The sequence below is a fragment of the Apium graveolens genome, chromosome 1 (genome assembly GCF_009905375.1).
Source record: "Apium graveolens cultivar Ventura chromosome 1, ASM990537v1, whole genome shotgun sequence".
NCBI classification, from domain to species: domain Eukaryota; kingdom Viridiplantae; phylum Streptophyta; class Magnoliopsida; order Apiales; family Apiaceae; genus Apium; species Apium graveolens.
The window spans coordinates 170,749,870-170,821,958 of NC_133647.1; the positions used below are offsets into that span (position 1 = coordinate 170,749,870).

General features: G+C 37.3%; 4 protein-coding genes and 1 long non-coding RNA gene across 5 annotated transcripts in view; all 5 read right to left on the reverse strand.

Moving 5' to 3' along the window:
- Nucleotides 1–1,524, reverse strand: part of LOC141671127 (putative carboxylesterase SOBER1-like) — a 4,353-nt gene extending 2,829 nt beyond the window's left edge. Inside the window, exons 1-2 of the mRNA XM_074477264.1 lie at nucleotides 1,223–1,524; nucleotides 750–802 (exon numbers count right to left, since the gene is read on the reverse strand). Of these exons, the coding sequence (XP_074333365.1) occupies nucleotides 750–802; nucleotides 1,223–1,496 (327 nt within the window). The 5' untranslated portion in view covers nucleotides 1,497–1,524. The remainder of the gene's footprint in view (nucleotides 1–749; nucleotides 803–1,222) is intronic.
- A 5,107-nt stretch (nucleotides 1,525–6,631) lies between these two features.
- On the reverse strand, nucleotides 6,632–7,015 carry LOC141711414 (uncharacterized). The gene has a single exon (XM_074513852.1). The coding sequence runs from the start codon at nucleotides 7,013–7,015 to the stop codon at nucleotides 6,632–6,634; it is 384 nt and encodes a 127-aa protein (XP_074369953.1).
- Nucleotides 7,016–14,636: 7,621 nt separating this feature from the next.
- Nucleotides 14,637–15,407, reverse strand: LOC141711425 (secreted RxLR effector protein 161-like). Its single transcript, XM_074513862.1, has one exon. It carries the CDS (start codon nucleotides 15,405–15,407, stop codon nucleotides 14,637–14,639), a length of 771 nt encoding a protein of 256 aa, XP_074369963.1.
- Nucleotides 15,408–24,659: 9,252 nt separating this feature from the next.
- Nucleotides 24,660–25,529, reverse strand: LOC141721953 (uncharacterized). The gene is made up of 3 exons (XR_012574997.1): nucleotides 25,471–25,529; nucleotides 24,928–25,064; nucleotides 24,660–24,847 (listed from the first exon to the last, which is right to left on the reverse strand). It is a non-coding gene; the product is annotated as an uncharacterized LOC141721953 (long non-coding RNA).
- Nucleotides 25,530–25,552: 23 nt separating this feature from the next.
- On the reverse strand, nucleotides 25,553–26,243 carry LOC141711433 (zinc finger BED domain-containing protein RICESLEEPER 2-like). The gene is made up of 2 exons (XM_074513875.1): nucleotides 25,666–26,243; nucleotides 25,553–25,556 (listed from the first exon to the last, which is right to left on the reverse strand). The coding sequence occupies exons 1-2, from the start codon at nucleotides 26,241–26,243 to the stop codon at nucleotides 25,553–25,555; spliced, it is 582 nt and encodes a 193-aa protein (XP_074369976.1).
- Nucleotides 26,244–72,089: the final 45,846 nt, after the last annotated feature.

Below are 72,089 nucleotides of genomic sequence, written 5' to 3' on the forward strand. Positions count from 1 at the left end.
ATAATCAGTAGGATAATTTAGTTACACACGAAAGAATTTATTTAACGCATAGTCAAAAGAAAATGCAGCAAATATAACATGCTTGTGGTTAAAGTACAACACTTTCTTCTGTGGGGAGCTATCGAAGAAGTAAAAAAGACATGTGATTCAGAAGGTGTTCCTCAAATTCAAGAATAATTAAAAAGTGTAAAGAATTTTTTATCCATTTCTTACCATATAGCAATTTTAAACTTTATCATGTACCTCGTAGACATCAAAAATATATATTGGGTACAAGTAAGTTGTTAAGTCTGTTTGGATCAAAAGATTTTAAACGGGAAAATGGGAAAGGGAATGAGATTTTTATAAATGTTTGTATAGAAATCTCATCCTCATTCCTATTCTAAAGGTTGAAATCACATCTCATAAGCCTTTTAATAGTTTCACCTCCTCTTAGGATAGTGCCATTCAAGTCAAAAAGACCTTGTGGAACTAGAACAGACTGTCATGGAGATAACAGTAATTTTTACACGTCAGCGGTTTGTGAAAGTAATATTGATTCTCGGAGACTGTAGGTCATCTTTATTTCTTCATAGCTTGTATTCTTTGGATCTCCTTAACCATCCTTTCTTTATGTTGCCTGTCTAATTTTATAGGCACTCCAATTTTTTATATATCATGATATAAGTTTTAAGCTTTATTTGTGATTTACAAATGAATATCGTTACAGTACGGCTCTAATGAGAAATAGAGATGACGAGAAAACTTACTGCTGTTACAGGTATCTCGAGAATGTCAAACCATGAGGGCATCACATGACCATCTACAAAGAAACATGTTAATATGTAGCTTAAAGACTAACACGTAAAACAGGAAAACCAATGCCCAGATCAAATCCATTAAAAAAATGTAATTCTTAACACCAATATACATAATAATAAACTTATAAGTTGAAACAACACAACTATATTTACAGCCAACACTACTTGGTCTATTTCCCCATTTTCCCAACTTAACAATTCTCCGAAAAACAGTACTCCCGCTCGAAAACTTGCAATTTTCTTCATTAGTACAGAAATTCCTCAAAGATTCAATCTTTAACAACTAATCCCGATCAAATTCATCAAACACATGTAATTAATTCCTATAAATTCAAACAAACTCAATACAAGAACAATAAAGCTCAAAAACGAAAACCCAGAACTTAAAAAATATATACATACAAAGAAAAACAAATACTTACAATTACAAGTAACTGGAGTGGAAGGAGCAGAAGGAAAAGACCATTTAGTATTCTTGAACGGAGGAGATGTGAAAAGGGTTTTAATGGGTTCGTTAGCAGGACCCGAATCACCTAACCCATGAAGCCACAAAATAAAGCTACGAGTAGCCATTGTGTAATTTGAAGATGATTTTTTATCTGGGTTTGGTTCAGATTGTAAAAATATGAACAAGATAGTAATAGTGCAGGTGAGTATCAGAACGCTAATTGGCTTTGCTAACAAAGTGCAATTCATGGGAGCATCATTGTTTTCATTTTCTTGGATCTTTTACATGATATATATTTTGTTTATTGTTTTCAAAGAATTATTAAAGTTTTTTTAAGTAGTCGAATCGGATCGAATTAATATAAATTTGTGTCCGGTTTATTTATTAATAAATTTTTTTGTTGAACAAAGTTTGTATTAAATTCATCTTGATACACTTTTTTTTTGAAGTAATCTTGATACACTTATACACTTATAGACATAGTTGATAGCGGTACGAAACACGTAATAATTGTAGAGAATTGAATTTAAAATTATGATTAAATAAATATAATATACTAGATAGATAGATATTATTTAATAATTAGTTAGAAAATATTAAACTCAGAGTGAACTCAAAAAAAGTAAAATAAAAAATTAAATTAAATTATGTTATTATAGGGGATCAACTCGTGATAAAACTAGAAATTTAAAATAAAATAATAAATGTTATATAAATATATAACTAAAGGGAATCGAACAGTCGATACTGAATCTAATTAATTAGTAGTCACCAAAAATTGATATTTTTAATAATTTGATATTTTTGTATTTCATTCAAAATGGTATTTTTGTATTTTATTCAAAGAAAGTTTCACTTAATAATAAAGAACAAAGATTTTAGAAAGTAGTTTAAATGTGATACGGATGAATATTGAGTTCGTTAACAAATACTTTCTCCGTCCCAATTTATCTGTCCTGTTTGACTTTTTGCGGTCAAATTTACCAAATTTTGACTAAAAATTTCATATATTATATAATCAAAAAAAATTATAAAAATTATATCATTAGAAAGTACAAGTAATCTACTTTAATACGTATTCTTCGATTTTTTAAAAATAATTAAAAATTGATATTTAATTTACGGTCAAAGTTAAGTCAATTTGATCACAAAAAGTCAAACAAGACAGACAAATTGGGACGGAGAGAGTAATATGTTTAGAGAAGAACGCAAATTTTAAATGGACGATTTTAAACTTTAAAGACAAAATATTTCTAATTGCCAAATAATGAGGAACACTTTTATGAAAATATTCTTCGTATAATCAAACATTCTAAAAATGACATATTTTTTCGGAATCAGGCATAAATTAGAAATTAAGTAAATATATGTATGAGTACGTATTCTATTATTGATTTTATTAGCGGGAAAGTTAAATACTTTTATTTTGATTATATAATAATACCTGCGCGTGGCTTATTTTAAGAATATATTCTGTACAATAAAGCTCCGTGAGACAGTTTTTATCCAAACTTTGAAAAGTTCAATTTTCTAATTACAAGTCGAGCTGGATTTTTTTTTTGAAAAATCAGATTTCTTCTTGCCAAACTTTCTTTAAAGTATAATGCTTATTTTAGTCTCGTGGCTCTGGCTCGATTGGGTTAAACTATATTTATCTGAATTTATTTTATTTATATATATTAATATTTTTGAAATTTATGGAAAATACTATGTAATGGGAAATAGATAAAATAATACTAGAGACCACTAAGAGCATCTCTAAATATAATAGCTAAAATAATACTCCAATCATATTAGCTATATTTTTTTTGAAACTATGTTAGCTATATTTTAAAAATAATATTTTATTGTTATTATGAAAATAAAATGGGAAATTATTGTTAGGCGCGGGATCGACTGAATTTGTATTTTGACAATTAGGATTTACGATTCATCTTATTACCCGTTTATCTCGCATATCCGTAACTTGATTGCTTAATTTTATAATAAAATAAATTTAAATAAGAAAAAATTAAAAAAAAAACAAACATTTGTAGTTAAAGAGAAGGAAAGAGGGAGAGAAAAATGAGGGAGATCCGTTGGATATATTTTAGAAAATAGCTATATTTCTCGCATAATTCCACAAATTTATATAATTATACCTAAAAAATTTGATAGTTCGATTAACTATAATTATACCCAAGGGCAATTGATGGTTACGGTGACTGTTTTTTATAAGATATAGTCATATACATTTTTGTGACATGTATGTAGACTGTATATATTGGTAACAGGTCATGTGGTTCGAGATACTCTAAATTATGTGCTATAGTATTATCAATAATTGATTTGATTGGCCGACAATATGTAAAATTTGTTGAGTTTGAAAGATATTGTACTTCGATAATATTAGTTATATTGGTTAGTTATATTTTAAAATTGTATGTTATTAAACTTTTATGTTGTTATAAATAGAATATATTACTTAAGTATGTTAATAAATTATTAAAAAAAAATTACAATTAGTTACATGTATGTAGTGGTTCAACAAATATAACGAACATCAAAAGGTTAGCTATATTTAGCTATATTTATAAATAAGTGGAATGTACTATAGAAGATGTTTTTTTTACATAATCTCTATATTTTTATTTATATTATGTGATAACTCCGGTGAGCGGGGCGGCTCCGTCCGACGCCGTTCCTGGACCTTCTGGGTGTTAATGAGGTGTAGCTGCTGATTGGGTATCTGCAAAACAACACCGGAAGGGGGGTTTGGCTCCCACGGCGCCTCCGGTGTAAGAATAAAAATAGGGTTTTGGAGAAGATGAAGATGTATGTATGTAATAGAAAGGTTGCTGTGTGTGTATATGGATGTGAGAGGGTGAGTGTGCAAAAGTATAAATGTTTTTCTAACCCCTAAACCCTTCATCTTTGGGGGTATATATAACCCAAAGGTAGGGTTTAGGGGTTGTTACCTCTAGATCAGGGCCGTTGGTTCTTGGGGTCGGAGGACGCCTGACTTGGGTGGATTGCCTACACGTGTACATGGGAGGACCACCTCCAGGGTGTCCTAACGGCCTTCTGACACGCGACGTGTTTGTCTGATATGTTGGTTGTTGATAGCTATCACTGTCACGTGCCCACGTACCCTTCCTTGACGGGTTGTGGAGTGTGCATGTGCTAGCTGGGACCCCCTCATGGTGATCTTGGTCCCGGTCCAGATCCAGGTAGGCAGACGATCCAGGTCATGGGCTTGATCCTGGTAGGCAGGTGATCCAGGTCATGGGCTGGACCCTGGTAAGCAGGTGATCCAGGTCATGGGCTGGATCCCGGTAGGCAGGTGATCCAGGTCCCGGGTTGGATCAGGGTTGGAAGATGACCTGGGTCATGGGTTGGCCCGGGGCCTGGTCTCTCCACTTGATCATTCTGGGAGAGGGGGGTCTTGGTCCACCGATTGAACCTGATATCCTTTAGATCCAGGTTGTATCTTAGCCAGGTTGCTTATACCCTATCAATTGCCCCCCACTCCCTTATGCAGATTTTCTGGATGAGGGAGTAAAGTATTTTCACATAGCCGTTGCTTTAGGAGAAAATTTTTGCTTCTCTGTTACCCCCAATCCGGGTTTGGTGTAGTTGCTACCAATCCGGATTAAGGTGAAATAACTTATTCCGCTTTTGAAAAATTTCTGCTCCCTGGTTGCCTCCCAATCCAGATCTTGTATAGTAGGTTCCAATCCGGATTATGGTGAAAAAACTTAGCTGTTTTAGGAAAAATTCTGCTTCTCTGTGCCCCCCAATCCGGGTTTGGTGTAGTTGCTACCAATCCGGATTAAGGTGAAATAACTTATTCCGCTTTTGGAAAATCTCTGCTCCCTGGATGCCTCCCAATCCGGATCTGGTATAGTAGGTGCCAATCCAGATTATGGTGGAAAAAATTAAATGTTTTAGGAAAAATTCTGCTTCTCTGCGCCCCCCAATTCGGGTTTAAATGGTTGAGGCTGATTGCTTGAAATTTGCCGCCTCTAGGTCCGGATTAATTTGTATCGGGGTAGGTGTCAATGATCCGGGTAGGAGGCTCAGGTTCTGCGTAAATTGAGGAATTTGTAACGTCTTTCAGCTTTCCCCCCATGTTTTTGAATTTTTGGCAGTTATTCCCTAGAAAACCGCCCCATAATTATTATGGGGGTGTAAATGAGCTTTTTTGTGTATATACATAAATGTGTATATATTTGTGTATATATATATATTTTTCTTTCCCTTTTTTTTGTGTAACCGCTCCCCAGACCAATCGCCCCCTGCCACGTGGCAGGGGCTCTTTAATTCACCTCGCCTATAAAAGGTTACACCCCCTTTCTTTTTTGTTTTTTATTCCCACAAAAATTGAACAGTCAATTGTTGTCTCCCTTTTCTTGTCATAGCTTTTCGAAGGGCTGTGTTTCTGCCGGATTTCTCCGCCGCTGGTTCGCCGTTGTTCCGCTCATCCGTGATTTGTGACGTGCTTTTCTTCGGTTTCTTTTCTCGATTTCTCGAACCTTTTCTTCATTTTCATGTATTCATCAATTTGGTTTTTTCTTCGCTAATTGGTAGTGTAAATAATTATTTTTGTTGTGCTTTGTCCTTGATATGGCCTTTTGGTTGCTTTGTGTGTTCAGATCTGTGTGTTTTCTGTTGTTTTTGTTTTATTTTTGCGCAAAAATCGTGTTTTTGGGTTCGGTTTTTCTGGGTTTTTGGGCTTGTTCTTGGCGTTCTTGGTTTGAATATGTGTATGTATATGCAAAAAGTCTATATCTTGCTTTTTGATTCCCAACTTGGCTGTTTGTGGGTTTGGGTTTTAGTTTGGATCCGGGTAGGGGGTGCAAGACCCGGATCCATGGTAGCTGGTTTGGCAGGAGTGTGAATAGGGGCTTTCAATTTGTTTGGCTGCTTTGGATCCGGATCTGGGCACTTGCCATCAGGATCCGGGTCCATGGTTGTTTAGTTTTTTGGCTTGTAGTTAACATGATCCGGATCGTTGATGTTTTTCCGGGTTGGACTTGCATTGGTGGTCCGGATCATCAGGTTATGGTAAAACTAACATAACGTACTTGATCCGGATCAACTGCGTTATCCGGGTTGTTTTTGCTTTTAAATTTGTTTTCAATCCGGGTATGATACCATATCCGGATTGATGATTGCTCTATGTACTTAGAAATTTTCTAAGCAAATAGTGGTTGCTTTTATTTTTTGCTTCCAACCCGGTTATAAGACTATATCCGGATTATTTCTTTCTTTACTAGTAATTTAAAAGTAATAACTTTCTAAGAAAGGAAAATTCTGTTCATTGACTTGAAATTTTCTTCATACAAAATATAGGATCATAGATTGGTTACTTGCCATAAGCTACAAGTTTTGGTTGCTTCTTCTACTGGTAAAATTTTCTGAGCCTGAGTCCATGCCAAGTGTTTGGGATCTCGGATTCATCCATATTCATGAGCTTGTATGTGTCTGGCCTTAGAACTTCCTTGACTTTATATGGGCCTTCCCACATTTGCATTAGCTTCCCAGTGTTGGTGGGATCTGAAGCTTCCGTGTCTCGAAGAACCAAGTCTCCAACTTGGAAATTTTTGACCCGGGACTTCTTGCTGAAGTGCTCTTTAGTTTTTTCCTTGTACTTCTCCATCCTTGCAACAGCCTGGTCTCTTACTTCATCAATTAGCTCAATATTTGTTCTGAGTCCCTCCTCATTTTCTATTTCGTCAAAGTTTATTGCTCGGTGGGATGGGGATCCTACTTCAATTGGTAGCATCGCTTCTGTTCCGTAGGCCAGTTTGTTGGGTGTTTCTCATGTGCTTGTCCGGGGGCTGGTCCTATAGGCCCACAGGACATTAGGAAATTCTTCTGGCCATCTGGTTTTGCTTTCCCTGAGCCTTTTCTCGATCCCCCGCAGAAGGATCCGGTTGGTTACTTCTACTTGGCCATTCCCTTGAGGGTAGGCTACAGATGATTTCCTGTGCAGGATACCCCGCTCTTGAAGGTAGGATTCGAGTTCTGATCCAACGAACTGTGGCCCATTATCTGAGACCAGTACTCTCGGGATCCCTAACCTCATCAAAATGTTGTCCGTGAATTTGATGCAGTCTTGCTGGTTTACTGTTCTCATGGCCTTTGTATCTACCCATTTGGTCATGTAATCGATGGATACCAGTAAGTACCTAAGGTCTCCTTTGGTCCTGGGGAAGGGTCCCATGATATCAATGCCCCATACATCAAAGGGGATTGGTGACAAGACTGAAGAGGGTAGGACTGGGCTCATCCGGGTGACATTGTTGAAGATTTGGCATTCTTTGCAATTTTTTCACAAAATCTATTGCATCCTGGTGAATAGTTGGCCAGTAGTACCCTTGTCTTATGATCTTGTTAGTTAGGGCCTTTGCGGACATATGAATCCCGCATATTCCTTCATGAACTTTCATCAGGCAATACTATGCCTCCCCTGGGCCAATGCACTTTAGGATTGGAGATGAGAAGGTCCGGCGATAAAGTATCCCCTCTTCAATAAAATTTTTTGATGCCTTGGCTTTTAACCTTTGAGCCTTCCCTTTATCTTCCGGGAGCTCTCCCTTCTCCAAGTAGTTGATAAGTGGAGTCATCCAATTCGGGCTGTTGCCTATTTCCATGACCTCTTCAGATTCTAAGCTTGGTCTCTGTAACTCTTCGAAGTAGACGGAGCAATCTAGGTCTGATGAGTTTTGAACAAGTTTAGATAATGTGTCAGCCTCTGAATTCTCCTCTCTGCAGATTTGAATGACTTGTGTTTTTGGTATCAAGGCGAGGTAGCTTTGGACCAGAGCTTGGTACTTGGATAAAACTGGATCCTTGGCTATGTACTCGCCGTTTGTTTGCTTTACCACGATCTGCGAGTCGCTGTAGATTTTGAGATCCTGGATCCTTAGGGTTTTTGCTAGCTTCAATCCTGCTATCAGGGCCTCATATTTCGCTTGGTTGTTTGTTGCTGAAAATCCAAAGGAGATTGCTGTTTGAATTGTGAATCCTTCTTGGCTCTTTAGGATGAGGTCGGTTCCTGATCTTTCATTTGTTGAGGAACCATCAACTTTGAGATCTCAGGCTCCTATGTCTTGATCAATATTTCTCTCTTGGTCAATGCTTATGGGCACAGGCTCTTCTTCCAGAAAGTTGTATTCTATGATGAAATCAGCTAGAGCCTAGGCTTTGATTGATGTTCTTGGAATGAAACTCAAATTGAATTGACTTAGCTCAACCGCCCAATTTACCAACCTTCCTGAGATATTTGGCTTGTGTATTATCTTCCTTAAGGGTTGGTTAGTTACCACCCGTATCTCCCTTTCCTGGAAGTAATGCCTGAGCTTCCTTGATGTTCTGACCAAGGCAAAAACAAACTTTTCTAGCCTTGGATATCGGGTCTCCGCATCTTTTAGCACTTGGCTCACATAATAAACTGGTTGTTGTTTACCATTCTCCTCCCTGATCAGGGCTGCTCCAACTACCAGGGCCCCTGCTGATAGGTAAAGGGATAGGGCTCCCTGGGTTGGGCTTTGGTTAACACAGGTGGTTGAGAAAGGTACCTTTTAATTTCTTCAAATGCGCTTTGGCATTCCAGGCTCCAATTAACTTCTTTCTTGTTGGTTTCTCCTTTTAACAGGTCAAAGAACGGTAGGCATCTCTCAGCTAGCTTTGAGATAAAACTTTTGAGTGCTGTCAATGACCCTGCTAGCTTCTGCACATCTTTTTGTGTTCTGAGAGGTTTCATCTCCTGGATTGCCTTTATCTTTTCTGGGTTTGCTTCAATTCCCTGGTTGCTTATCATGAATACAAGAAATTTTCCTGCCCCTACTCCGAATGTGCATTTTTCTGGGTTGAGCCTGAGTGAGTATTTTCTCAAGTTGTCAAAGCATTCTCTTAAGTCTCCTATGTGACCAGGGATGCTTGTTGATTTTGCAATCATGTCGTCAACATAGGATTCCAGGTTCCTTCCAATCTGGTCTTTGAAGATTTTATTCATTGCTCTCTGGTAGGTTGTTCCCGCATTAGTTAATCCGAAAGGCAGCATTACATAGGCATAGACCACCCTGTGGGTAATGAAGGCTGTCTTTAGGATATCCTTGGGATTCATCTTGATCTGGTTGTATCCCGAATAGGCGTCCATGAAACTCAGCATGACGTGCCCGGATGTTGTGTTAATCAATTGATCAATATTTGGCAAGGGGTAAGGATCTTTGGGGCATGCACTATTTAAGTCTGTGTAGTCAATGCACATTCTCCATTTCCCGTTTGTCCTTTTTACCATTACGACGTTTGCCAACCATTCCGGGTACTTGACTTCGCATATGATCCCAGCTTTGAGTAGTTTCTCAATTTCTTCATCTATTGCTTTATACCTTTCTGGGGAAAAATTTCTTCTCTTTTGCTTAACTGGCCTCCTCTCAGGGTTGACGTCCAAGCTATGCATTGCTATGGATTCATCCAACGTGGGCATGCCTCTCGAGCTCCAGGCAAATACATCAGAGTACCCCCGGAGTAATGATACCAGTTCTTCTTTGAAGGTAGTCTCGAGTCCGGATCCTATTTTTACTTTCTTGGAAGGATCACTTGTACTGATCATAATTGTTTTTATTTCTACAACGACCTCAATCTTGGCGTGATCCATATTTGATACCAACTGCGGGATCCAGGCGTCTGCATTCTTCTTCATATAGATCTGATCCTGGGCTGTCATCTCTTTTTTGTTGCTTTCCCCTACTTCACTTGTTTCAGGGTTGGTTGCTTGCACTGTAGGATTGGGCTGGCCAAGGCCTAGGCTCAATTGAATCTCTACTGTGACTTGGTTGCTTTTTTGCTCTTTTGAGCTTAGTTTGGTTGCTTTTGGATCTGGGAGGGATTCTATAATCTGGACTTCTTTTCTCGCATCATCCCTTGAGTGGGGGCGATGTTTCTTTATACTTTGCTGTTTTTGAAGTACTACGGCCTTCCTCTTGTTGTCTTGATGAGTTTCAGCCATTACCAGAGCTTGGCTATAACATCTTTCAGCGATCTCATAATCTCCCTTGACTTCTCCTACCCCGGTCGGGGTTGGGAATTTTATTTTCAATGTGATATGAAGGTGATTGCTTGGATCCTTGTCAGGGCTGAGCGCCCGATTATGCCGTTGTAGGATGAGGTAGTGTTGATCACGTAGAATTTTATCACATGGTTGACTTGGTTCGGGGCTGATCCAAATATCACTGACAAGTATAAGGTTCCCTGGATCGGGACCAAGTTGTTCCCGAACCCATAGAAAGGGTCCTTTCGACATTCATTGGAGCGTACGCTCCCAAGCTTCATCCGGTCCACGGTATGCTTGAAAAGTATGTTTACTGAAGATCCATTGTCTATTAACATCCTTCTTACTTCATTATTAAAGCTGTCAAGTGTCACTACCAAAGCTTCATTGTGGTTCAGGTTGACCCCTTCATAATCCTTGCTGCTGAACGTTATCACCATCTCCGGGTAGGATTGGATGGAGAATACTTCATCTCCTGAGCCCGGGCTCCTAGGGGGAGAGTGTGACCCTCCTAGGACCACATTCACTACATTCATTCCTTTTCTTTGCCTTTCTTCTTTCTGATTTGTCTCCCGGGAGATGTACTGATTCAGGTTTCCCTTCTTAACTTGATCTTTAATGAATTATTTGAGGGAAATACAATTTTCAGTTTTGTGTCCATGGGTTTCATGATAGTCGCACTGCCTGTTGAAAGGCCTGCTCTCCGGGGGAGTCTGCATGGGCTTCAGAGGATAATAGAATGGCTTTCCCTTGATCTCCTTCAATATTTCTTCCCGGGTCATGTTCAGTGGTGTCCAGTCTGGCTCTTGCCTAGGCTCTCTGGCTTGCCTAGGTGGACCGGGATCGCTTTTAGATTCCGTCTTAGGACCCAGTCTTTGAAATATTGGAGTGTTTTGCACAATATTTGTCTGCTGGGTTTGGTGGCTTTGTTTGAACTTCTTCTCCTGATGGTAACCCCTTTTCGGTCGGTCATCAGAAGTTTTATTCCTGGATCCTCTATTCCAAGTCATTCTCATCGCCTGTAGAATGTCTGTTTCCTTTATGAACTAGGCTGCCATAGAGTAGGTGGCGGCCAGGCTTTGTGGCTCTTTGTTTATCAACTCTACAATGTACCTCTCATTGTGTTCTGGATCCAGGTTCCTCCGGAATATGCTTAGAGCCTCCCTCTCATCAAGATTCGAGACTTTGTTGATGGCTTCCTAGAATCTCCGCATATAAGTTAAAAGTGCTTCGTTATCATAATGGCGGATTATTTCCAGGTGACACATGTGTATTTCATGTGTCTTATTGGCTCTGAATCTTCTAAGGAAGCCCCCATGAACTCCTTCTAGGAGTGAATGCTTCGTGATGGGATCCTGCTGAACCATCTTTGAGCCCCCCTTTGAGGGTCGAGGCGAAGAATCTGGACTTGGTTAGATCGTTGTAGTAATATATCTGAGCTATTTGTTCGAAGTAATTGAGGTGCTCTTCCGGATCCCCCAATCCATCAAAAGAGTCAAAGTTGTAATGTTTGAGATTTTTCTGTCGGGGGATGGCTTCTAGGGTGTGAGGGTCTCCCCAATTTCCAATCCAGAATCTTTTTCCATTTTTCTCTGGAGCTCATAAATCATGTCTTTCAGGTCTTCTGCCCCTCCTCTTCGTCGTCAGAAATGACCTCGGGGGTAGGGTCCCTCTTTTGTTTTAGTCAGGAGCCTCTCCTCTTCCAGCTGCATTCTTTTCTGAATCTTTAGCTCAAGCTTTGCCTCTTCTTCTCTTTTTATCTGTTCTCTCATTTCTTCCAACTTTTTCTTTCTTGTTGCTTCTGTCTCCTTCTTACTAGGCTCTTTTTGATTCTTTTGTGCCTTAGTTCCGATTCGGTCGAAGACAGATCTCCTAGATTGTTGAGAATCCCCGGACTCTTCTTGCTCCTCATCTTGCTCATATTCTATCTGAGCCCGGGCTTGTTCATCTCTGTAGAGTCTGATTGCTTCAGCCAGTTCATGGCTTGTTAAGTTGGCCATATGCTCCTCTGTAACTGGAACATTGGTGTACTTATACTGATTGAGCTCTATGACATTTCTGGCATCCCGGGGTGTTACTACCCTTTCCAAGACCGAGGTGTGTTGCGTCAATGGTTGCTCCTGGAGGGTCTCTCAGTCTCCCCCAGGTTCGTGAGCCTGAGAGTGGTCCTGATCCTGGACCTGGGTACTGGTGGAAGGCCTACCAACCGTACTTTTTCCTGCTCTTGCCATTACTACAATTGTATAAATAACTGACCAAGATTTGAGGCTAAAAATATGGATCTAAGTTTGCTTTTTTGAAGATTACAAAAAATTTCCAGAATAATACCAAACAAACTTTCTGGGTTTTGCTAACAATGCTACTGAACAAAAACAGCAGGCTCTAGAATACAAGGACAATATGCAAACTAAAACAGATCTGCGTTTTAAAAACTATCAAAACTATAAAACCCCAGGCTTTAAGACTATCAAGATTATCAAGCCCCAAATAATCAAAACTAACAAACAAGGACGGGCTCACACAAACGTGGCCTAACGTAATGAGCTCACACAAACGTGGCTAAAATGAACAACATTCATATTCAAGAGAGGGTATGGTTGTTTGTGTTCTTATAGGCTTAAGATGTGGACTCTCTTAAGAGTTTGCCGATGAAGGTGAATCCAGGGGCACCGAGGCCCAAAGATGGAACGCCCCTCCTTCTAGCGCCAAATGATAACTCCGGTGAGCGGGGCAGCTCCGTTCGACGCCGTTTCTGGACCTTCTGGGTGTTAATGAGGTGTAGCTGTTGATTAGGTATCTGCAAAACAACACTGGAAGGGGGTTTGGCTCCCACGGCGCCTTCGGTGTAAGAATAAGAATAGGGTTTTGAAGAAGATGAAGATGTATGTATGTAATAGAAAGGTTGTTGTGTGTGTATATGGATGTGAGAGGGTGAGTGTGCAAAAGTGTGAATGTTTTTCTAACCCATAAACCCTTCATCTTTGGGGGTATATATAGCCCAAAGGTAGGGTTCAGGGGTTGTTATCTCTAGATCAGGATCGTTGGTTCTTGGGGGCGGAGGACGCCTGGCTTGGGTGGATTGCCTACATGTGTCCAGGGGAGGACCACCTCCAGGGTATCCTAACGGCCTTCTGACACGTGCAGTGTTTGTCTGATATGTTGGTTGTTGATAGTTGTCACCGTCACATGCCCACGTACCCTTCCTTGGCGGGTTGTGGAGTGTGCATGTGCTAGCCGGGAGCCCCTCATGGTGATCTTGGTCCCGGTCCGGATCCAGGTAGGCAGACGATCCAGGTCATGGGCTTGATCCTGGTAGGCAGGTGATCCACGTCATAGGCTGGACCCTGGTAAGCAGGTGATCCAGGTCATGGGCTGGATCCTGGTAGGCAGGTGATCCAGGTCCCGGGTTGGATCAGGGTTGAGAGATGACCCGGGTCATGGATTGGCCCCGGACCTGGTCTCTCCACTTGATCATTCTGGGTGAGGGGGTCTAGGTCTACCGATTGAGTCTGATATCCTTTAAATCCAGGTTAAATCCTAGCCAGGTTGCTTATACCCTATCATTATGTATTAATGATTTTTAATTAAGAATTTTATACGGTTAGATATGTTTTAATTAATTACCGGTGATTGAGTAAGAAACCATGAAAAAGTTTTAAATTTAGCACTATTGAACATTATTATCACGTAACATATTAACTAAAATACATTTAAAAATTCTCATTTTTCAGTTTGCTTTGCTCCTCTCTTCGATCTCTTTCCAATGCAACTCGGACATTGTTTTCTTTCTAGTTTCGCCTGCAATACAAAATAAAAACGTATCACCTGCAGTAAAATCTCGATAAATTAATATTTTTGGGATCCTGAAAAATTATTAATTAATCAAAATATAAATATATTGAAAATTAATAATTTATTGTTATAAAATACTGGTTATAGTAATAAAAGAGCTGCTAAATAACTACTATATTTAACCGGAGAGAGAGCAATATGAAAAGCAGAAGAAGCAGAGAAAGAATCGCTATGTGCATTTTTCATTCACTGATTCAAGCTATATTTATAGCAAGTGAAAGGAGACATGCAATTAATACAAATTGTAAAAATTCTACACCTAAGTTTAGCCCTGCTATTACATATTTGACCATGTGACAATCAATTCACAACACTCCCCTTTGATTGTCATTGTGGTATGGATCATAGACTGCCTCGTTAAAAACTTGTCAAAGAAAAACCCAGTGGGATAAAAACTTTAACGAAGGAAAAAGAGTACAATCTCCCCTTGGAAAAACTAATCATTCGCTGAATTTTGTTGAAACAAATTCTTGAGTCGGCGCATTCCAATGTTATGTCATAACTTCCCAAATGTTGAATTCGGTAATGATTTCGTGAATAAATCAGCAAGGTTGTCACATGACCGACTTTGTTGTATATCAATTTCACCATTCTTTTGAAGCTCATGAGTATAGAAGAATTTTGGTGAAATGTGTTTCGTCCTGTCCCCTTTGATATATCCTTCCTTGAGTTGATCAATGCATGCAGTGTTGTCCTCAAACATGACAGTAGGACTTCTTGTGATGTCTGGCAATCCACATGATTCTTGAATATTCTTGATGATAGACCGCAACCAAATACATTCTCTACTGGCTTCATGAATTGCAATGAGTTCTGAGTGATTTGTTGAGGTTGCTACTGTAGTTTGCTTCGTGGATTTCCAGGAAATGGCTGCATCGCAATATGTAAATACATATCCAGTTTGTGATTTGCCAAAATGAGGATCTGACAAGTATCCAGTGTCTGCATATTCGATCAACTGAGATGTTGAGTTTTTAGGGAAAAATAATCCAAAGTCTGTTGTTCCCCGAAGATAACGGAATATATGTTTAATCTCATTCCAATGTCTGTCCATTGTAGCAGAGCTAAATCTAGCCAATAAATTCACAGCAAATGCAATATCTGGCCTTGTATTATTTGCAAGATACATAAGTGCACCAATTGCACCTAGATATGGGATTTCAGGACCAAGAACTTCTTCATCATCTTCTCGTGGTCGAAATGGATCTTTATCAGGCTCTAAAGATCTAACCACCATTGGAGTAGTCAATGGATGAGATTTATCCATGTAAAATCTGTTTAAAACCTTTTCTGTATATGTAGATTGGTGGAGGAAAATTCCCGATGACAAGTGCTCGACTTGTATACCAAGACAATATTTTGTCCTTTCAAGATCTTTCATTTCAAACTCTGTCTTTAGGTATATGACTGCTTCATCAACCTCTGTAGCTGTTCCTACAAGGTTTAAATCATCCACATATACAGCAATAATCACAAAACCAGATTGTGATTTTTTGATAAAAACACATGGAGAAATTTGGTTACTAATATACCCATTCTTTTGTAAATAACAACTAAGTCTGTTATACCACATACGACCAGATTATTTAAGTCCATACAATGATCGCTGAAGTTTAATGGAGTATTTATGACGAGGTTTCTTGAACTCATCCATTTTTAACCCTTCTGGGATTTTCATAAAAATTTCACTATCAAGTGAACCATACAGGTATGCAGTAACGACGTCCATAAGGCGTGTTTCCAATTTTTCTTTAGATGCCATACCTAATATAAAACGAAAAGTAATTCCATCCATCACTGGCGAGTATGTCTCTTGATAATCAATGCCAGACCTTTGAGAAAACCCTTGTGCTACAAGTCGGGCTTTATATATGATAATTTCATTCTTTTCATTTCGTTTTCTTATGAATACCCATTTATTTCCAACAGGGCTCACACTGATTGGTGTTTGGACAATAGGTCCAAATACTTCTCTTTTATGCAATGAATTTAATTCTGTTTGGATTGCGTCTTTCCATTTTGGCCAGTCTTTTCTTCGACGGCATTCATCTATACTTTGTGGTTCAGGATCAGAATTTATGTCTACATCCAATGCTGCAGAATACACAAATACATCATCGATTATGGCTTTACTTCGATCCCATAATTTCATATCATGCACATAATTTATTGAAATTTCATGATTGTTTAATCCCGTATCTTCGGGGACTGGAATCTCTTCAGGAGATAATACCACTTTAGGGGTATTTGCTTCTTCTGGAGCATGTGCCACTTCAGGGGCAATTTTCTTTATTTTTCTTTTTCGTGGTGCAACATCTTTTGCACCGACCGGTCTACCACGCTTCAGGCGTGGCTTTGATTCTGTAACCAATTCTTTTGTATTTGATTTTTGAATTGGTATATCTATTCTAGCTGGAGTATTTACTGCAGGTATTTGAGATTTAGTTATATTTCTAGAATCGTTAAATGCGTCAGGCATTTGGTTTGCGATATTTTGCATATGAATAATTCTTTTAACTTCAAGTTCGCATTGACCGGTATGTGGATCTAGAAAATATAATCCCGATGCATTCCATGTTATGTCAGGATTAACCTTGTTTGAATGTTTATCTCCCCCTAAAGGAGGAAACATAGACTCGTCAAAATGACAATCTGCATATCTTGCGGTAAATAAGTCTCTAGTTAGAGGCTCCAGATATCTAATCATAGATGTGGAATCAAAACCAATGTAGATACCTATTCTTCTTTGAGCTCCCATCTTCGATCTTTGTGGTGGAGCAATCGGCACATATACAGCACTTCCGAAAATTTTGAAGTGAGAAATATTAGGAACTTGACCAAGTACCAGTTGTAGCGGAGAATGTTGGTTGTAGGAAGTTGGTCTAATCCTAATAATATTAGCAGCATGAAGTATTGCGTGACCCCAAATAGATGTAGGTAATTTTGCTTTCAACAACAGCGGTCTTGCAATAAGTTGGAGTCTTTTGATAAAGGACTCGGCTAACCCATTTTGTGTATGTACATGAGGAACTGGGTGTTCAACTGAGATTCCTACAGACATGTAATAGTCGACAAAAGTTGCAGATGTGAATTCGCTGGCATTATCTAAACGGATTGACTTAATACAATGATCTGGGAATTGAGCTCGTAATTTGATTATTTGGGCAAGTAGTTTTGCAAAAGCATCATTACGAGTTGAGAGAAGACAAACATGAGACCATCTAGTTGAGGCATCGATTAATACCATGAAGTACCTAAATGGGCCTGATGATGGGTGTATAGGTCCACATATGTCCCCTTGGATCCTTTCTTAAAAAAATGGGTTTTCAAGCTGAACTTTAGTAGGGGATGATCGAGTAATCAATTTTCCTAATGAACATGCTGAACATGGAAGGTCATTGTTGGAAAGAACTTTAAAATCTTTAAGAGGATGACCAGTAGAATTCTCTATAATACGACACATCATAGAGATGCCAGGATGCCCTAATCTTTCATGCCAAAGTGTAAAAGATTTTGGATCTACGAGTTTGGAAGCAACGATATTGTGTGACTCAATAGTTCTAATTTTCATTTTATATAATCCTGAGGAAAGTGAGTGAAACTTTTCTAAGATTTTCTTGTTGCTAGGATTAGCGGAAGTAATAAGAAGATATTCTTTATCAGCCTCAGAGGTAGTTTCGATGTGAAAATTGTTGAGTCGGATATCTTTAAAACTAAGAAGATTTCTAGTAGACTTACTAGAATATAATGCATTTGAAATGTGTATGTGGGTACCGTTAGGTAGGACGAAACAAGCTTTTCCAAAACCTTTGATTATATTAGATACGCCGAAAATCGTTCCGACTTGAGCTTTGGTTTTGGTTATTTGGGTAAAATACTTTTGATTCTGTAGAATCGTATGAGTTGTACCACAATCAACAATGCATATATCTTCAGAATCCATTCTGTATATAATTAAGAAACCAAATTTATTTGATAAGAACATAACACACTACATGGTTCAAACAAAATAAAGCACACAATACACACTACTATAATAATTATATGAAACTAATCTTCAGCCTCCCATATGGGAGTTTCGTTAGGTTCATTCGGACCATTAATGCTTATTCCTCCAGTTGTGATTCTCGGGAAATCATCTATGTTATTGTTGGCGAAATTTGTTTCTACCATTTTCTCTTTTGATTTTTGAGAAGATTGGTATAACTTAACAAGATGATCTGGGGTATGACAATTACGTATCCAGTGCCCATTCATGCCGCACCTATAGCAAACATTTTCAGTTTTTCCTCCTCGTGGTGCCTTTCTTTTACTCTGTGATTCAGATTGCCACTTCCGGTGACCAGAGTTGTTATATGGACGAAAATGCCCGTGGCTCCGACCTCGTCCACGGTACCGCCCTTGGCCCAGTCCACCTCTATACCCTTTTCCACGTACATTCTGCTGGAATGATATGTTATTTACTTAAGGTAATGGGGCAGATCCTGTTGGACGGGATTGATGATTCTTAATCACCAATTCATGATTTTGTTCAGCAACGAGGAGAGTTGATAGAAGATCCCCGAACTTAGTAAATTTGCGCTCCCTGTACATCTCTGCTAAGTTGATATTGTTGGGGTGAAAAGTTGATAGTGTTTTATCGATTTTTCTTTTTTTCGTAACTTTCTCACCACACATAATAAGCCTAGAACTTATTTTGAACAAAGCAGAGCTATATGCTCGGACACTCTTAAAATCCTGAAGTCTTAAATTAGCCTAATCATTTTCAGTTGCAGGTAGATAAACTAGTTTCTGGTGATCGAACCTATCCTTTAGATTTTCCCATAAAATAAAGGGATCCTCGACTTCTAAGTACTCAGATTTTAAATCTTCATGCATGTGGTGTCGGAGAAAAATTATAGAGGTAAAGTTTTCTTCGGCTGTGGATTTATTTTCTGCCTTTATTGTATCGCTTAATTTCTTTGAACCCAAGTGCAACTTTACATCTTGTACCCATGATAAATAATTATCGCCAGAAATGTCCAAGGCAACAAACGACAAGCTTGTAATATTTGTCATACTAAATCTGAATTAACACGAAAAATTATCAAATTTTAATTCATCAATGTAAATATTACATAAAATCCTAGTTAATCGGGTGCGTTAATAAATACGCAATAATCAATGTATATATCATTATTATCATTGATATTATAAATAAATCTATATATAAAATGACAAATGGATTTTCACCCGCCATACGGACGTCTGCGTATGCAGATTATCTCCGACCAATAATGAATTAAAATGGGCAATCCTGCATAAGTTAGTTAGGGGCAAAAAGTTATTATCCGATAGTTATGCAATTTATAAATTAAGGTTCCCACTATACTTCGGTATTACCCAAAATTAAATGGTACCGTAAAATAATTTTAATAGACGGTGCTCCGACCATATATATTTAAATTATTAGTAGAGGGTATAACCACGTCTACTTCGGTCATAGATATATATAAAAATTATATGTAGAGGGTGTAACCACGTCTACTCATATATATGCATATTTTAAATTAAAATTATACCTTCTCAGTTTCGACAGGGCTTCGTGCTGATAACGTGTTATAAAATAATGGTTATAGTAATAAAAGAGCTGCTAAATAACTAATATATTTAACCAGAGAGAGAGCAATATGAGAAGCAGAAGAAGCAGAGAAAGAATCGCTAGGTGCATTTTTCATTCACTGATTCAAGCTATATTTATAGCAAGTGAAAGGAGACATGCAATTAATACAAATTGTAAAAATTCTACACCTAAGTTTAGCCCTACTATTACATATTTGACCATGTGACAATCAATTCACAACATTTATTAATTTATCGATATATATTATTTAAAATTTTATAACATATACGATTCTCAGAATAATAATATTTTCATCTATTGAATACTTAAAATAATATTAAAAAATATTTATGAATTTAAGTAAATTGAAAGGATTCACTTATTTAATTAGATTACCTAATGTTATGAAGTTCTCAGAATGGTTCAAGTCGGGGTCCTATATTTTCTAGACCAACCTTGATTTTATTTATCACAACAATAAAAGGGACCTTATTTAACTAAGTACACAGTTGGAGTCACTCTCACGGAAAGATGTCCTTAAAGCAACAATTACATTACATAATTTCCTCTTTTAATATGAATATAGTACGCCAGAACTACATAATGCATTAAGAAATATTTCAAGAATAAGTATAAGGCGACGTCAATTTTAAAAAGAAGCATGTTACAATTGAGTCTTACTATAAAAGTGTATTTTAGAAATCTATAATTTTGTGCAATTATTAATTTATATATTATATGGGACTTATATGCATTAATAAAAAAAAATTATCTTATAAATTTAGCGAATTATTAATTTTAGCATAAAGGGCCCGGCTCGGGATTACAAGAAATTATTAATTTAAGGAGGTTATTAATTTATCGAGTATTAATTTATCGAGGTTTTACTGCATCTGTTATATACTACTCCCTCCGTCCCTAAAAACGTTTCCTATTTGTGTTGGACATGTTTGCCAATGCACACTTTTGATTTTTAATATCTTTAATTTCGTATTGTTAATATCTTTAATTTCATATTAGTATTAAATATAAAATTTCATTGTATTAAAGTACTCATAAATACGAATTCAACAAAATCACTCATCATTATATTTGATCTTATAGAGTAGAAGTAAATTAATAATCAATCGTCTAGCATGAATAGTGTCATAAGTCAAAATAGGAAACGTATAACAGAACGCAGGGAGTAATAGTCTAAATAATATAGTACAAAAACCCTGAATTTTATTCACTAATCCCATGAAGTAGGTTAATTAGTATAACTTGAACTAAAAAAAGAAGTAAAGAATACGTAGGTTAATTAGTATAACTTAAACCAAAAAAAGAAGTAACAGAATATATCAAGATGATTTATATGTCTGTGGCCTGTGCATTTAATATGTATATATACGTGTATGTAAATGGAAGAGCGATACCATTGCTATGTCGAGGAGGACAAATGGACAATACATAGGACAACCCCGTTGACAGTTTCTCAGACAGATTTTGCTTATATAACCAAACATTTCTCGGCACTCTGTGTAGCAGCTAACACAACATTCAGGAATTCCTCGTCTCTTAACCTCATTCTTACAGTTACATGTTACAAGCATGAGTGATATTATCCCGAAAACAACAAATTTGATTAAATATTTTCTTTCCATATCGGTGAAATGCTTTTACTATTATCAAAAAAGTGCATGACTGGCTTCACATTTTCAGATTTATATACGTTAGAGTTTCTAATTTAGCTATAGTTAATTACTCAAAATAAACAAGCTATGTTAATCGAGTAGAGAAGCAATACAAGAAAATATCGCACAATATTAAACCAAATTAACAAAAATCATTATATTCTTCACACGATTACAACTTAAAAAAGAAAACTTTGATTGTATAATATATTTCGTACAATAGAATGATTTTCTAAATATATACTACGCCACTTAAAAACTTATTCCTATATCTATAAATAAGTCAAAAGTGAGATCTTTAAATTTTTTAGATATAATATATTAAATCTACAATGTAATTGCACTTTACATCATTTTATTACATTTTTTTTTGTAAAATATTAATTGAATACTTAAAATTGTTCACTTAAAATTTTTAAAATAAAATAATTTCGTGATAAATATATTAATAGATGTATATGTTCATATTTTTAGTAATTAGAGATATCTCAAAAAAAGAAAATATAACTGAATGAACGATATAGTTTTATTCGTATCCGTGTTCACAAAAAATATTACTATATTAAAAGTTAAGTTTAGTTCAGATCAATAGTATACAAATTACGATTAGTCTTATATTAGTTTTGGTTTAACGCGGATCAAAAGTCTACAGTATTGTGTTTTATCCTGGTTCAATAGTTTAGACTATTATGTTTTAACGAAGGTCTTAAGCAGTGGTATACACAATTGTGTTTTAACCCAAAGACTCGTTACGCCGACAAAATTCAACTAATTATTTTTAGTTTGATTATAGTTTTTTAATCCCTGATTAATAGGATAGTTTTCCTTTAACCCGAATAAATAGTATATATGAATTTTGTTTGGTTGGTCGAATTATATTTTCATTTTGATTTTTTAGTTTGGACCAATTGTATAATATTTTTTAGCCTGTATGAAAAATTCAAGTTTTTTTTGTTCAAACTCATTTCAATATATATATATTGGAAATTTATCAAAAATACTATTTTTTTAAAAAAATTATTTGCGATTTTACCAACCTCTGGAAATATTTGCAAAAATACTATTTTTCATGAAAATATTTGCAAAAATACGATGTTGCATAATATGTTGCATTTAGTGTGAATTGTGCAACTATTTTATTTAGATTTCGGGTTGCATTCGATGTTGTATTTTATTTTATATTTTTTTAATCGTAGGGAACCCGCAGCCGCTACCCTTCGGGTGCACACTGGGTAAACCCCACGGGCTCGCGCAATACCCTGCAAACCACGTGAATCAAGGTAAACCGCATTTAAACGACAAGCTCTGACTCAGGAGGCATAATCACAAATTTTTCTCCTGTCGGATTTGAACCCGTGACCAAGAGGATAGTTATCCCCTATTTAACCAACTGAGTCAACCCTTGCGGGCTCGATGTTGCTTTTTATTATATCTCAGATTAATAGCATAATTTTGTTTTAACCCGAATGAAAAGTGCAAATTATTTTGTTTTATCTCGAGGCAATAATCATCTCGTGACTGTACAGATATAGATATTTAAAATATCTAATAGATATTAATATCTATTTATATTTTAAATTAAATATAAATTAAATTGGTTGTTTTAAGAAAAAAATTGTTTTAAAATTTAATTAAATTAAAATTATATTTGAAGTGTACGTTGACTCAATATCAATTAAAATAATATGGAGTTTAATATAAATTCGAATTTAAATTGGTTAAAAAGTTGACTTAAACATCAATTAGAATTGTATAGAGTTCATTATGAATTAGAATTTAAATTGTTAGAGAAATTTAAATTCAATATCAATACGAATTAGAATTGACTGACCGACCAACCGATCGACCGACCAATAAAACTTTAATATTTCGTCTATGAATTAGAATTTAAATTGGTTAAAAAGGTGATGATATGGAATAAATAAATCCTGATTATGTAATTAAATATTGCATTAATTACACATGATTTGGGCTACAAGGCCCAATAAAAAGATGTATGATATTCAGACCAAAAAGGTTAACACATTGATCAGACCTGATGGACCAGATCAGGCCTGATGGAACAAAGAAGGCCCAAAACCCTGAATTTTAATTGATTTCGTAATTAATTAATAAGGGAAAAATTAGCTATTAAGAAGAATCCCAATAAGGACATAAATCCTTGTAGATTAGCCTCCAAGGGACCTAGAAGGATAAGGAATCAGTTTTCTACCACTTAGGACTCCAAAGTCCATTCTACTTCTGAGACTTGACTACCAAGTCTCCTACACCAAGTCCAATTCAAGGACTCCCAACATCTATATAAGGGGCCTCACCCCACAAATCAGAACTACGTTTTTTGACTTGATCCTTGGCAATCAGCAAGGTACATAGGCATTTTGTTAAGGCAGATTGAGTCACGAAATACAAGAGCAGTCAAATCGAGTCACGGAGCTCACGTTCCTTAATAATAAATACAACAATTATATACCTTAGTTTTTAATCCATAACATTTAGCGCCGTCTGTGGGAAGGCACAACAACAACCATGGCGAGAACACGGAGAATAATTAGAGCCCTTGAAGGAGGAACACCAGCAGGGACAACCCTGTTAGATATATTTGATAATGTCATGTGTAATATGATTTGTGTTTAGTTTTCAGATCTTACCTAACAGGACAAATCAGTACATAACTGGAAATCAGCACTTATACTGAAGATAGAACTTAAGATATCAGAACTTAAGTTATCAGAACTTAAGTGATCAGAAGATATTTATCAGGAGATAATATTAGGACTTAAGATGACTTCTAGATAAGGAAGGCGGTTGATTGAAAGAAAAGAAGATCGAGACTAAGACAGAAATAAATATGCATAAAGAAGGAATTCTATGAAGAATAGAATATTTGGAAGAAAAGATAACTACTTGATATATTTTAGGAAGCAGAATTATATTCCATATCAATTAGAATTTATCTTGTAACTGTGTAGTATATAAACACAGGCATAGATAGGGATGGCAAACGGGTCGGTCGAAACGGGTTTTGAAAATACCAAACCCGAACCCGATTTCGTTTCGTTAACCCGAACCCGAACCCGGTTAAAACCCGAATAACATAAACTGAACCCGAACCCATCGGGTTTCGGTCGGGTTCGGGTTTAACCGAAACCCGAAATATTTTTACTTCACTATATAATCAACACTCAACAGTCAGCAAAATTTAATTAATTTAGCATTTTAGAACAAAAGAATTAAACATCTGCCTTGTCCAGTTAAAGAAAACTGGAGAGAAGTAAAATATACTTCCAAAGTTTAAACACAAAAAAATTACAGTAATACTGATATTTATATTAAACATCAATTGCTGCTCCCTCGCTCCATTTGTAGATCATCACCGGCTTGACCAGGGGAAATAGTTCACTCAGGCACAACATTATCTGGAAAACGTAATACCTGAAATCATAAGTTTTAGACATAAATATTTTAAAAAATATAACAAGGCAGTTTTGGATCAAGTAGGAAAGATTGAGTACCTCAAATGATCTGCTTGTAGTATTCATTCTATCAATTTTTCAAATCCGATGGTGAAAATTTGAAATTCTTTAGAAGGAAAAATTACATTCTTTAGAAAAGCCTTGTAGCACAGTGCAAGGTACAAACTTCAAAATTTCTGCCAAAAACCATGAAACAGAAAAGCACAATGCTGATATATATCAGAAGTCAGTCGCATGAGCAGCTATACAATGTATTTTTTAACAGTCAACTTAACGATACCAAGAACCAACGCAATATCACAACCTCAAATCACCATCACTTGAATATTTTCAAAAGTGAAAACAATTGATTTAATAAGAGCATAGAGTTTGAGGTTTCTTTTCGCAAAGTAGCAGGACAGAATTAATGAATTAATGATACAATCTGCTCTACTTGGATAAAAATCTTAAATCTTAAATCAGCACCAAATACATTTATATTATGACAGCTAGAAAGAACACCTACAGAAGCACATGTAAAGTAAATGAAACTCTGTTTACATTGAGTGTACTACATCAAAGCAACAGAAAGAGTACCAATACCTCAAACAATCAGAGTTCTCGAGTTATACATGAATCCTCCACCTCCATATCATTATAAATAGTAGCATATCCCAAAGAAGACTCACCTGAATTAAATAAGTTACATCAATAAATAACAAAATAATGCATGTATTTTTTTTAAAATTAAAAAAATGATTATAAATGATACTACCTTTCATTTCAGCAGCCCACAACCAACTTTGAGCACACATCAAGGCTTCTATTGTGGTAGGATGAAGTCTATTACGATGTGGACTCACCAATCTTCCGCTAGAGCTAAAGGCTGACTCCGAGGCTACAGTCGATGCTGGAACAGCTAAAAAATCTCGAGCCATGCAAGCTAAGGTTGGATACTTAGGTGCGTTTAACTTCCACCACGATAACACATCAAAACCCTCAGCCTTTGTCCAAACATCCTCATCCAAATAATGTTCAAACTCAGATTTTATGAAATCCACCTTCTTACGTTTTTTGGTACTTATAAATAAGTCATATTGTGAAGCATTTTCAGTACTAGCTATTTTTGATAAAGTACCAGATTCATCATTACCTTCTATACTTGAATTTAGTTTTTGATGGTACTCCCTTAGCAAAGAGAAACAAAGATCACGGACCTTTTCAACTTCAGCGAGAGCGCATGCTCCAAAAATCTTATCAAAATAGAACTGTAATACCTCCAACTTGTATCTAGGATCTAACACCGTGGAAACTCCAACAACACCATGAATCACATCCCAATATTTCTCAAATTTCAATAACATTTTCTCTGCCATTTTTTTTATAATAAAATTTGGACTTTCCCGCCATTCCGTCATAGCAAGGCGAATCTCACAAATATTAATGAAGCAAGTATTGGCAGTGGGATACTTTGTTCCAGAAAATATTTCAGTTGCTTTGTAAAAAGATTTCAGCTTTTCACACACTTCTTTAACAAATTCCTATTCTTCTGGAGAAGGGACACTTTTATATTGAGTGTCCTTACGACTCAATCTAATAAACACATCCCTATACAGTAATGCAGTTTCAAGCATCAAGTAGGTTGAGTTCCACCTAGTTACACAGTCAAGTCCTAACTTTTTAGTATTTGAATTACGTAATTGTCAGACCGTTTCCTCAAATCTCTCTTCCCTTTTAGGTGTTGCTGTCCAATAAGCAACCGACTCCCTAATTTTTCCAACTCCAACCTTTATTTCATCGAATCCATCTTTTACAATTAGGTTTAAAATATGTACTGAACAACGCATGTGAAATAAATTACCACCTGCCAAAAGTGATGAATTATCTAACCTTTTTAGCATCGATTCAATCATGGCATCATTGGTCGTACAATTATCAACGGTCACACATGAAATCTTTTTGTCCAGGTTCCAATCCATTAAACAATCAACCAAATGCTCACATAAGACATCTTTAGTGTGTGGACAAGGCACATATATAAACCTAAAAAAAAATCCAAAATAGAAAACAATTACTAGTCTAACCGATCATGTACTAAAACTCAATATTTAGCAAAACGTAATTTGCATACCTCATGATACGACTTTGCAAAGTCCACGAATCATCAATGAAATGTGACGTGACTGCCATGTATCCTTTTTTTTGATTGCTCGCGGTCCACATGTCCGTTGTGATAGCAATTCTACTTTTGTTGCTCTCCATCAAACTCAATGCCTTCACTTTTTCAAACTCATAAATTCGAAAAATCTCACTTTTTATTGTATTTCTACATGGAACCTTAAACAGCGGCTGCAATGAAGCTGAATACCTCTTAAATCCAATATGATCAACAATAGAAAGAGGGTATTCGTGCATTATTATCATAGTTGCGAGCTCTTTCTTGGATGCGGCTTGATCAAAACTATAAGAGGCCATATGTGGATGATCTTTATTGAAGTTGCTTGTCAACAATTTCTGTCTTATATTTTCATTCTTCGAATGCTTCTTCGTATAATGATTCTTCAAGTGCGACGTTCCAGAAGTACCTTTAGCACAAAGTTCTTCTGGGCAATATTTGCAAAATGCTCTTAGAACACCATTAACTTTCCTCCTAACAAAATGGTTCCATACTTCACTTCTTAATTTTGTACTACCCTTTCCTTCTTGACTGTTTGATTGTACCTGAGCATCATCATTACGGTTTAAATCTGGGCCAGTTACATCCGGGCTTGAATTACTATCATTGAAACCAGACTGAGGTTCTGGCCCGGAGGGATTTGATTTTGTAGGTTCAGAACTTTCATCTACCGGTGACTCAGAGTTCATGATATATTGATAATGACTGTGTGTCGGTGACTCGGTGTCGGAGTCTACCACAAATAAATAAGAACATAAATCCAAATTCAGAAAAAAAATCAACACAGGAATATTAAATAGGGTTCAGAGTTCAGACTTAATTAATAGGATACGAATCCTATATTCTTAAATCTCAATAAATTATTTAAACTATCAAACACATATAGAAAACCTAGGGTTTACATTCTTACTTGCTTTGTAGTTAAATCGAAGAAGTAAGAACATTGTTATTGAATCTGATTGAAGAACGTTGTAATTGAATCTGATTGAAGAATGTTGTAATTGATTTGAACCTGCTCCGCACGTTGTTGATTTGAACCTAGGGTGAGTCTCTGTGTTTTGTGAAGAGGGAAAGGAGAGGAACTGTCGAACTGAGGAAGTCAGGAAGATGCTACTAGCAATAATAATTAATAAGTAACATAATATAACATTATTAGTATATATATAATATAATATATTTATATTTTAAAATGGGTTTCGGTTCGGGTTTGGGTTCGGGTCGGATTGAAACGGGTTTCGGGTTTTCGGGTCGGGTTCGGAACGGTATGGCCTAAAACCAAACCCGACCCGAAAATATTTCGGGTTTAAAAATTAAACCCGAACCCAAACCCGAAAAAATCGGGTTCGGTAAAACCCAATCGGGTCGGTACGGATCGGATATCCATCGGTTCGGTACAAATTGCCATCCCTAGGCATAGAGTTTACACTATAAGTGTTACGATTATCGAAGTTATTATTCCTTATAACTCTAGCAGCTCTCGTGATAATTTGTTCATCAATGAGAGAGGACAGTTCCATATTGTAACAGAGTTTATTGTGTTGAATAAAATCTTTTTTCTGTTACTTGAGTTCTTATATTCGATTTGATTGTGCTAAACACTGTATTCAACCCCCTTCTACAGTGTGTGTGACCTAACAAACCCAAGTGATTTCGTCAACCGTGGAGGTACCTCCTCATTCAACTTATGCATCCACCCAAGGAGAAGCCCAGATAGGGGCAACTGAACCTCAGCCACAAGGGACGATTCTCTCGGCTACTCAAGGTACGAATCCCCAACTTCAACAACTACAGGCACCTGTGACTTCTTGACCCATTGGATATGAGTATTCAACTGTTATGACTACTAATCCCCCTATATGAGATGCCCCTTTACCCCAAGGTTGGAGGAAGTGGACATGCTAGGCGAAGTGAAACACAAGGGCGATCGCCTCCTATATACAAGGTTTGGCTTCTATCCCTGAGGATCAAGAATTTTCTAGTCCTTACACTGAAAGAGACTCCGAATCTTCGGATGATGAAGTGGCCCCAAGAAGGAGGCGTGCTAGCAAAGAGCCGATGGCTGATGGTCGCTAACGTCCTAGGAGCACCTAAGGGATGAATTCCCAAAGAAGCTGCCTCAAAAAAAAGGCAAGGGCAAGGCTCTCATTACAAAGTCTGATACTGAGTCATCAAGTTATGATAGTAATGATGACTCAGAAACTGAAAGTATATCTGAGATAGACCCTGATGAAGAGATGATGAAGCTGTGTGCTCTTATGGTGAAAGGGATCACAAAGATTGCATACAGAAAATTCAGGAGAGGAAAGAATTTTCCCAGGAAAGGTGCAAGTTGTGATAAGAAAGGTTTCAGAAAATCTGAAGGCAAAAGAGGAAAGTCTGATAGAGGAGATTACTCAAATGTTAAATGCTACAACTGTGGTGAGAAAGGCCACATATCTCCAGATTACAGAAAAGGGAAAAGTGACAAAGGCAAGGCTCTTGTCACAAATAAGAAAAGCTGGTCAGATGCTTCAGATTCTGAGGATGAGGAAAACTATGCCTTGATGGAAAATGCTGATAGCAGTTCTGATACTGCTGACCTAACGGTACCTCAAACTACTTATGCCTTTCATACTGATGATATTAATGAGTTGAGAAGATATCTTAAAACCATGTTCATTAGTTATAAAGATCAAACTTTAACATGTGAAAGATTAACTTCTGAAAATCTTGATTATAAAAAAAGGAATGATTATTTAGAAAAAGAGTTAGTCATGTTCCATCAAACTCAGAAAGATAGAGATGATGCCTTTTATGTTAGGGATGCAGTGTTAAAAATGAATGAATCTCTTAAAACTGAGTTAGAAAAGGAAAGAGAGATTATCAAGACTTGGACTAACTCTGGTAAAGTAACTCAGGATATTCTTAGTAGTGGAAACTGGAAAAAGGGCTTAGGTTATGGAGATGATAAGAACAATAAGGGAACTGTAAAAACTGAGCCTATAGTTGTTAAACAAAAACCAAAGGTAAATCCTGTTAAGTTTGTAACTGCAAAGTCTGATATTGAGAAATCAGAAGTTAAGGAGAAAGTAACTTCTGACAAACCTAAACAGGATAAGCCAACTGAAGTTAACATAGGCTTAATGACTAAGAAGCAGCTTAAGCATAAGCTGAAAGATGTTAAGAATGTAAACAAGGTAAAGCCACCTAGGAAAAACAGGAATAAAAAGGAAGGTGTGAACAAAAGTAACAATTATAAGCCTATTCCTAATGCTCGTAGAAAAACATGTCATAACTGTGGAAATTCTAACCATCTGACTTCTTTTTGCAGGAAGAATAAGAATATAAACTCCTTACCTACAAAATCAGGAGTTAAGAGTCAGTCTGTTAGATATAAGCCACAAAATCTTTGTTTTCATTGTGGTAGTTTATGGCATTCCATTTATACTTGTAAGGAATATCATAGTTTGTACTATGATTACTATCAAATAAAACCTTCTGTAAAGAAAGTTAGCATTATTCCTTCTAGTATAAGTTCTGATGAAAAGTCTGATATTGCAAATTCTGATAAGAAAACTGTAATATAAACTCTGATGCTAAATCCGCTGCAAATGTTAACAAACTTAAAAAGGCCAAAAAATCCAAGCAAGTCTGGGTCCTTAAAACTAATCATTAGTGGTCTTTGTGATTGCAGGGCAACAGGAAGAACATCCTAGTTCTGGACAGTGGATGTTCAGGACATATGACTGGAAATAAAGCCCTGCTATTAGACTTTGTGGAGAAAGCTGGCCCAGGTGTTTCTTATGGAGATGGCAACATTGGAAAAACTCTTGATATGGCAATATCAATCTTGGGAATGTCATCATTGAAAAAGTAGCTCTGGTCTCAGGACTTAAAACAATCTGCTGAGTGTAAGTCAAATCTGTGACAGAGGTTATCATGTGGATTTTTTTGAAGAACACTGTGAAGTTGTAAGCAAATCTACAGGCAAAGTTGTTCTGGAAGGATACATGCATGATAACATTTATGAAGCCAAGCTTTCAACAAGTACTGATGGTTCTGCAATCTGTCTGTTGAGTAGAGCATCAATTGAAGAAAGCTGGGATTGGCACAAGAAACTCTCTCATTTAAATTTTAACAATATAAATGAACTAGTCAAGAAAGATCTTGTGAGAGGACTGTCAAAATCAGTATTTGCTCCTGATGGCCTTTGTGATTCATGTCAGAAGGCAAAACAAAGAAAATCTTCATTCAAGAGCAAGATTGAATCATCAATTCTTGAGCCTTATCACCTACTACATGTTGATCTATTTGGTCCAGTCAATGTCATGTCTATTGCAAAGAAGAAATATGCTATGGTCATAGTGGATGAGTTCACCAAATACACATGGGTGTATTTCTTGCACCCAAAAAGTGAAACTGCATCTATCTTGATTGATCATGTCAAGCAACTGGATAAATTGGTCAAAGATTCTATGAAGATCATAAGAAGTGATAATGGCACTGAGTTCAAGAATTTGATCATGGAAGAGTTCTGCAAAGACCATGTAATAAAGCAGGAATTTTCTGCTCCCGGAACTCCACAGCAAAATGGAGTTGTTGAAAGAAAGAATAGAACTCTTATTGAAGCTACACGAACTATGCTTGATGAAGCAAAGTTGCCATCCTACTTTTGGGCTGAAGTTGTGCAGACTGCTTGTTTTACTCAGAATACAACACTTATCAACAAGCATGGAAAAACACCATATAAGATGGTGAAGAAAAAGAAGCCAAATCTGAAGTATTTTCATGTATTTGGATGCAAGTGTGTTGTTCTTAAGACTCATCCCGAACAGCTATCCAAATTTGATCTAAAAATTGATGAAGGAATTTTTGTTGGATATCCACTTTCTATAAAAGCCTTCAAAGTCTATAATTTAAGAACAAGGGTTGTCATGGAATCTATCAATGTCTCTTTTGATGATAAGAAGATTACTGGACTTGAAGATTTCAATGATCATGATCAGCTGAGATTCGAAAATGAAGTTTTAAATTCTGATTCTGTAAATCCTGACAATCTAAATCCTGATACTGCAAACTCTGATGGATTAAACTCTGATGTTATTGAAACTGTGGTGACTACGCCTAAGGAAAATGCACCTGTCCAGGGGGAGCATACTGAAGATCCAACCACATCTCAAGAAGCATCGGAACCTACAACAGGCTCTTCAAGTTCTGATGGGCCAAGTTCTGATAATTCTGGAAACTCATGTTCTGATATTTCTGGAAACTTAAATAATGAAGGATCCAACTCAGAGAGCATAATTTCAGGGGGAGCATCAGAAAATGTTGATGGAGACAGCATGGATCATGGGGGAGCATCCAGTTCTAGAGAAAACCTTCCATCTGTAAGGAAGTGGACTAAAGCATATACACCTGACTTAATTATTGGAAATCCTGATGCAGGTGTCAGAACTAGAACAACTATATCAAATGAATGTCTTTATCATTCTTTTCTTTCTCAGACTGAACCAAAGAAAGTTCAAGAAGCTCTTCAAGATGCTGATTGGGTGCAAGCAATGCAGGAAGAGTTAAATGAATTAGAAAGAAATAAAGTCTGGACTTTAGTGCCAAGACCAAGGAACAGGTCTGTTGTTGGTACAAAATGGGTGTTCAGAAACAAAACTGACAGTGATGGCATAATTACAAGGAACAAAGCAAGGCTGGTTGCAAAAGAATACTCTCAACATGAGGAAATTGATTATGATGAAACATTTGCACCAGTTGCTAGATTGGAAGCCATAAGGATATTTTTGGCTTATGTTGCTCACAAGAAGTTTAAAGTCTTTCAAATGGATGTGAAAAGTGCTTTTCTCAATGGAGAATTGGAAGAAGAGGTATATGTTGAACAACCTCCAGGCTTTGTAGATCCCAAATTTCCCAATAATGTCTACCGGCTTGATAAAGTACTTTATGGCCTTAAGCAAGCTCCAAGAGCATGGTATGAGACATTAGCTCAGTTTCTTCTGGAAAGTGAATATAACAGAGGGACTATTGACAAAATATTGTTCTACCTCAACCATGGAAATGACTTACTTTTGGTGCAAATATATGTTGATGATATCATTTTTGGTTCTACAAATGACAGACTTTGTAAGAAGTTTGCCAAGCTGATACAGTCAAGATATCAAATGAGTATGATGGGAGAACTTAACTATTTTCTGGGCCTTCAAGTCAAGCAGAATGAAGAAGGAACTTTTATTTGCCAATCTAAGTACACCGAAAATTTGTTGAAGAAATTTGGAATGCAGGATTGTTCAAGAGCATCCACTCCTATGGCCACTGCAACAAAATTGGATAAAGATACTGGTTAAATCAGTAGATATTACTGATTATGGAGGTATGATTGGCTCTCTACTCTATCTAACTGCAAGTAGACCTGATATCATGTATGCTACCTGTCTTTGTGCAAGATTTCAAGCAGATCCAAGAGAACCTCACTTAACAGTTGTGAAAAGAATTTTCAAGTACCTTAAGGGTACAGCTGATCTGGGATTGTGGTATCCTAGAGAATCAGACTTTAAGCTAATAGGTTACTCAGATGCAGATTTTGCAGGATGCAAAATTGACAGGAAAAACATAAGTGGAAGCTGCCAATTTCTTAGAGGCAGATTGGTTTCTTGGTTTAGCAAGAAACAGAAGTCAATTTCCACATCAACTGCAGAAGAAGAATACATTACTGTAGGAAGCTGTTGTGCACAAATTCTTTGGATGAAGAATCAGTTACTGGATTATGGGTTAGAGTTTTCTAAAATCCCTATTTACTGTGATAATCAAAGTGCTATTGCTATGACAGGTAATCCAGTTCAACACTCAATGACAAAGCACATCGGCATAAGGTACCACTTCATAAGGGAACATGTGGATGAAGGTACAGTGGAATTGCATTTTGTTCCCACAGATCAACAACTAGCAGGTATCTTCACAAAACGATTGTGTGAAGCTACTTTTACAAGATTGGTAAATGAACTTGGAATGGTTTCAGGTTCTTTCTCTAAATCTGCTTAGTTTATGTTCTGATACATCAGACTTTATGATCAGTATTTACAGATATTACTATCTTTGTGTATTTTGTGCTTAAATTGAAAATTACTTAAGTGCTGATTGTTGTCTGATGTGAATTTCTAAACTCTGATAGTGATATGAAAGTTTCTGTGACTATTCAATCCAATGAGGATAACTGTGCTAGATGCTGACCTAGTAATCTTTAATATACTAAAGATCCCATGTTTGAAGTAATTGTTTATGTGGAAATCTTTTTAACACAAGCAAATTCTGATATTGAGCTTAGTTAAGTTTACTTTGTGTATCTTATTACTAAGTCAAAAACTAGAACAGTGCTTCTTATCTGTTAAGTTCTGATGTTAGTAAATCTGGTGGATGTACTAAGTGCTGATAAGCCTCACTTATCAAAAGAAAAAAAAAAGAAAAGAAATAAAAATCAGGTACTCCTTTGAGATCTAGAGTAAAAATGTGGAAGGGAAGACCCAAGTGCATTGCCGGTATTAAGTAATATGCATTATAAAAGCAAAATAAAATTTTCTTGGTGACTTTTCACACTCTATGATTACCGGAGAAATACTCTGATAACATCATAAATTCTGATAAGCAGTCATGACTCACTTACACTGAGAAGCCACTATAACATAGAATTTCAAAAGATGCATAAAATGAGCACAAAACAGTTGAGGTGGACTCATGCATGAACTCATTCTAAAGTAGACTTCAGAATAATGACAGATTTTAAGTAAAGTTCTTAGTTATGCCTTATTTTTAAGATGTACTGAAGTGAATCAAACTTTACTCTGTGTCTGATATTTAGCTTAATGCACACGCTTACACTCCATATGAATGATGAAAATTACTGTGGTGATCAATGTTATTTTAGATGAACAGTCTATGTGTCAGATTGCATAAATTCTGAGGACAAGTTCTGATGGAAGTTCTGATGATTAAGTTCTGATGAAACCATATCAGCATTTGTGTGAAGAATTACAGGAATACACATTCACTTTTCGAGTTAAGTAGCCATATTCTGATGACTTTTAAATCCTGATAATAATCAAGTTCTGATGCTGACGTGACAGTATTTATTTACTTGGTTTATTTTTGGTCATTACCTGAACGATAATATTTTTACAGAATATTGGTTAATGTGAGATAAAATAGTCATAATCATTATGGGTTAGTGGTTAGCGTGTATGTCTTGAAAACCTGCATGCGCACAGTAATTATTATCATATCCCGTGCCCATTAACTCTGACTTTAGATCTTTTACTGACTGTTATTATTACACATCAGTCTAGGGAGTTGAGGGGTCATTATTTTTACTTGTAATGTTTAAATGACTGATCATTCTTCAGTAAAACCACATGTGTTCATCTCTCTCAAACGATGGCACATTTTAGTTGGTTTTACTCTTATGGCACAAAAACTGTGCACATTTTTTGAAATGGAATTCCAACTCCATATCCTATCAACAACATTCCATTCGTCATCTGGATTCAACTTCCATAGAACATTAAAAATGATCTGTTGTCTTTCCAAAGAGAAGCTCATCTTCGTATTCTTAGACAACAGGAGCAAATCATTCGTCTTGCTATTCTCTTTGTTGAAAGTAGGAAGAATAATTAATTGTTATCCATCCGTTTCTCTTCACCGTCAGCTTTGTCAGTCTTCTTAGACTAGGACTAAGGCTGTTGATGTTAGGAATCGTAGAATATGACTATCTTGTAATTTTTGCATGTTATTGATAAATTTCATCGAATGTAATCATCTGATATATCAATGAAATTTTCTTTAATTGCAAGATTTGTTCTTTGTTTCTCAAATTATGTGACTGTGCATGTTTAATTGCAATTTATTAATCTTTACTTCATCGACTTTTAATTTTATATTGTGATGAATGTTTTGATTAAATTCTGTTGATTTGAGAAAACAACTGAGGAACAGGTTCCCATATCAGAACCTGTTGTTGTAGAAGCTGAGAAGGTTTCTTCTCAGAAAGATACTGTAACAGGGAGTTCTAGGCCCCTCAAAAGGCTTAGAAAGTTAAATTCTGATGATAAAGCTCCTACAGTGTCTCCACCTTTGAGGAAATTAAAGAAATAGAGAGCTCATAGGGACATAGTTGAGTCAGATTCAGATGTAGTGGAAGCAGCTAAGGGGATCAAGAATCTCTGATCTCAACAGAACCTATTGTTATTGAATTACTTCCTTCTGCATAACATGACACTGCTCAAGCTAAAATACCTACACCTCCAATGTAACCTATAGTTGATCCAGTACATACTGAAGAACCAGGTACAAGTGCTGAAATTGATATTCATAACTTGATTGTGCCTGAGGTTTTGTATTTGGAAGCTCCACCAATTCAACTCACTCCACCATCAACATCAATTTTGGATGTTGATCAGAACCTGGATGCATATTAGAATTTAGAGGAAGATGTTGAAGCCTTTATAGCCTCACATACTGCTGTTTTATCTGAGGATGCTGATACTGCAGGCACTACAAGTTCTGATGCTGCTAATGAAGAAATTACTGGTGAAGCTGCTGCTAATTTGGATGCTGATGCAGCTGGTCCATCAGGACATGCACCTCAACAAACAATTCCTAAAGCTGAATTAGTCAAGAAGTTTGTTACAGGGGAAGCACCGGTACCTTGGAGTGAAACTCCTAGAGGAAAGGAGTGGACTAAAGAATGGAACACAGTTAGTTTTGTTCCTTTAGAAAAGATTCTTGCTGAGCATCTTGCAAAAGCTGATGAAATGCTGATAAATGATGATTTCAAGGCATAACTGAGAGTTACTGCATTGAGTACAAGGCACCTTCAAGGTCAACACTCAATAACTAATGACAAGGTGAACAAAATTCATGAAGCTCTAATCCAGCAAGATATGAATGTGAAACTTGAAAAGAACAGATTTTTCAAGCCAACCTTTGACAGAATTGCCTACATTGAGAAAACTCAGGAGAAGCAACAAACTCAAATTGAAGAAATTCTGAAGAATTAAGCTTCTCACCAAAATCAACTCAATGAGATTTAATCCTCAGTGGACTTGCTTGTCTCTCTTCTTTTACCTGTTGATGCCAAAAAGGGGGAGAAAGTGATTAAGTCCAAATGCAAATCTGTTCAGACACTGAAAGGAAAGGATGATGGAAATGATGACCAGGGAAACTCTAATAAGGGTAGAGGTCAAGGTCAAGGCAAAGGGTTTTCATCAAGTAAAGCTAGAATTATAAGTCAGGGAACAAGTTCTGATACTGGGAGAAGAATAAGTTCTGATACTGGTAAATGGATAAGTTCTGATGAACATCTGGAACTTGATGAAGAAATTTCAAGGGAGTTATTTCTTAAAGAAAATCCAGGGATGGACTTTGAGAGTCTAAAGGAAGAAGAAGCTAGACTCAAAGCAGAAGGTGTCAAGACAAAATCTAAAAATTTTGTTGTTGAAAAGAAATTTCTGAAGCCTAAGGATATTGTGATAATGGAAAGAACAAGTTCTGAGGCAACAAAGGCCAAATCACAAATGGAAATTGATCCAAGGTCCAAGGGCAAAGAAAAAGTTGATGAACATGTAAAGGTTTATATGCCAGTCATGGATGAAGAAATAACTGATGATGAAGAAGATACTAGTCTTACTCTGATTTCAAAGAAGATTTCTCAAACAACCTCTGACATGGCTCATGTTGTTCAGAGTCAAGATGTAGTAAGTTCTGATATGACAGTGAAGCAAGCAACCTCTGACATAGCTTAAGTTGGCTTGATATCAGAAGATAAGGAAAAGGAAACCTCTGACTTGCTCATGTTAAACTTCAAAGATACTCTTACCAGGATTCACCAAAGCTAAACAGGCTCAACCTTTGAAGACTGCAACTAGTGGTTTTGAAGCAAGAGTTGTTACAGGAAAGGAAGCAAAAGATAAATCTGGGTTGGGTAGTTCTGATGAAAGAAGAGTATATAACACTACCAATGATCCAACTTTCTTAAGTGAACTAGGTGTTGGAGCAACTCCTGAAAGATTGAATCGACTTGAATCTGTACAAATGGTTTACCATACCTTCTTGAAAGAACATATCTTGTTATATTTTAAGACAGATGGAAGGGTATACCAGATTAAGCAGAATGCTATACCACTGAAGTATTTTGAAGAACCGGAATATGTTATATTCCTACTTCAAGTGAAAGACAAATTAACAGATAGTGCTGCAGGATATTTAAAGTTTCAAATTCAAAGATAGAAGAAGCTTTATTCTGTAAAGTCTGACAGCACATACTGTCCCAAGTACAGAGATCACAAAGGTAATATTGTCGATATGAAGCCTAACTCTGCTAAGATTATAACTACTTTTTGGGTATAAGGCTGTGGAATTCAATCTAGAGTCTGACAAGGCATATCTGATTAGACTAGATCAGGAGATAAGAAAAGCTAAGATAAATGATCTCAGAGCAGCTATTTTTCAAACTGGAGAAGATACAGCTGAATTGATAAATGCTAAAAGGAGAATGGTTAATGAACTTGAATATGCTGAGAGATGTTTGTTGAAGAACTATTTCAGGACAACTCCTGATATCAAAGAGATCAGAAATTGAAATTGAAACCAAGTCAAAGATCTACAACTGCTTAAATTCTGAAGTTTATACAGACTGAAGCTGTTATCAGAAGTTAAAGATGGTAAAGCTGAAAGGACTGTAAGTTGTAGTTATCTAGTCAAATTCTCATGCATTTGTACTTAATGTTTTTGACATCATCAAATATCTATTGAACTTGTATATTATGCTAATTTACAAGTTGGGGGAGATTGTTAGATATATTTGATAATGTCATGTGTAATATGATTTGTGTTTAGTTTTCAGATCTTACCTAACATAACAAATCAGTACTTAACTGGAAATCAGCACTTATACTGAAGACAGAACTTAAGATATCAGAATTTAAGTTATCAGAACTTAAGTGATCAGAAGATATTTATCAGGAGATAATATCAGGACTTAAGATGACTTTCAGATAAGGCAGGCGGCTGATTGAAATGAAAGAAGATCGAGACTAAGACAAAAATAAATATGCATGAAGAAGGAATTCTATGAAGAATATAATACTTAGAAGAAAAGATAACTAGTTGATATATTTTAGGAAGCAGAATTATATTCCATATCAATTATAATTTATCTTGTAAATGTGTAGTATATAAACACAGACATAGAGTTTACACTATAAGTGTTACGATTATCGAAGTTATTATTCTTTGTAACTCTAGCAGCTCTCGTGATAATTTGTTCATCACTGAGAGAGGAAAGTTCCATATTGTAACAGAGTTTATTGTGTTGAATAAAATCTGTTTTCTGTTACTTGAGTTCTTATATTCGATTTGTTTGTGCTAAACACTGTATTCAACCCCCTTCTACAGTGTGTGTGACCTAACAAACCCAAGTGATTTCGTCAACCGTGGAGGTACCTCCTCATTAAACTTATGCAGCCACCCAAGGAGAAGCCCAGATAGGGGCAACTGAACCTCAGCCACAAGGGACGATTCCCTCGGCTACTCAAGGTACGAATCCCCAACTTCAACAACTACAGGCACCTGTGACTTCTCGACCCATTGGGTATGAGTATTCAACTGTTGTGACTACTAACCCCCCATATGGGATGCCCCTTTACCCTGAGGTTGGAGGAAGTGGACATGCTAGGCGAAGTGAAACACGAGGGCGATCGCCCCCTATATAAAAGGTTTGGCTCCTATCCCTGAGGATCAAGAATTTTCTGGTCCTTACACTGAAAGAGACTCCGAATCTTCGGATGATGAAGTGGCCCCAAGAAGGAGGCGTGCTGGCAAAGAGCCGATGGCTGATGGTCGCCAACGTCCTAGGAGCACCCAAGGGATGAATTCCCAAGAAATCACGGGCTGAATCATTTCAATTAATAGCGTCACTTGAGAGCGAAGGAATCCTTGAGAGACTACCTGAACCTTTTCACGAAGGAAGCTTTAAAAGTCCCGGACCTTGATGACAAGGTAGCCATGATAGCACTACAATAGGGAACTAGGGATGAATTCTTCAAGATGTCCTTGGCCAAGCGCCCCCTGAGAGCATGTTGCAGCTCCAAGATAGGGCCGGGAAGTATATCAAGGTGGAGGAGAGCACGAGGAAGACCGTGGTGAGCAACGAGCCCGATGGAGGCAAGAAGCAGAAAACTGATCTGGAGTATGTCGCTAAGGACAAGTATCCTAGAACTGAGCAAAGCAACAACTCAACTCCGAAGAGGGGAGGACCTGGATAAAAATTCACTGAGTATGCTAAGCTGAATGCTCCAAGGAGCCAAATTTTGATGGAAATCGAGAAAGATCGAGATATTCGTTAGCCTAAGCCCTTGAAGGCTGATCCTTCCAAGCTAGATAAGAGCAAGTATTGTAGATTTCACAAGGATGTTGGTCATGACACCGATGAGTGTAGGCAACTGAAAGATGAAATTGAGTTCCTTATTAGAAAAGGGAGATTGAACAAGTACACTGGAGATGGAGGAGATAGGAGCAACAACGTGAGAAAAAACTTTGACGATCGAAGAAGAGATCAAGAAGATCAGGGGCGAAATCCCCAACCTAGGGGACCGATGATAAATGCAATCTTCGGAGGACCGCGACCCCGAGGGCCTGTGATAAACACAATTTTTGGAGGACCAACTGCTACTGGATTATCCAAGAACTCCTGGAAAGCGTATGCCCGAGAAGTTATGCATATGGTTGGGGAAGCCCCGAAGAGGGCCAGGACAGGAGTAATAATGTCTTTTGATGATTCTGATCTGGAGGGTGTGAAGTTTCCCCATGACGACCCGCTGGTCATAACCCCGATAATAGGGAACAACCCGGTGATGAGGGTCCTTGTGGATAATGGTGCTTCTGTGGATATCTTGCTCCATGATACCTTTTTAAGGATGGGATATAATGACTCCCAATTGACCCCAACCGACATGCCGATATATGGATTTGCGGGAGTTGAGTGCCCCGTGGAAGGGATAATCAAGTTGCCAACAACCATAGGACAGGAACCAAGGCAAGCAACTCAGATGTTGGACTTTGTGGTGGTGAAGGCTAGTTCGACTTACAACACTATCATGGGAAGAACAGGGATACACGCCTTCAAGGCAGTCCCTTCTTCCTACCATTCAGTTATGAAGTTTCCCACCCGAAATGGGATCGGAGAAGAGAGAGGAGATCAAAAAATGGCTAGAAGTTGTTATGTGGCCTCTTTGAGGGCAGATGGAGTTGGAGGGCAGGTTCTTCCTATTGAAGATCTGGATATCTGAGAGAATGATGAGAAAAGAGGAAAGCCAGCAGAAGACTTGGTTTCGATTCCTTTAGCCCCCGAGGATCCTGAGAAGGTGACTTTCATTGGAGCCACACTCGAGGAGCCCCTTAGAGGGAAGTTGGTGAAATTTTTGCAAGAAAATAGTGACGTGTTTGCATGGTCAGCAGCTGATATGCTAGGCATAGACCCAGAACTGATTACTCACAAGCTGAATGTGGACCCAAATCGGAAGACAGTGAAGCAAAAGAAAAGAAGTTTTGCTCCAGAAAGGCAAGAAGCTATTAAACAGGAGGTCGAGAAGATCTTAGAGGCTGGTTTCATTAAGGAGATACAGTTTCTGGAATGGTTGTAGCAAACCCTGTAATGGTGAAGAAGGCTAATTGAAAATGGAGGATGTGTATAGACTTCACTGATCTGAATGATGCATGCCCTAAGGACTGTTTTCCGTTGCCAAGGATTGATGCTTTGATAGATGCCACTGCTGGGCATGAGATGCTGAGCTTTATGGATGGGTTTAGTGGATACAATTAGATCAAGATGCACAAGGACAACATTCCAAAGGTATCATTCATCACTGAATTTGGTGTTTATTGTTATCTTGTTATGGCATTTGGTCTCAAGAATGCAGGAGCCACCTATCAAAGGTTGGTAAATAAAATTTTTAAGGATCTTATTGGCAAGACTATGGAAGTCTATGTTGATGACATGTTAGTCAAGAGTCTAGAAAAGACTGCTCATATAACCCATTTGAGGGAAGCTTTTGAGGTCCTAAGATACCATAAGATGATGTTAAATCCTACGAAGTGTGCTTTCAGAGAAGGGTCTGGAAAGTTTTTGGGATTGATGGTCTCCAAGAGAGGAATTGAGGCCAATCCCGATAAAATAAAAGCAATCCTGGACATGGAGCCACCAAAAACTATCAAAGATGTTCAGAAGCTCACTGGAAGGGTTGCTGCATTGGGACGATTCATCTCCAAGTCTGGAGATAAGTGCTTGTCATTTTTCAAGTCTTTAAAGAAGGTTAAGGATTTTGTATGGAGTGAGGAAAGCCAGAAGGCATTTGAGGAATTAAAGAAATATATGGCCCAGGCCCCGTTGTTGGCCAAGCCAGCTTTGAATGAAGTTTTATACTTGTACTTGGCCGTTTATGAGAATGCCTTAAGCGCTGTATTGGTTAAGGAGGAGCTGAAAATTTAGAAACCCGTATATTATGTCAGCAAAATTCTGCATGGAGCTGAGTTGAATTATTCAACTATTGAGAGGTTTACTTTAGCTTTGGTAATGGCTTCAAGAAAGTTACGTCCTTAATTTCAGGCTCATCAAATTGAGGTGCTAACAAATCAGCCCTTGAGAAATATAATTCATAGTCCCAAGGCTAGTGGGAGACTGATCAAATGGGCAATAGAGCTAGGAGAATTCGATATCAAATACAAGCCACGAACGGCAATAAAAGCCCAGGCATTGGCTGACTTTATGGTGGAATGTACCATACCCAACCAAGAAGTCGGGGGGCAGGAAGATACCATACCCGACCAAGAAGTCGGGGGGTGTTAGGTCCCAATATGTTTGTAGAAGGGGGGGTTGAATACAAACTATACCGTTTAATCGAATAAAATGCGGAATAAAAAGGTGAAACAAAATTCAAATTAAATAAAATTTTTATTAAACTTGAAAGGTGTTACCACAACGGTATCTGTTATAAGGGATTAATCTCAAATCAATTATTACAAATCTAGAATAAATTCGACATGAACTTTTTCTATTTTTGCAATAAAAAGATCAAATGCTAAATGTGATTTGAGATTAATATCTAGGGATTTTGATCCGCTAGATTGTTACACAAGAACAAGATAAATAATTCTAGTGGTTTGGATTTAACTTTACAATCTAGAATTTTGATCTTGAATAAAGCAGATGAAAAATGAAATGTTTTGCTTTTGTTTCTGCTGTGTTATTGAATTGGTTTTTTTTGGATGATAGTCAGAATGAATGTCTTCTGCTTCTTTTATCAAAATAGCCGAATGGAAATGAACTGCAATGACAATCCCTTGGCTCAGCAAGACAATTGGTAGAACTATCTTTAGAGCTAGCAAGACAATCAGAATGAACTAGCAAGACTTTCGGTATGACTATCAATTGTCATACCGATTGTCATAGTAGTTCAAATCATATTGTCTTACTGAATTAATAATAGATTTTAATCTAATAAAAATTCTGAAAACCCTTAATATTAATTCTGAATTAATTAATCTTTGCAGATATAATTTATTTTCTTAATTAAATTATATGACTTAATTAATTAATAGAGAATTAATACTAATCTTGAGCAGCAACCATTCTTCTGAATATCTTCTGAAAATCACTGAAAATTATGAATCAATTCCACCACTTCAATGTTGACACTCGATGTACTGTCTGGTTCATCAGTGACTAACTTCCGTGACGTTTCTTCATGCCTTGACCTTGATACTCTTGATTTTCTTCAGACTAAATCCTTGTAATTAATTAATACCTTGACGAGATCTCTGTCACTTGATTAACTCCACAATCTTGATTTATATCACTGAGGCTTGATCAATTTCTTGAGCTTCTTCCAGTGAATTAAGTAATCAAGTCTGTAGATGAACAATGCTTCTTAATCCTTTGACATATGTTACTCTGTGAGATCTCTCTGACGATAGATCCACTATTTACTTATTACATTCTTAATTGAGTTGAGTTAAATCCTCGAATAAACAAATAGGCTATGACATATGCCTTTTAATCTCCCCCTATTTGCTTGTTAGAAAATAACAACAAATACTTAGAGGATAACTCAACTAACAAATAAGAAAAAGATATAAACAGTAATGCAAAGTAAATAGCAGAAAAGTTCTGGATTATATTTAACATTCTCCAGATTCCAAAAGAAATTTACAAGTGAATACAAGATAGATGTTCCTCTAGCCTGAACATATAACTACATTAGTCTATCTTAATTCATAAAGCTCTAATCATATTACATTGAGTTTTGAGCTAATTGAATTCAGTTGTCTTCTCTTCTGACTTCACCTTCTTCTAAATCTTGAAGCAACTCCTTATCAAAGACACGATCCTTTTCTGAAGTGAAGCTGCCTGGCCTGACTGGTTGAACTCCAACTGTCTTTAGCTTATTCTTGAGTTGATTGTACCTTTTAATATTCTTTTCACAATAAACTTGAATCAGATCAGCTGCTTGAGTTTTCAACATGGATGAATATCCAGCAGTTCTTAAGTGATGTTCCATCCAGACCAGATGCTTAGTTGAGTAGTCTTTAAGAGATTGTGAATCGAGCTGGCAGATTTGAAGACAGTCAGACTTAAAGAATCTTACCTGATGAGGATTGTTGACCACTTGAGGACTAGCCCTGCTGGCAAACTCTTTGAGCCTTTCTCGAAGAACTTCATTCAATTCTGAGCTTCTTTTGACTTTTTTGAGAAGAACCCAAATCTCTGACAAAGAACGATTCTCAAACAGATGAAGTGACACCTTGAAAGATCCTTTGCTTTGACAATATACAAATATGCTCATCTCATTTAGGGATCTGTCAAAGGCAGCTGTGATCCTTGAGACTTCAGTCTTTATAGCATTCATGTACATGTCATTGTTTGGATTAGAGATCTCCAGCTTGTCCAGAAGATGTAGAAACTGTCTATCATTGTTTGTGCTCAGCTGAGGCATATCAAGTACTCTCCTAGCTTCATCCCATTTTTCACCAATCTTCATTCTGACATCTCTTCTCCTTTCTTGAGCCTTAATGTCATGAAGACGTTGCTTTTGAAGAGTTTCTGTTCTTTGTATGTCTTTCCTCATGTCAATGATCTGGGAGACCTTTTTGAGTTCAGCTTCTTTTCTTTTCATCTCTGACTGCTGCTGCTGAAACTCTTTCTCAAACAGAGGATCCACTAGAGCTTCCTCTTCCCATTCTCCAAAATCACTTTCCTCCTCAGCTTCAAAGAAACCATCTTTATCTCCCAAGACAGGTTCAGTGGGAACGTCACAAATATCAAAGTCATCATGTTCTCCACTATAGTAGATATCATCAGGCTTCCCTGTGCCTCCAGCAGGCGACTCTTTTTCTTTTCCCTTATCACTTCTCCCTCTCTTCTCCCCCTTAGTTGAGGAATCCTCTACAGACTTTCCTTTAGATCCTTCATGACCTCCATCACCTCCCGAGCCTGAGCCTCCACCAGACGGCCCTTCAAAGAAAGTCCTTTGTTCTTCATTAGGGCAGTGAGAATTTTTGATCATGTAGTACAGATGCTTCATCCCTTCATTTAGATGTTCCATACCCGTCTCTATCTTCAGAAATCTGGAGGAATCCAGTGAATGATTCATTTCAACCAAGTCTTCAAGAGAATTCATTCTTGTATGTAGTGAGCAGAAGTTTAAAATATCATCAGCTGATAACGTTGGAGATTCCTGGATTGAGTTAAGCTTTGGTACAACAGATGTCTTCAAATCTGATATTTCAGTCCTGATAAGAGCCAGCTGATTATTGACAGAGGTGGAAGAAGAAGACCGTTCAACCACTTGTGCTTTGAATGATTTAGCTTCAGCCTGACTTTTTGCAAGTTGTTCCTTGAGATCAGCAATTTGAGCTAACAGATTTTCAGTGTTTGTGTCTGTGTGTGCGCTCATCTGAATATCTCTCCTGTTTAATTCACTCATCTCACGTGCATGTGTATCTCTCAATATAATTGCTCGTGAGGAGTCTTCCTGAGGCTGATCTTCTGTACCTGCATTTAAAATCACCCTAGCCTCTTTAAGAAAGGTCAGTGGTGGTGCAATGGGAATTCGCGAGTCCCGATCCTCAGTCAAACCTATCATTTCATGTGAAATAGATGTCTGAATTGCTTCAGGGATAGATTGACCGAGTTGCCCTCCACTTTCTCCAGATAAATCTGCGAGTGGAGAATCCCGTGAGGGAGCCAGAGGTGTTGGATCTGGGAGGGGAGAAAATGACTCTATTAAAGGTGGCTGAGAGTCAGATTTTCCCTCAGAAGCATGTGACTGCTCTTCTGCCGTAACTATGGCAGGAACTGTAACCGACTCTATGTGCACTCCTCGCTCTGTGTCCTGAGTAACATTTGTGGGTGTGTATGGTTCCATTTTGAGTAATGGAATTGTGCTTGACTCAGTACAAGATGCCATGGCCCTATGGCGAATTTCAATAGATTCATCCTGTTGAGAGGATGTTTCTAGTAACTGTTTAGTGGCCATTTCAAAGTCCATGTCCTGTTAGGAGGACAAGGATGGGCTTTCAGATGCCTCAGTAAATGTTCTTCTTTTCTTCGGAGGAGGCAGAGCTGAGGGTTCATTCACATCCACCAATACACTACTTCATATTAACCTTCTGGTTAACATTTTAGACAGTGGGGGAGAGGTTGAGATAGATTGTGAAACTGTGTTTGTCTCTATGACCTGGGATTGAAGCTGTGGTTCTACAACTTCATGGTCAGCCCTATCAACCACTGGGGGTCTTTCAACAGAAGTAGGAATGGAGTGAGAGTGAGGAATTACTACCTGTAATGGAAGAGCATCTGATGTTGGAGGAGCCTGGGTGGCTTGAACCACTGGAGGTTGAGCTTGCTGTTCATGACCGGGAAGATTGAAAATAGGTAAGGGAATATAAGTGGCCATGAAAGCAGATACAAGTACTGGAACTTGCATGAATTTGAAAGTTGTGTCTTGGCGGGTGTAAATCCTTTTGCTTACAGGAGGGGGTTCGGTTACTGCTGAGTTAGCAAACAGAGCCTTATCCTCAGGTGTGAGAAGATGATCTGCTATAAGCATGAGAAAACGAGCATAGTAACACGAGACCCTACGATTTGTAGAATGATCACGTAAAGCAGTAGTGAGACGTCTCAAGAGAATGGGTAAAAGTAGTTTTCCAAAATTGATCCTTTGATTGAAAACAACCGCAAGACCAATATACTGCAGAGTGGAAGTGATGTTGTGAAAGTTGGATTTAGTGCAGTTGGCAAACACTTTAGAAAGTGTATCGAAGAAAATGTCCCATTCAGACACCAAATTGGATTTTGAAAGTTTGGTTAAATTGATCACCCCCTGATAGTGAATAGCATGGAAAAAGTTTGAAATATCATTTTCAGAGGGCAAATTACAAAAATTATCCATAGGAAAATTTAAAGCTCGATTGACGACTATTTCATCAACCACATACTGTGTGTTTGCCACGGTGAATGAAAAAGATTTAAAATCATCGGCCACAGTAGAGGTTGTGCAAATCAGTCTTAGCAGATCAACATTTAAAATTTGATTTAATAGCATAGCTAACAATCGAATGGTCATTTAAAAATCTAATCCACGGCTTAAATTTTTCTACATCGCATTTATCTGGATTAAAATAACCAACCTGATTATGCGCGACAATTTGGAAATTGAGAGCCATTAAAAATATAATAAAACACACACTTTCAGAATTTTAAGAATAATATTAAGAAAATTCGAATAAATAAAAAAATTTAATAATTCGAATTAAATCAATTATATCCGAAAAATTTAGAAAGTAATGTATCTCGTTAAAATTCTTAATTCGCAATAACAGATCTGAAAAACTCACAAGACACAAAACCAAATTGAAATACCAAAAACACAAGAAACAAAAACAATCAGATTATTTTGGGGAAAAAATGATTAATAGAAATAATTGAAAAAAAAACAAAAAAAATTGGGCAGCACTTCACTCCTGTATGTATACAAGTGTATGTATATATCAGAAGAGTGTGCTGAGTAAAAACTCGAGCAAGAAATAATGGTGACTATGGTTGAATCGAAGAGAGAGAGAGAGACAGTCGAAGAGAGACAGACGGATGTTTTAAAATAAAAGAGAGAGAGAGAGAGATGTAAACTAACAAAAAAAACAAAAAAAACATTGACTAAGTAGTATAACTGGTATGACAATCCGGGATTGTCATACCGATTATCATACCAGGCAAAATCAAATTAGAAAATAGAAGAAATAAAGTAATAAAAATAATAAATACTAAATATATATAACTGGTATGACAATCTGATAGTCATACCGATTGTCATACCAGTATAAAATAAAAGGAAAATATTTATATATAAGGTTTATAAATGGCAAGACAATTGATAGTCATACCGATTGTCTTGCCAGTATAAAACTATACTGATTAACAAAATAAAACACAATTAGACTGAAATGACTTTCAGCAAGACAATTTCAATTGTCTTGCCGATTGTCATAGCAGCATTAAAATTAAAATAAACACACATAAATATATATATATATATATATATATATATATGTACTGAAATGATTTTCAGCAAGACAATTTCAATTGTCTTGCCGATTGCCATTTCAGTAGAGAGACAATTAAATATTTACAGAAAATATTAACAAATATGGAAAACTGAAATAAAGTCTTATATTAATAGTAAAAATTCAGAAAATATTTACAAAAACAAAGACAATATTTCAGGATTAATTATTTTCATTCCAAAAATAGATTTCTGTTGAATTTTAGAAAGTAAAATTCATAGAAAAATATTTTTAGTGAAAATAAAATATTCTGAGATATTTAAAATTAACAAGTAGAGTAAATGAAACAGATGAGATAATAAAAATTACATAGAAATAAGCAAGAAATATTGGAAAATGATAAAATAAATTTGCAAATGAATTTTTCATTTATGAAAAATTCATTTATAAATTCACTCAAGAACAGATTTCAGATATTCACAAGTTTAATCACTAAAGCTATTCAACATACCCAATTTACCAACTAATTTGGTAAATGTGGATTCATCAAGAGGTTTAGTGAAAATATCTGCTATTTGTTCTTCTGTTGGAACAAAAAATAGTTCAACAGTACCATTCATGACGTGCTCTCTAATAAAATGATACCTGATGTCGATGTGCTTTGTCCTCGAGTGCTGCACAGGGTTGTTGGTGATGGCTATTGCACTTGTATTGTCACATAAAATAGGAATTTTGTTCAATACAGAGCCATAGTCTCGTAGCTGGTTCCTAATCCACAAGATCTGAGCACAGCAGCTTCCAGCAGCAATATATTCAGCCTCGGCCGTTGAGTTGGAAACTGTTTGCTGTTTCTTGCTGTACCATGAGACTAGCCTGCTACCTAGGAATTGACAACTCCCTGAGGTGCTTTTCCTATCAACAACACTTCCTGCGTAATCTGAATCTGTATATCCAACAAGGTTAAAACCAGATTCTTTAGGGTACCAAATACCTAGATTTGGTGTTCCCTTAAGATATCTTAAGATTCGTTTAACAGCAACGAGATGAATATCTCTAGGATCCGCTTGGAACCTTGCACATAAGCATGTAGCATACATAATATCTGGTCTACTTGTAGTAAGATAGAGTAATGAGCCAATCATACCTCTGTAGCTTGTGACATCTACCTTAATGGACTTTTCACATGGTCCAAGCTTGACAGCTGTAGTTGACGGAGTCCTTGCTGATGCAGAATCCTCTAGATTGTACTTTTTGAGGAGTTCCTTGAGATACTTGGATTGACAAATAAAAGTTCCATCTAACCTTTGATTTACTTGTAATCCAAGAAAGAACTTCACCTCTCTTATCATGCTCATTTCAAATTTGCTGTGCATTAACTTAGCAAATCTCTTACAGAGATTATCATTAGTAGACCCAAATATTATTTCATCCACATAGACTTGGACTAATATTGTATCATTCTTATGCTTTTTAGAAAAGAGAGTTTTGTCTATGACACCTCTAATAAAGCTATTTTCAATAAGAAATTCAGAGAGAGTGTCATACCATTTTCTCGGAGACTGTTTGAGTCCATAGATAGCCTTGAAAAGAAAGTAGACAAAATCCAAATGATCTGGATCTTCAAAACCAGGAGGTTGCTCTACATATACCTCTTCATCCAGCTTTCCATTTAGAAAGGCACTCCTGACATCCATTTGATAAACTTTAAAGTTAGAGAATGCTGCAAATGCCAAAAATATCCTGATGGCCTCTATTCTAGCCACTGGAGCATAGGTTTCATCATAATCAATGCCTTCAGCTTGTGAATACCCTTTAGCTACCAGTCTTGCTTTGTTTCTTATAACCACACCATCTTCATCTAGTTTATTCCTGAATACCCACCGAGTACCAACAGCTCTCTTGTGTGTAGGTCTAGGTACCAGTTTCCAGACTTGTTGACTTTCAAACTGATTGAGTTCATCTTGCATAACAATCACCCAATCTGGATCAGTCAGTGCTTCGTCAATCTTCTTAGGTTCCATCTCAGAAAGAAATCCTGAGAACAGACACTCATTTTGAGTAGCACGTCTAGTTCTGACTCCAACATCTGGATTACCAATAATCAACTCAAAAGGATGAGCTTTATTCCAGACAGTCTGTCTTGGAAGATCTGATCTTGATGATTCGCCTTGAAATTCATTGGGATGTTGTGTCCTACTAGATGATCCTTCAGCATCTCCCCCTGAGTTGTTGCCATGTTGACTTGAAGATTCTCCGTCAGTAGCAGTGGTATCTCCATTATTGCCAAAGTTTCCATCACTATTACCTTGAGTATCATCATGATTAACAGGTTCTTCACCAGCAACAACCTCAGGTTCTTGACCATTAACTGATTCTGAATCTGACATATCATCAAACTTCAGTTTCTTAGAAGGATCTTCAGTTTGGATACTAGGGAGTTTAGTGTCATCAAATGTAACATTGACACTTTCAGTTACTTTGTGTTGATCAATGATATACACTTTGTATGATCTTCTTCCATATCCAACAAAAATACCCTCATATGCCTTTGCCTCGAATTTACCACGATGATCATCTCCATCCTTGAGCACGAAGCATCTGGCACCAAATACATGAAAGTATTTGATAGAAGGTTTCTCTTCATTCAAAATCTCATAAGGAGTTTTCATGAAGTCTTTGTTGATTAGAGTTCAATTCTGAGTATAACATGCAGTATTGACAGCTTCAGCCCAAAAGTACATTGGAAGACCTGATTCACTTAACATCGTTCTTGCAGCTTTAATCAATGTATGATTCTTCCTTTCTACCACTCCATTTTGCTGAGGGGTTCTAGGAGCTGAAAATTGTCTGGTAATCCCTTTGTCTGTACAGAATCCATTGAGAAGTGAATTCTTGAATTCTGTTCCATTATCTGACCTTATTGCTCTAACAGGGACATTAGAATCTAACTCAATCATCTTGATATGATCAATCACAACTTGTGGTGTTTCATCCTTAGAGTGAAGAAATAAAACCCACGTATACTTGGAATAATCATCAATTATCACAAGACAGTAACACTTCTTTGACATCAAAAGGACATTAACTGGTCCAAATAAATCCATGTGCAATAATTGCAGAACACCAGTTATGGAAGATGTGTCAGTGCCTCTGTGACTTGCTTTCTTTGACTTTCCTTTCTGGCAAGCCTCACATAGTCCTTCTGGGGAGAATTCCAGCTGAGGCAGACCTCTGACCAATTCTCTTTTGACAAGAGAATTCATTGTTTTGAAATTGAGATGAGAATCATTTTGGGTTGTAATAACTTTTAAATTGTGGATTCAAAGACTTGTACCTATTTCAATTTCATCTCTGAGACTATAACGGGTTGTGGTGTGTGTTAGTATGGGGTCACAGCATAAGGTTAACTATTATTAATTAAGTGAAGTGATAGTATGGAAAGAAAGACTGTGACGACCCGGATCCCTGACCCCGGATCTGGGGGTGTTACACCTTCTGCCAAATTGGCGCGGCCGCGCTAGATCGGCACGAGCGCCCTTGGTTTCTGGAAAAGCAGCACGGGCGTGCTCAACTTCTGAAGTTGGCCTTGAATATTTTTCTTTTTCTGATTTTTTTATGTTTTTCTCTTTTCTTCTTGCTTCCTCTACCTACTAAAGTACAACAAACTTGGGTTGCCTCCCAAGAAGCGTTTGTTTTACATCGTTAGCTCGATGTAGAATCTTGAGATCAAATAGACAATAAAAGGACACTAACCACCTCACGGTTTACCGTCGGGATCGAACATCAATTGCAACTATTCGATAGACGGCTCATGTGTCACCATAGTAATGCTTCAACCTCTGACCATTTACCTTGAATGCTTGGCCCGGATCATTCTCAAAAATCTCCATCGCTCCATGTGGAAACACAGTTTTGACAACAAACGGCCCTAACCATCTTGACTTCAATTTTCCAGAAAAAAGAGGGAGACGAGAGTTAAACAAAAGAACTTATTGCCCCGACACAAATGATTTGAGCACTAGACCCCTATTGTGCCACCTCTTGACTTTCTCCTTATACATTTCGTTGTTCTCATAAGCTTGAAGTCGAAACTCGTCGAGTTTATTCAATTGAAGCGTCCTCTTCTTTTCAGCTGCATCCAAGTCCAAATTCAACTTCTTCAAAGCCCAATATGCTTTATGCTCTAGCTCCACTGGCAGATGACACCCCTTACCATACACCAACTGAAACGACGACATTCCCAATGGAGTCTTGTAGGTTGTTCTATACGCTCAAACAGCTTCATCAAGCTTCAAAGATAAATCTTTCCTTGATGAACACACAACTTTTTCTAGAATGTGCTTGATCTCTCTGTTAGATACCTCAGCTTGACCATTTGTCTGAGGATGATAAGCCGTAGCAATGCGATGATTGACATTATATCTCTACATCATAGCAGTGAACTTGCGAATGCAAAAATGCGACCCTTCATCACTGATTATGACTCATGAAGTTCCAAACCTTGTGAATATCTGCTTATGAAGAAAATTAAGCACTACTTTCGCATCATTTGTTGGAAATGCCTTAACTTCAACCCATTTCGAGACATAATCGACCACCAACAAAATATACCGATTATTTCAAGATGAGACTAACGGCCCCTTGAAGTCAATTCCCCAAACATCGAAGACTTCAACCTCGAGAAGTACATTAAGAGGCATCTCATCCCTTTTTGACATATTACCCACTCGTTGACATCGATCATATTTCAAAACAAACTGATGAGCATCTTTTAACAAGGTTGGCCAAAAGAAACCTGCTTGAAGAATACGAGCTGTTGTCTTTTCTTCACCATAATGTCCTCCATAAGCCGTTGAGTGGCAATATCGTAAGATCCCCCCAGTTTCGCTGTAAGGAATACATCTCCTGATAATTTGGTCAGCTCCTTGTCAAAAAAGAAACGGCTCATCCCATACATACTACTTCACTTCATGCAGAAACTTCTTCCTTTGAGCGTACGACAAGTCGAGATGCATGATATTACTCACAAGGTAGTTCACAATGTCTGCAAACCTCGGTTCTTCCTCTTGCACTCCAAACAGCTGCTCATCGGGAAAAGACTCATTGATTAATGTCTTATCTAGTGAAGTTGCACTTGGATATTCTAAACGCGAGAGATGATCATCGACTTGATTTTCAGTCCCTTTTTTGTCCTTGATCTCTTATTCAAATTCTTGAAGCAACATAACCCATATGATCAATCTAGGCTTCGAGCCCTTCTTCGAGACAAGATAATAAATTGCAACGTGATTAGTGAAAACTATTACCTTCGTCCCATGCAGATAAGATCAAAATTTCTCGAAACCATAGACAATAGCCAAAAGTTCTTTCTGCGTAGTATTATAATTCAGTTGAGCACCATTTAGGGTCTTACTGGCATAGTAGACCACATGAAATATGTTGTTCTTTCTCTGCCCAAGAACTACTCCAACTGCATAGTCACTTGCATCGCACATCATCTCAAAAGGTTCATTCCAGTCAGGTGCAGTTATGACAGGTGCCGTGATTAAACTCTTTTTCAACGTCTCAAAAGTGGCAAGGCACTCTTCATCAAACTTGAAAGGGAAGCAAACTGCACAATGGCTTCGAAATCTTAGAGAAGTCCTCGATGAAACGCCTATAGAAACCCGCATGACTAAGAAAACTGTGAATTCCCTTAACAGAAATAGGTGGAGGAAGATTTTCAATGACCCCCACCTTGGCTTTGTCCACCTCAAGACCCTTACTAGAAACCTTGTGCCAAAAAATAATGCCCTGTCTCACCATAAAGTGACATATTTCCCAATTGAGAACCAGGTTGGTCTCAACACACCTCTTGAGAACGTTTCCAAGATTCCGCAAGCATTTATCAAAAGAATCTCCAAATACAGAGAAGTCATCCATGAACACCTCCACATTATGGCCAATCATATCAGAAAAGATGGCCATCATACATCTCTGAAATGTGGATGGTGCACCACACATACCAAAAGAAACTCGTCTGAAAGCGAACGTACCAAATGGACAAGTGAAGGTAGTCTTCTCCTGATCCTATGGAGTGATACAAATCTGATTATAACCTGAATAGCCATCCAGAAGACAGTAGTACTCATGACCATCCAAACTGTCGAGCACCTAGTCAATGAAAGGCAGAGGGAAGTGATCCTTCCTAGTGGCCTTGTTCAGCTTCCTGTAGTCCATACAAACTCTCCATCCCATGACTGTTCGAGTAGGGATAAGCTCATTCTTCTCATTAGCAACTACTGTGATACCTCCTTTCTTCGGTACACACTGAACTGGACTCACCCAAGAACTGTCAGAAATGGGATAGATAATCCCTGTATCCATCCACTTAAGAATTTCCTTCTTCACTACTTCCTTCATGATTGGATTAAGTCTTCTTTGCTGCTCAACCTTAGTCTTGCTACCTCTAGCAGAATTTTATGCATGCAATAGGAAGGGCTGATTCCCTTAATATCTGCTATGGTCCAACCGATTGCCGATTTGAACTTTCTTAGCATCATCAAGAGTTTTTCCTCATCACTACCAGAAATTAGCTCAAGAGTGGGAGCTTTATCAATAGATGGCTTGAGGCGTTTTGGATATTTGTTCAACTCCTCCATTCCCAGAGATTCAAAAGGCATATCAATCTTCCTCTTCCAGGGAGAAGCATTCAGATATTGCAATTGCTCTTCACCTTCGTCATCTTCACTATCTGAATTTCCCAACAAGGCCTTCTCTAAGGCATCAGACCTTAGCAATTGGTCAATTTCTGATATAACCACAGAATCGACCAACTTCACCTTTAAGCACTCCTCATTTTCCATAGGAAATTTCATAGAATTGAACACATTAAAAGTTACATCCTAATCCAGCACTCGCATTGTAAGCTCACCCTTCTGCACATCTATCAAGGTACGACCAGTTTCTAGGAAAGGTCTTCCCAAGATTATGGGAATCTTTTTATCCTCCTCGAAATCAAGAATCACGAAATTAGCAGGGAAGATGAGTTTATCAACCTTGACCAAGACATCCTCCACAATAACTCGTGGATATGTAATAGATCGATCGGCCAACTGTAAAGTCATATAAGTCAGTTTTGGTTCTGGAATGTCCAACTGCTTGAAGATTGACAAAGGCATCAGATGGATGCTAGCTCCCAAGTCACATAATCATCTGTCAAAAGACACTTTTCCAATAGTTCACGAAATAGTGAAGCTTCCTGGATCTTTTAGCTTTGGAGACAACTTTTGTTGCAGCACAGCTCTGCATTCCTCCGTGAGATCAACAGTCTCAAAATCATCTAGCTTCACTTTCTGAGAGAGAATATCTTTCATAAACTTTACATAACTAGGCATCTGCTCAAGAGCCTCAACGAAATGTATGTTAATATTAAGTTTCTTGAACACCTCCAGAAACACCCCCGATCCGGGGTCGGGGATCCGGGTCGTCACGGTCTTTCTTTCCATAATATCACTTAACTTAATTAATAATAAATAACCTCATGCCGTGACCCCACACTAACACACACCACAACCCGTTATAGTCTCAGAGATGAAATTGAAATAAGTACAAGTCCTTGAATCCACAATTTAAAAGTTATTATAACCCAAAATGATTACTTGATAAGTTTACAGTTAATTGCCATTATCTGCCACAAGTTATAATTCTACATAATTGATTCACAAAAGCAGAATGCCTGATCTACAGATAGATCTACCTCTGCAGCTATAACAACTATGATATCAACGGGAAGACGCGGGACGCTTCCCACGCTCTTGCGCTGGGTCTTCTTGACTTTGGCCATCCTTCCTAACTGTTGTTGTGTGATGAAGAAATGAAGCAAGAGTGAGCATTATAGCTCGCAAATAATATATAGTGTAATCAATAATGCAAGTATCTAACTAGATAACTTACTGAAATCTTTATCAAATGTAAGGTAATTACTTACTGTATATAAGCGTAAAAGGGAGATGAAGTTACCAATTACTTCACTATACTTATATCATTTTAGAAAACTACTTGAACTATTACAGTTCAAAGTATAATAAGTTTCCAAAGGTTCATCACATAGATGGGACCTCAACTTAAGACCTGAATAGACTCAATCCTTGAAATATTTATTTAAAAAGAAATGAAGTTACGAGATACTTCATTAAGTCCCGATATATATATATATATATATATATATACCTATATACATCGCTCATACATTCCCTGAAAACCTCTGCCATCAAAAGTATAAACAGAGTTGTCATATCCAATGAATTTGGAAAGAAGAGAATTTTTGCATAAACCTGATATCTTGCTGATCAGGAAAAGATACCAATATGTAACCTTTTCTACTAGTAGATGGATGAATCCCCCACCGGTCATCACCCTGGCCGCATTAGGACCTTGTGCTGGACCGCCACCCGGCCTCTTACACATTGATGGACTGCCACCCAGCCACTTACACTTTGATAGACCGTACCCCGGCATGTCGCTTATGCCGACTCAATTAGATGGACTTACTTCCCGAACGTTGGGAAAGTAATCAAATTCTTTTATCAAAACATCAACCTCGTTACGAACATAAAATACACCACAGAGCCGGATCCCTCAGATTTTTAAGCGATTATTTAAATCCCCTTCGAAAGGAAGATCTTAAATTTGAAAACTAGTTTTTGGATCTGCTCTAACTTTTAAAATCATTTTGAAGACTCAAAAACATATTAAAGAATGTTTAGAGTAATGATGATTTAATAAAATAAATCAGTCCCAATATGTTGGAAAATATCTGAATATTAATATTTAAATAATATTCTCATAAAGGATAATCTTTATAAAAATAATTGAAGTAGAAGTTTTAGAACTCATACTTGAAACGGATAATAAGTAATAAAAGATATACTTATATGAAAGTACGATCTTTATTTGAATAATCGAAAATAAGTTTGATTATTATTCAAAAACAATCGGATATACCTTATCCGATTAGTGGTTATAGAAAACTATATATATATATATTATACTCGATAACATCGATTCCCGGTTTAGAAAAATATTCACCTTTGGGTCCCCTATACTAAGGGTATACGAAACTACTGCTTATCTCTAGCATAAATATTATGACACTTATAAGCATTTGAATTGATAATAGAATATCAAGATCACGAAACAGGCATGCATATAAATATCATATCACATGCTCCAATATATCGCAAGACATTGCTAATAATAACCATGCACTTATCTCAAGATAATGCATCAATTAATAACATCACAACAATAGTATAACGGGTAGAAAACTTGCCTGAGCGACTGGGGTTGGTAAAAGGCCTGGGATGAGTCTGATAACCTATAAACATCATATAAGTTGGAATTAAACCACGGTCTCTTAAGAAACTAGTGTTTAACTAATTAGACTATAACGTTCGCTTTTGCGCTTAATGATTCACATAAGTCGCTCGAGCACCCTCAGCTCCACCATTTTTAATAAATTAACCGTTACGAATTTTAAGGCAACGCTTTCGCGAATACCCTACCAACTGACCCTTTAACCTTAAATAATTATTTCATACTCCAAATAGTCATTTAAGGACCTTAACCAAGGTTTCAAAGTAAGGCGAGGGGAAATGGTTTGTTCGCGAAACACCGTTACTTAAAACGGTCGTTTCTCCTAAACCGTACATCAGATTCAAGCGAACCACATATCAAAACGAAGCTTACGAGAAAATCTAGCTAAAAATGGCAAAGTCACAGATTCAAAAGTTAGATTCCTATCCCGAATACTAAGAACAAGCAGTTGTATAAAAACGGGCATTACGACAGCTATGTTTACGCGATTTCCAAGTTTTAACCACTTCAAATCAATCACAAACCAACTCACAATCAACATTACAACCAAAATCAATCCAAACTTCACTACATCAGTCCCAACATCTCAAGATTTTCCAATTTAGACTACCCCAAACATGAACTACTAGCTATACTTAAGTTCATTAACCAATAACCAAGATTTATAACTCAAACTCATTACAAATCCAACCAAACTCTAAATATACATGAATCATGCTTTCCATGAACTATACTAATCATAAAAAGCTCTAAATATTCAAAAGTAAGGCTAGGGTAAGAGATTATACCTTCATTGGTGAGTAAAAGTACCTAAGGAGCTTGAAACAACCTTTGAAAATCCTTACAAAAGCTATATCTAAACAAAAACACAAGATCAAAAATTTCAGGTTCTTGAAAACACTATTCACTCTCTTCTTCAATGATTTATTGAAAGAGATTGTGAAGGAAATGGAAGCTTAGATTCCTAGGATAGCCATATCTAAGTATAAGGGACCTTGGATAATTACCTTAAAAATTATCAAGGCTTGGATCTTGGTTTTTGATTTCTTTCTCCTTGAAAAGATGAAGAAGCTAAGAGCTTCTCTTCTTGAAATGAAAAGTCAACTTCAATTTTGTGTTATGATTTTCCTTGGCTTGGTTGATACTCTTTTGTTGTTAATTAATTTTACCATGGTGAAAAATGCATGGCTCACAATCAACCAACCAATCCTTCTATTTGTCATGCTTATGTCACCATGCTTAAGTCATCTTGTTAACACATGTCATCTCCTTGTTGGTGTGATGACATCAGCATCCACTATCCTCTTTGATTAACCCTTAATTACTTGGGTAATGACCGCTTGTCTGTTATACGGTTTGCTTAACTTTCGTTCTCGTTTATCGTTTGAGGGATCATACTTGGGATCTTATTACTCAGGTTCTCTTAAACCTTTCTCAATATTTTATATTCCTTTTATGATCCTCTCTTATAATCCTTGAATTTAAATCCTTTTTAATCACGTTACCTTATACTCAATTCCTTCGGTATCTGGTGGATTTTCGAGAAAAATCAAAGTGTTCGAATTTGGATTCTGACGATCTTTACATACACTTATATACCATATAGAGTACTAATAAGATCTCAGAATATCAATAAAGAACTGCTACAAAGTGTGGCATGAAAAGTTTTCTTATTCAGCATAATCACTATTTATAAGGGTTACAAAAAGTCCAAAATTTTTGGGGTTATTACAGTCTCCCCTCCTTAAAAGGATTCTGTCCCGGAATCAGATAGAAAACAAGTGGGGGTACTTCTCTAGCATTGCGCTCTCTAGTTCCCAAGTCGACTTCTCCACATTATGATTCTGCCATAGCACTCTGACTAGCTTGATCACTTTGTTCCGAAGCACATGCTCCTTTCTATCCATAATCTTCACTGGTTTCTCCACGTAAGTCAGGTCTGGTTGCATGTCCACCTGCTCGTATTCCACTATATGCCTGGCATCCCGATGATACTTCCTTAGCATTGACACATGAAACACATTATGAACTTGTTATAGGTTCGGGGGTAAGGCTAGCTCGTAAGCTAACTTCCCAATCCGTATTAGTATCTCAAAAGGTCTAATGTATCTTGGGCTTAGTTTCCCTTTCTTTCTGAACCTCATTAATCCCTTCTAAGGGGATACCTTTAGCAGTACTAAGTCCCCTACTTCATATTCTTTGTCCTTTCGGGCTAAGTCTGCATACTTCTTTTGTCGGTCTTGGGTTGCTACAAGCCGTCCTCAGATAAGATCCACTATGTCTTTGGTCCTTTGGACCACTTCGGGTCCGAGCATCTTTTGCTCCCCCATTTCATCCCAGTATAAAGGAGATCGACACCTTCTTCCGTACAGGGCCTCGTAAGGCAACATTCTGATGCTGGCATGAAAGCTATTGTTATAAGAAAACTCGATCAACGGCAAGTGATCATCCGAACTTCCTTTAAAGTCTATTGCACAGACTCTCAACATATCTTCTAGTGTCTGGATAGTCCTTTCACTTTGCCCGTCCATTTGGGGATGGTAAGCGGTACTCATGTTTAATTTGGTTCCCGCACATTCTTGAAAGCTTCTCCAAAATCTGGAGTTGAATCTGGGGTCTCGGTTTGAGACAATGGACGCTGGGACTCCATGTGGTGTCACTATTTCCTTAAGGTAAATGTCCACCAATCTATCGACTGTGTATTTCTCATTAATTGGAATGAAGTGAGCTGACTTTGTCAGTCGGTCTATAATCACCCATATGGCATCATGATTGGCTTTCATCCTTGGTAAGCCTACAATAAAATCCATCGCTATCTGTTCCCATTTCCATTCGGGAATCTCCAGGGGTCGTAAAAGTCCACTGGGTCTCTGGTGCTCTGCCTTTACTCTTTGGCAAGTCAAACATTTGCTTACCCATTCTGCTACGTCCCTCTTCATGTTGGGCCACCAGTAATACTCCTTTAAATCCCTATACATCTTGGTGCTCCCCGGGTGAATGAAATACCTTGAACTATGGCTTTCAGCCAATATCTCGTCTTTAAGCTCTTGAACATTCGGAACCCAAATCCTGTAGGAATACCTTATTATCCCCTTATCATCTCTCTCGGTATAGATCTCTTCTCCAATCATTGACTCTCTGCCTTTATTCATTATTTTCTCTTGGCACAATCTAATCTTTTCCAATAGCTCTGACTGCATCGAGATCTCAAACAGTTTTTCAGTTCCGGCTTCGGTTACCTTTACTTCTATTTCCATTTTCTCAAAATCCCTTATCAATTCCTCCAAAGTCATTATCATTTTGAGTCTTTCCTTCCTACTAAGGGCATCAGCCACCATATTGGCTTTCCCTAGATGATAGAGAATCTCACAATCATAGTCCTTGATTAGTTCTAACCATCTTCTCTGACGCATGTTGAGCTCTTTCTGCGTGAATATGTACTTGAGGCTCTTATGGTCTGTGAAAATCTCGCACTTCTCTCCATACAAGTAGTGCCTCCAAATTTTGAAGGCAAAAACTATTACCGCGAGCTCAAGGTCATGAGTAGGGTATTTAATCTCATATTCCCTCAGCTGTCTCGACACATACGCAATCACCTTACCGTGCTGCATAAGCACACACCCTAATTCTTTGTGCGACGCGTCACTATATATCATAAAATCTCCTTTTCCGTCTGGCAATGCCAACACCGGGGCCGTTACCATCCTTTTCTTCGATTCTTGAAAACCGTTCTCACATTTTTCTGTCCATTCAAACTTCTCTGTCTTACGAGTAACTCGGGTCAAAGGGGCTGCGATCTTCGCAAAATCCTGTACAAATCTACGATAGTAGCCTGCCAATCCTATGAAACTCCTTACCTCTGTGGGTGTGGTTAGCATTTCCCAATTTGAGACCGCCTCTATCTTGGAGGGGTCGACCAATACTCCTTCCTTATTGATCACATGTCCTAAAAACTGTACTTCATTCCGCCAGAATTCACACTTCGAGAATTTGGCAAATAACTGCTCCTCTCTGAGTATTCGTAGAGCTATCCTCAAATGCTCTGCATGTTCTGCCTCGGTCCTTGAGTAGATTAAAATATCATCGATAAAAAATATCACATCTTATCCAAGTACTTTTTGAATACTCTGTTCATTAAATCCATGAAAGCCACTGGGGCGTTGGTTAATCCAAAGGACATTACCAAGAACTCATAGTGCCCATACCTAGTTCGGAACGTAGTCTTTGGAATATCTTCGGGTTTAATCTTTAGTTGATGATATCCAGTTCTCAGGTCAATCTTGGAAAAGTAAACATCATCCTTTAACTGGTCGAACAGATCGTCTATTCTTGGTAACGGGTACCTGTTCTTTATGGTTAGCTTGTTCAACTCTCGGCAGTCGATGCACAGCCTCATGCTCCCATCTTTCTTCTTAACAAATAATACTGGTGCTCCCCACTGAGACACACTGGGTCTTATCATACCCTTATCCAAAAGTTCCTGTAATTGGGTAGCTAATTCCTTCATTTCTAATAGGGCCAACCGGTATGGTGCCTTTGAAGCTGGCGCCGTCCCTGGGGCCAACTCAATAGCAAACTCAATCACTCTATCGGGCGGTAGTCCCAGAAGGTCTTGTGGAATATATCTTTAAATTCATTGACTACCGGAATGTCTAGCAAGTTGGGCACCTCCTTCTGCGTGTCCACCACATAGGCTAGGTAAGCCTCGTTTCCTTTTCGTAGCATCTTATTGGCCTGGGCCATGGTAAAAAATTTCTACGTCTGCCTCTTCCCTCTAAATATGACTCCTTTCTTCCCTGGGATATTCAACTTAACTTTCTTCCCCTTACAGTCTATCTGAGCATCATTGCTAGATAGCCAGTCCATTCCCAAAATTACATCAAATTCCCCTAATTTAAAAGGAATCAGATCAACACTAAAAGATTGTTCCCTTATGCCTAACTCACAGGCGGGGTGAATCTGGTTAACAAGGATAATTTCATGGTTGGCTATTTCCACTTGTAAGGGTTCTAACAAAGGTTCAACCTTAAGTCTTAATTTAAGCGCAAAGTCATTTGATATAAAAGATTTAGTTGCTCCCGAATCAAATAAAACATTTGCACTGACTAAATTTAGAGAAAGGGTACCTGCTATCACATCCGAGTCTTTCATAGCATCTTGAACTGTCATGTTGAAAGTCCTCGCAGTAGGTGGCCTATTGGAGGCAGCCCTGCTTGCTCCTGAAGCTTCTGGTTTATTCATTGGGCATTCCCTCTTCCAATGACCCGGGCATCCACACTGATGACAAGTGGTGGTTGGGCGGCTAATGGGGGTTGGCGAAGTGCACTTGTCCGAATAGTGACCTTCTCGACCACACTTGAAGCAGATTACCGGCTCTCCTTTACACTCCCCAAAATGCATCCTTCCACAAGTGTTACAGGCTGGTAATGGGGGTCGAGACTGGTTGGAATAGGACATTCCTGACTTGTGGCCGCTCTGGCTCACATTCACACTCACGGGCCGCTTAAACCCAGTACTCATTCCCGGTAGGGACACTGCTCCTCGATTAAATCTAGTTGGGAAGCTCCCTCCTGCGGAACCTCCACCCATGCTTATACTTTTCCTTTTTATTCCTTTCTTCTCTCTTTCCTTCTGCATCTGTTCACTTCCGGCTTCTGCAATTGTTGCCTTTTGCACTAGAGTGGCATAATCTGTAAGCTCAAGGATTGCCACCCTATTCTGAATCCACGGTTTCAGTCCCTGCTAAAACCTCTTAGCTTTCTTTTCCTCGGTGCTCACAAATTCCGGCACAAACCTTGATAACTCAGTAAATTTTGCTTCGTACTCTGCCACAGATAAGTTATTTTGCTTTAGCTCCAAGAACTTGAGCTCCATCTGGTTCTCCATAAACCTCGGGAAATATTTCCCCAAAAATAATTGACTGAACCTCTCCCAGGTTGAGATAGCATCTGTCTCCATGTTTTTCTTGGCCTCCAACCAATAGTTGGCCTCTCCCTTTAGAAGGTAGGTAGCAAATACAGTCTTCTGTATCTCATCAGTACTCAAAATCTCAAAGAATTTCTCCATTTCCTTTAGCCATGCCCTTGCCTCAACTGGGTCGGCTGATCCGTGGAACTCAGGGGGCTTAAGGGACTTGAAAGCCCTGAAAGAGTTTGCCACAACATTGTTATTTCCTTAAGGGGGTGGGTTGGGTTGATGTTCCAAGTTCCGCCTTAGTAGTTGCATGAACTGCCCCATGGGATCCATGTCTGGGTTTGGTACTTGTTGCTCAACCTCAGTTTCTCCTTCTCCAGCCTCTATCTCAAATCCTTCAACATCAAATGTTTCCTCATCCGCTTCATACTAGGAGTCATCCTGTTCAACATAATCCTCATCTTCCTCTTCACTGCGTTCTTGGTTCCTACCATCCTGGTTATGGCTTCCCTGGTCCTCAAATCCAGGGTTCGCCCTAGCTCCAATCCTTCTTGGCGGCATGATACTGATAAATTTTTGAAAATTCAACATTAGGTCACAATCATACATAAGATTGTGCCTTGTATAGTTTCTATAATGGGGAGAACGTATCTCACAATTCTATTATATTATGACAGTTCTAATAAGAAGTGAAGTAATAATAATGATAAAAAAACAGTGATCTCGTCATAAAGGACTGAACTGAAAGGAAACAAATATATACATAATGCGAGAAATACATAGTTCGATCTGGTCAAAAGTACAATAATGCTACAGTCATCTGCCCAAAAGTGAAATACATGAGTCTATCTGTCTAGTCAGAGAAAGGGATACTATATACAAGTCAACTATCCCGGAAAATTGGCTCTTACTATGACCTCAACTAACTAGACGACTAGACTACCACATCAATGGTCCTGAATCAATCACCAGAGCGGGTCAACTCCCACACTCTCTCCATCGCACGACATAAAATGTAATCAGCCTGCCTCCTGGATATCCTGCCATGTCTGTCTCCCTGAAGTGATCGGAGTCTCGCACGGGCCATGAGCTCTATCCCAGTCAGCTCTCTCCTCAGAGATCGGGGTATGGTAGCTCAAGCCTCATAAGCTCGTGCATGCCTACTAGCTCTCTCTGCATCTAACTCTCTCCTGACCTCCTCCAGACGGGCCTTAGCAACAGCCACTCGAGTCCTCAGAACATCCTGAACATAGCCGTGAGCTAACAAAGACTGCCTATGGGCAGGGTCGAGAGGTGGTGAATCCGGAACCGCCGGGGGTGCCTCCTCGGTCTGTCTAGGCTCGGGGGTATGGGTCTTAGAGCTGACATCATAGGGGCTCCAAGATAGTGGTGGAGGGGTAGGAGCTCTGACCACGGGGAGTGAGGGTAGAGGGGTACCAATATACTCCACTATAGCTCCGACATGCTCCTCAGCCACTAGGACCTCATCCGAGTCCTCCTCATCTGAAATCACAATAACCTCTGTCTCTGACTCCTCTGAGGGGTCCTCCTCCTCCATCTCAGGCTCCTCCTGATCCTCGGCATCTAGCAGTGCCTCATCATGCTCACACTCGAACATCTTTGGGTCCTCTATCTCATGCGCCTACACATTAAACGAGCTAAGTTACTACCATGATACTTATAAGGGTTCCCGGTAAAGGTTTTAACTGTCAGCGCTACTTTAAATAGTCCGACCATGAACTTGGCAAGAGTTCTTATTATCTTTGTGAGTTTATTATTATATCGTCGCATCATCTCTGAGGTTTATAACGCTTAGCCCTGATACCATTTCTGTAACACCCCCAGATCCGGGGTCGGGGATCCGGGTCGTCACGGTCTTTCTTTTCATAATATCACTTAACTTAATTAATAATAAATAACCTCATGCTGTGACCCCACACTAACACACACCACAACCCGTTATAGTCTCAGAGATGAAATTGAAATAAGTACAAGTCCTTGAATCCACAATTTAAAAGTTATTACAACCCAAAATGATTACTTGATAAGTTTACAGTTAATTTCCATTATCTGTCATAAGTTATAATTATACATAATTGATTCCCAAAAGTAGAATGCCTGATCTACAGATAGATCTACCTCTGCAGCTATAGAAGCTATGATATCAACGGGAAGACGCGGGACGCTTCCCACTTTCTTGCGCTGGGTCTGCTTAAGTCTGGTCATCCTTCCTAACTGTTGTTGTGTGATGAAGAAATAAAGCAAGAGTGAGCATTATAGCTCGCAAGATAATATAGAGTGTAATCAATAATGCAAGTATCTAACTAGATAACTTACTGGAATCTTTATCAAATGTAAAGTAATTACTTACTGGATATAAGCTTAAAAGGGAGATGAAGTTACCAATTACTTCACTATACTTATATCATTTTAGAAAACTACTTGAACTATTACTGTTCAAAGTATAATAAGTTTCCAAAGGTTCATCACATAGATGGGACCTCAACTTAAGACCTGAATAGACTCAATCCTTGAATTATTTATTTAAAAAGAAATGAAGTTACGAGATACTTCATTAAGTCCCGATATATATATATACCTATATACATCGCTCATACATTCCATGAAAACCTTTGCCATGAAAAGTATAAACAGAGTTGTCATATCCAATGAATTTGGAAAGAAGAGAATTTTGGCATAAACCTGATATCTTGCTGATCAGGCAAAGATACCAATATGTAATCTTTTCTACTAGTAGATGGATGAATCCCCCACTGGTCATCACCCTGGCTGCATTAGGACCTTGTGCTGGACCGCCACCCGAACTCATACGCGTTGATGGACTGCTACCCAGCCACTTACACTTTGATAGACTATACTCCGGCCTGTCGCTTATGCCGACTCAATTAGATGGACTTACTTCCTGAACGTTGGGAAAGTAATCAAATTCTTTTATCAAAACAACAACCTCGTTGCGAACATAAAATACACCACAGAGACGGATCCCTCAGATTTTTAAGCGATTATCTAAATCCCCTTCGAAAGGAAGATCTTAAATTTGAAAACAAGTTTTGGGATCCCTCTAACTTTTAAAATCATTTTGAAGACTCAAAAACATATTAAAGAATGTTTAGAGTAATGATGATTTAATAAAATAAATCAGTCCCAATATGTTGGAAAATATCTGAATATTATTATTTAAATAATATTCTCATAAAGGATAATCTTTATAAAAATAATTGAAGTAGAAGTTTTAGAACTCATACTTGAAACGAATAATAAATAATAAAAGATATACTTATACGAAAGTACGATCTTTATTTGAATAATCGAAAATAAGTTTGATTAATATTCAAAAACTATCGGATATACCTTATCCGATTAGTGGTTATAGAAAACTGTATATATATAAATATATAAATATATATATATATAAATATATAAATATATATATATATATATATATATATATATATTATACTCGGGAACATCGACTCCCGGTTTAGAAAAATATTCACCTTTCGGTCCCCTATACTAAGGGTATACGAAACTACTGCTTATCTCTAGTATAGGTATTATGCAACTTATAAGCATTTGAATAGATAATAGAATATCAAGATTATGAAACAGGCATGCATATAAATATCATATCACATGCTCAAATATATCGCAAGACTTTGCTAATAATAACCATGCACTTATCTCAAGATAATGCATCAATAAATTACATCACAACAACAGTATAACGGGTAGAAAACTTGTCTGAGTGACTGGGGTTGGTAAAAGGCCTCGGACGAGTCTGATAACCTGTAAACAACATATAAGTTGGAATTAAACCATGGTCGCTTAAGAAACTAGTCTTTAACCAATTAGACTCTAACGTTCGCTTTTACGCTTAACGATTCACATAAGTCGCTCGAGTACCCTCGGCTCCACCATTTTTAATAAATTAACCGTTACGAATTTTAAGGCTATGCTTTCGCGAAGACCTTACCAACTGACCCTTTAACCTTACATAATTATTTCATACTCCAAATAGTCATTTAAGGACCTTAACCAAGGTTTCAAAGTAAGGCGAGGGGAAATGGTTCGTTCGCGAAATACCGTTACTTAAAACGGTCGTTTCTCCTAAACCGTACATCGGATTCAAGCGAACCACATATCAAAAAAAAGCTTACGACACAATCTAGCTAAACATGGCAAAGTCACAAATTAAACAGTTAGCTTTCTGTCCCGAATACTAAGAACAAGCAGTTGTATAAAAACGGGCATTTCGACGGCTATATTTACGCGATTTTCAAGTTTTAACCACTTCAAATCAATCACAAACCAACTCACAATCAACATTACAATCAAAATACATCCAAACTTCACTACATACGTCCCAACATCTCAAGATTTTCCAATTTATACTACCCCAAACATGAAATACTTGCTATACATAAGTTCATTAACCAATAACCAAGATTTACAACTCAAACTCATTACAAATCCAACCAAACTCTAAATATACATGAATCATGCTTCCCATGAACTATACTAATCATAACAAGCTCTAAATATTCAAAAGTAAGGCTAGGGTAAGAGATTATACCTTCCTTAGTGAGTAGAAGTAACTAAGGAGCTTGAAACAACCTTTGAAAATCCTTACAAAAGCTATATCTAAACAAAAACACAAGATCAAAAATTTCAAATTATTGAAAACACTATACACCCTCTTCTTCAATAATTTATTGAAAGAGATTGTGAAGGAAATGGAAGCTTAGATTCCTAGGATAGCCATATCTAAGTATAAGGGACCTTGGATAATTACCTTACAAATTAACAGGGCTTGGATCTTGGTTTTTGATTTCTTTCTCCTTGAAAAGATGAAGAAGCCGAGAGCTTCTCTTCTTGAAATGAAAAGTCAACTTCAATTTTGTGTTATGATTTTCCTTGGCTTGGTTGATATTCTTTTGTTGTTAATTAATTTTTACCATGGTGAAAAATGCATGGCTCACAATCAACCAACCAATCCTTCCATTTATCATGCTTATGTCACCATGCTTAAGTCATCTTGTTAACACATGTCATCTCCTTGTTGGTGTGATGACATCATCATCCACTATCCTCTTTGATTAACCCTTAATTACTTGGCTAATGACCGCTTATCTGTTATATGGTTCACTTAACTTTCATTCTCGTTTATCGTTTGAGGGATCATACTCAGGATCTTATTACTTGGGTTCTATTAAACTTTTCTCAATATTTTATAATCCTTTTATGATTCTCTCTTATAATCCTTGAATTTAAATCCTTTTTAATCACGTTACCTTATACTCAATTCCTTCGGTATCTGGTGGATTTTCGGGAAAAATCAAAGTGTTCGAATTTAGATTCTGACGATCTTTACATACACTTATATACCATATGGAGTACTAATAAGATCTCAGAATATCAATAAAGAACTGCTACAAAGTGTGGCATGAAAAGTTTTTTTATTCAGCATAATCGGCAAAATCACTATTCATAAGGGTTACAAAAAGTCCAAAATTTCTGGGGTTATTACAACTTTACTACTTCTTCAGCCCCGGCTTCTTCCTACGAAACTTGAGTTTGTTCGGGATTTGCAACCTTCCCAGACCTCAAAGTGATTGCCTTCACCTGCTCCTTAGCTTCCCTCTTTCCTGGTACTTCAGTGTCACTAGGTAGTGTACCAGGTTGACGATTTAGCAAGGCATTGACAATTTGTCCAATTTGATTTTCCAAGGTCTTGATAGAAACAACTTGGCTTTTGTACATAAGCTTTAACTCCTCTAATTCAGATTTTTCATTAGCTTGCTACAGCTGAAGTTACTGTCTTGGTGCATATTGCGGTTGCTGAAAACCAGGGGGGTTGTACTGCTTTACTGGGTACTGCTGATAAGGCTGTTGAACCACATTCTGAGTGTTGCTCCAGCTGAAATTAGGATGATTGCGGTTGTTAGGATGATAGGTGGCTGGCACAGGTTGTTGCGATCGCTGAAAGTTGCTCACAAACTGAGCTGATTAACTAGAAATAGCACACTGATCAATCTCATGGGCACCAGCACAAAGCTCACAGACACTAGTGATTTGATTAACTCCGCAATTAGCCAAAGTGTCCACCTTCATCGTCAAAGCCTTAAGTTGGGCAGCTATAGCAGTTGTTACATCCAAGTTCATTTGATCATATTGATCTCTCAGTTATTCTTTTAATTCAACAATACTTTTATATAAATTCAGATATTGGTTCCGTTATGGTATCAAATTCTTTTCTTTTTGAAATTCCATGATTTTATCATCCCAAACATTCGAAGGTATGCCAATCAAGTTAAGCTGAGTTATCCTGGGCAAGTCAAAGCAGGGTTATGTGATGGGATTGCCAATAACGGCAGTGGATTATAATGCGATTAAAATATCAGTGGCATATACCGAAGTCAACCTGTTTCTTTACTTCTCTCTCTCTATCTCTCTCTGTTTCTTTTCTTTTTCTCTATCTTTCTCTCTATTCTTCTTTCTCGCAATCAGTAAAAGTAATTTTATTGAGGAATTGGTTAAAGGATGTGGATGGAATAGTGGTGCACAATGAAGCTCCTGTAAAAGTTTTATTATACAAGGAATACAAGATTTACTTGAGATTATGGAAAATTGAGGTTATTTGGGAATGGAAAGTTGACTAGAAGATCCCTAGTGCTCTCTTCTGCTGATTCCGAGGACGAAATCCTTATAAGGGGGTAGATTGTAATATCTCATATTTTCAGATATTATTATTATTATTATTTAGAATTGTTTATATGATTTTATGTGAATTTTGGGAATTATCTGGTAATTAAAGTGATGTTTTGAATGTCTATATGTGATATTCTTTGAGTATTTTAATTATTATATGTTCAGAATAAAATATAGATAATTGTGATATTTTTCTGGTAATTTTTGGACTGTTATATGATTTTATAATAATTTATGTACTTATTAATTATTTTCTGAGTAATTATAAAACTATTTTATAAAGCCGAGAATCATCCAACTTCAACCGTTTTTAGGTTTTTATAACCCGAAACTCTTCTGAAAACTCCTCCTTAACTTAATCTGGATATTCTGAACATTTTCCGTGTTTTAACTTTTTCGATTCGAATTACGATTTGATCCATACGCGTTCCGGCGCAAAATTTTCAATACGATAATTGTTTCGATAAAACAACAAAACCCGTATTATCGAAAGACTCGATAATATTACGTTATTTTCTTATAAAGTATTTTATAAGAAGCCCAGTTTTGATAAGTATCCAAATTTGATACTATATTGGATCGTTTTTATAGTTACTTAGCGGCTAAGTAATATATTTTCGGATCCGATATGACCCAACAGAATACTTGTTACGTGTTTAAGATGTATTTATATGAATTGAATTATAATCTGGACGCGTGTTTATTTGCGTCTTTATCGGATTACTCGATTTATCTCGTTTTATGTGCATTTAAATGTATTTTATGTGTTTTCGGGGTTTTCTGTTAATTTAGAAATCATTTTGTTTTTTTTCAAAAATAAACGGACTGGGACCTTCCCGGGACGTTGAAGCTCACAAAATTCGTGTTATTATTTTTATGAAATTATCTGTATTTCAAATACCCTTTAGTTTTGTATTTTGCATTATTCACAATTTTTGGGAAATTTTGATACAAATTTTATATTTTATCGCTTTTAAAATTATTCCCCATAATTATTATTTATGGGCCTAATTATTTTAATTAAGAGATAAAAATACCCTTAAATTATTTTAGAGTATTGATTTTCGGTAAAAATAAAAATAGCTGCCCATAATTATTTTATTCATTTTTTTAGCAAAAATTCAGAAAATAGAAAACAACACTTTGGGGGTATGATTTGTTCTTCATCAAAGTATCAATGATTTTCGGAACCATAGAGATCCGTTCTTGATGCTCTTGTAACCAAATTAATGCTTGTTTCAAGCCCGTTCTATTGGTACCAGTTTTACAAATCGAGGTGAAGTATTGTGTAAAATCATTTTTCATGTTCTTGATGTTGAAATCGTTTTTGATTTTTAGTGATTCTTGATTGATTTTGATGTTATAATAAGCTTTACCATGATGATTAGAGTTTGTTTAAGTATAAATTTGTGTTGTTTTGTTGCTGGAATGATATAGCCGAGTTCTTGGTTTTTTAGTT

Excerpts from the sequence above, each read along its gene's own strand:
- LOC141711414 (XM_074513852.1), bottom strand. The coding sequence starts at position 7,015 with ATGCTACCAATTGAAGTAGGATCCCCATCCCACCGAGCAATAAACTTT.
- LOC141711425 (XM_074513862.1), bottom strand. The coding sequence starts at position 15,407 with ATGGATAAATCTCATCCATTGACTACTCCAATGGTGGTTAGATCTTTA.
- LOC141711433 (XM_074513875.1), bottom strand. The coding sequence starts at position 26,243 with ATGGCAGAGAAAATGTTATTGAAATTTGAGAAATATTGGGATGTGATT.